General features: G+C 35.5%; 3 protein-coding genes across 3 annotated transcripts; 1 reads left to right on the top strand and 2 right to left on the bottom strand.

Moving 5' to 3' along the window:
• Positions 1 to 5,401: 5,401 nt before the first annotated feature.
• LOC128549646 (52 kDa repressor of the inhibitor of the protein kinase-like) lies at positions 5,402 to 9,024 on the top strand. The gene is made up of 4 exons (XM_053526786.1): positions 5,402 to 5,929; positions 6,814 to 6,909; positions 8,136 to 8,325; positions 8,552 to 9,024. Exons 1-4 carry the CDS (start codon positions 5,402 to 5,404, stop codon positions 9,022 to 9,024), a joined length of 1,287 nt encoding a protein of 428 aa, XP_053382761.1.
• A 5,938-nt stretch (positions 9,025 to 14,962) lies between these two features.
• On the bottom strand, positions 14,963 to 21,211 carry LOC128549641 (uncharacterized). The gene is made up of 2 exons (XM_053526779.1): positions 20,307 to 21,211; positions 14,963 to 15,029 (listed from the first exon to the last, which is right to left on the bottom strand). The coding sequence occupies exons 1-2, from the start codon at positions 21,209 to 21,211 to the stop codon at positions 14,963 to 14,965; spliced, it is 972 nt and encodes a 323-aa protein (XP_053382754.1).
• Positions 21,212 to 43,636: 22,425 nt separating this feature from the next.
• On the bottom strand, positions 43,637 to 44,458 carry LOC128549639 (nucleolar protein 58-like). The gene has a single exon (XM_053526775.1). The coding sequence runs from the start codon at positions 44,456 to 44,458 to the stop codon at positions 43,637 to 43,639; it is 822 nt and encodes a 273-aa protein (XP_053382750.1).
• Between the last annotated feature and the right edge of the window lie 27,631 nt (positions 44,459 to 72,089).

The raw sequence follows: 72,089 nt of genomic DNA, 5'->3' as shown, positions 1-72,089 counted from the left end.
GAGGAGATGTCGTTTGAAGTGTTTTCTATTTTTAGCTCTGGCAGCCCCTATGTGCAACCAAGTAAAACCGTTTGAACAAATTTAGTAGAGGACCACCCAAGTAACATCATGGCCAAGTTTCATCAAAATCCATTCAGTGGTTTTGGAGGAGATGTCGTTTAAACACAAATGTTGACGGACGACGGACACAGCGTGATCACAATACCTCAGCTAAAAATAGAAACTCTCGTCCAGTCAGGTAGAGTATTGCATAAATCTCTCATTTAAATAACTTATCTATAATGCGTTATCAAGTAATCTGATTTGCAAACTTAGGTCACGTGGCATGGGTTAGTCCAGGTTACGAATTCGTTCTTAGACGGCGTTCGCCGAGAAACATACATTATGATATCAAAATGTAGACGGGGAATTAAATAGAGAAATGGCCGGTAATTACAAACGGCATTGTCCGTTTGATTGTAATAATTAAGTAATTTCCGCCTGCGATTTCGGCATATCCTCGCTGTGAAAATTCACTCACGACCAAGAAAGAATGCCGAAGTAGGATACGGAGACTACGTTATCACACGGATATTTCTGAGTGTAATTGCGGGTTCACCACCTACAAAAGACATCTTTAAAGACCCACCACAACCTAGTGACCTATTTTTTCCTGCCAATGAGCTTTGTAAAAATCATTCTAATAATACCAATATGGCAAGGGCGTAACACCCCGCTTTTTCGGCAAAGCTTGCATTTTTCATTACATCAAAATACCCTGGAATGTCCATTGTTCGTTTTTTTTCGGCTCGCTGCGCTCGCCAGCTTGCATATATTTACTATTATGGACGTGGTAACCTTAGTATACAGTCTGCTGATGACCGTCTATATCTCGAAAGATCAATGGATTGAGCCCCGGCAGCTTTTTACAGATTTTACATAACGTTTCAATGTTAAATCCGGCAATTTTATAGAAGATTGGATGTATTTATCAATACAGAGGACTGCTATTACAACGATTGTATATTTAGATTGATCAACAAGCCGAGTATGGAATACAACAAACCCGAGCACACAGGTAACTTAGCTGATGTGAAAAATCATTGAATTATTCTTCTATGATAATGTTCAGTTTTTGTAATCAAACAGGCAACAAGCGTCCGCTCATATTTCGCCTTCTGCAAAGGTTAGCATTGCATTTTTCCATTTTTTAGAAGTGTTGTTGGCAAAGTTTAAAATCTGTTAAATACCACTCTATGAAACAGTCATTCTCTATGTTAGTTATTAAAAAATCATATAATTTGAGTCTCAAATGACTTTTGTTTCGATAAACTTCTTTTACGGTCTGCAAGCGCGGCGGAGGGACCAGTTTGAGTGCGATATTATAATTTTAAAAACAATGCCTCTTGCTCTGTTCTTAATGTTGGAATTGCAATATAGGATTGTACATATAACTTCATGTAATCTTTAATCACAAGTATAGAGTCGCTGTATATTTTTTTATTATTATATTTAATAATGTATCCCTAACACAAGCGTCTAGAATCCAGAGACCATCTGCTTGATTTATCATTAAAACAAATCACATCACAACTTAATCGAAGCATACATATCATATGCATGTCCACTGACGGCATCAAATCGGAAATGAAGACCAGTGTTGGTTTTCAAATTTGTACTCTTAAAATCTGTATAGCTAGATCCTCTATATCACGAATTTTATTTCCAGGATATTCTCAAGCCTGTAATGGATCCGATATCGGCGTCCATCTCTTCGGCCGAAGCAGAAGAGAATGACAGAAAAATGCAACTGGCCAACCTTCTTCGAACTGCTGAAACTTTCGGGTATCGTATTCTGAAGAATGTTCCTTACGATGGGAACTGTTTTTTATGCTGTTTTTTCATGCTGTTGGTGCCATAATTGGTGAGGATGGCGTGCACTTGAGGGAGAGAATCGTTCAGCATGTTGTAAGGGAGGTTAGTGGTTTTGACTATTTCATGCGCAATCCATGCGGGAATGATTTTTTTTCTGATTTTCATGGATGTGTAAACCGGGTGCCGAATAACGCTTTTATTAAAAAAACAAACTTACAAGAATTTCGTACTCAGCAGTGTGTAAACATGCACCAACACAAGAAAAAAAATATAATATTATAATTGCTAAGGGTTTTCTCTCCGATTTTTCAACTTTTCATCATTTTATTTTAGAGTCTCGATTACAAAAAAATCCAAATAATCTGGGTTTTTTTTTCGTAAATTGAAACCGTTATCACCGTTAGGAAATGAGCTTAGTAAGAAAATTAGTGCACACACTAAAAATCAGACACTAATCGGTGACTTTCTAATATTACTGCTGTGATACGATACTGAATCCAAAAGAAATGTATGGAGTTCGCCTTGGCAAAATAAATAAATTTGATCATGGGTTATTGTTGGCGCATTGCAGATATAAGATATTGCTTTTGTGGGATAGTTATATGTCAACATTCCAAGAAACAGATAAGTCAGTTTTCCTAAGAAGATTGGAATATAAAATGCGGACTTTACAACGCACGTGCAAGTAAAATGCACATGCTGTTTCAAAATGCTGACAATTATTTACTGTACTTCAAAGTAATGAAGTATTTATATACAACTGACCGGAAGTCGTACAATGTGATTTTTACAATATATCATATTTTCACAGTCAGTTTTGTCTTCAGTCTGTGCTTAAGTTCTTTGTGTTATGGTGGCGGGAAAAAGACAGCGAACTTTTCTTTTGATACTGCTTCAACACATATAAAACGAATAACCACAACAATTTGTCAATCTTAAGAATTGGTAATTTACATAAAAAAATGCTCAGCAATCTGCATGCATTTGAAGAATATTGACCAGTAACGCTGATATATACCAGTTCCTAACCGACAGTTTATACAAGTCAGTCGTGTAAAATAATATGCTATATAGCTATTATTTCAAATTTATAAAGATACCAGGTACCAATTCGACGATATATCAATATCCCAACGCCGTCTGCGCAACCTTGCAAAAGTAATCCGTTATCTATCGTATTTTTTCCAGAGGTCTGGTAACCCTGACAGTATATACGACATTGACTTCGTGCAGCTGCTGCAGGACACTTATGCCGACGTTATGGATTCCAGGGTTTGCAAAGCAACAACAGAACTCACATTACAACCGTACAAGTCATTACGCACTTCACAGATGTGAAAAGGCAGCCGCGGCTTGAGGTTGTAGGGTCCAAGTTAGTCTCTTCGACGAATCAAGTGCAGCCGATTACAATAGGCCACATTCAGGACAGTCACTTTGTCCCACTTGTAAGAAGTAAGTCGTGTAATTTACATCACAGAATTATACATGTAATACAATGAAAGACAGCAATAGTTGTGAACTAACCCTTATCATTATATGACACCTGATGTGAATCGCCAGTCCATAGTTTGTCTACAGCCAACGCGTTTTCTTACTGGGCCAATAGGTTAACAAATCTGAAAATTAATTTCTGCAGACATATTATAAAATACTTATTGAATGGCTTACCGGTCAACAGTCAAAATTATTGAATCATTCCAATTCCTTTGAACTTTCGGCAATAATTTTGCCTATTGTCCTGTAACCCATTCAGTAAGAATATACTACTACATGAGTATTTCATGTAAATAGTTTGTCAATAGTTTGTGCTATATGACCAGTATATATGCAAGAAAAGTCTGCTGCAATAAAGTCAAACTTTGATGAACTAAAATATGTGTAAGTGTATTTTTGAAGTTATGTTATAAACACTTGCTGAACGGCATTTCGACCAATAGTCGAATAGACGAATCCCGAGCAATAGTTTTAACTATTGACGGGTAAGTCATAATGTTAAAAAATCCGTACAATATGTCATAAACATATGCCTAAATATAGCGAAATGGAAACAGATAGAAGATATCTAATAACACAAGTGATAACAACAAGCATTGCAAAACTTCAATGTCCTATCACTACTAATAAATTCCTTAGACAAAATCCTATAGACCCCTGAGTTAATAGAACTAGCGGTTTAAAGCAAAGGAAAATAACTGCAGTCACATGTTTTGTTTCTTTCTCAATCTTCCAGGAACATCTGCAAAGCGAAGTAATCCATCATCAGCCACAACAGTTATCAGTACTCCACAACCGAAAAAGACTAAACAAAACAGAACACCGCAGAACATTCTTGATTTTTTTCTGTGTGCAGAATGAACCAAATTTACCAACGTCTGCATCATCTCCACATCAGGAAGTGGTACAGTTTCAAAGCCCTTCAATACCTTCTTCAGAGTCATCGGCACTAACGGAACCATCCTTGGAGTCAACATGCGAACCTTCGAAACAAGTTGACGAGCAGTTGTTGGCGCCGGTTTATGAATCACCTGCCACATCAAACGCAACTGTTACAACAGCGGCACCAGAACTATTAAATGACATAGGTTTTTTCTTAAACGCTACTTTAACACCTACAGAAGCAGAACACATTATAAATAATCTGCCAGATAACCAAAAATACAAGCTTTTGGTGGATCATTTTCAGCCTAGTCAGGATTATGAGTTTCGTACTCGTTATCAGAACAAATGTAACAGAAAATGTCCAAGAAACTTCAGTAAAGCATACCCATGGCTAGTATACAGCGATCATTTGGATGGGTTATTTTGTATCCATTGTGCTCGTTTCGTAAAGACACGCTCCAGTCTAAGCCAACTTGTGAATTCACCTTATTCTAATTGGTCAAAACTGAAGGAAAAGATTGAATCACATGCGAAGAATTCTTACCATTCTGAGGCAATGGATCTGAGTAAATCCTTCAAAGCTAAAATGGCCAACCCCAGTACCACCATTCCTTATGCTTTTAATACTCAGCTTCAAGATCAAGTAGCTGAAAATCGCGTTATACTGTCCTACATCATTAGGGCTGTACTGTTTTGTGCTAGACAATGTATTTGACTACGAGGAAAGCAAGAGGAATATTCCAATCTAGAAATAAACCCCGGGAATTTTTTAGCGTTCTTGAGGGACAAAGCTGAAGACTGTGAAATCCTGCGAAGACACATGGAAATGCCAAAGCAGAAAAATCCAAAATACCTAAGTGGACTAATACAAAACGAAATTTTGACGACAATATCCAGTTTCATTTCCGAAAAGCTTTTATCTGACGTCCAAAAGACCATTTACTATACAATTCTTGCAGACGAGGTTACCTCCAATAACAAAGAAATCATGCCTCTGTGTGTCCGGTATGTCGATGAAAAAGATGAAGTGATGGAGGATTTTCTTGAGTTCATTCCAATTAAAAGGATAACTGGAAAATACCTTGCTAACGCAATTATAACTTGCCTCGAAAAGAAACATTTGCCGTTGGAAAATATGCGTGGTCAGTGATATGATGGAGCCTCAAACATGTCGAGTGATAGATGTTGCGTTCAAAAGCACGTAATGGAAGTGGCAAACAAGGCCCCATATACACGTTGCAATTGTCACGCACTAAATCTGGTGATAGTGCATGCTTGCAAAGATACAGATGTACGATTTACATTAGACAAAGTTAAAGCAATTTGTATCTTTCTCAAATCAAGTGTTAGACGCGAAGGATTACTAATCCACATCGTGCAACAGTCTGCTCCTTCTAACGAAAAGAGGAAACCATTGATCGACCTGTGCAAAACGCGGTGGGCTGAGAGGCATGTTGCCTTTTCACATTTTTACGACAGCTACGTCTTCCTAGTGGAGTCGCTAGAGTATATAGCAAATGGTATAAACAAGAGCCAGCATGACTTGCAGCTGTATGATGGATGGGATGGACACTCTCGATCTGAAGCTGCATCTTTCCTTCGCTCGATAACGAACTTCGACTTTACTGTGATCTTCATGATTCTGTATCAAGGTCTTTTTGCTTTGTCTGGGATTAGCATACAGCTACAAGAAAAGGTAATCGACGTGTAAGGTATGTCATACTTCGTATTATTTCTATATTGTTTGTATATTATACATACACATTATAATCCGTAGTGTATGTACATGTATGTCATGGAATACAATGAGTGTAGTTAAAAGTATCTTCTGTTTTATCGTCGTTTTTCATCAGTAACGGCGGACAGTTAACCCAACTGTGTTGCTAGATTCTGTATCAGTACAAACCTGTTCTTCGCAAGTAACTGTCAACTTCAACAAATGAAACAGTGTTGGAGGACAAATGATTTCAAATCAGACACAATATTTTTAATCGATTGTCTGACTTGGAGAACATACGTCTCGCTTGGGGTCCGAACTCAAACCTTGCGACCCGAAAATCTGCGCCCTCTCTTGAGCAAAGCGGGTTATCTGGCAGCTGCTTATACATACATATGGTAGTAATTCCTCTGATATGCCCCGGTTCTCCACTCAAATGTAGACTGCATCAGCATATAGAGCCATTTTCCCGCCTAGTAAAAGCCACTACCATGCCAGATATAAACTTTATATAAACTGCTTGATTGTAAAGATGATTTAAGACACTTTACGTGCTTCCAAGTTGCTGGGTTAAATGAAAGTAAAAGTAGGTATTTCCTGATTAGTAGCGTTTTATCACGTGACCCTTTCAAGCGAACATGGTGTATGGTCAACCATACATATTTGTTATTGTTTCATTGCCTATAGATAGCCTGTAGACAGGATATAGAGAAGTCTCGCTAGAAATGCTGATAAAACATGTTATGCATTGTTGTTGCTTTTTATATTAATAACGGAAACATTCGTTTTTTCTAAGTTCTAACAAAAAAAGCTACAATTGAAGATAAGTGTATTTATTTTTTATGTTTTACTTTCATGGACAGGTTGACACCATAAAAGAGACGTACAATACCTTACGACAGAAAATCAACCAGAGGTTCCATGACTGGTTTTTGCAGGCAAAGCACATGGCAGAAAGGGTAAATATGATTTCAGTAGTATTTCAAAGAATAACGACAGTGGTCAGAATAATTGCATCCTTAAAGAAATTAATATTCGTAGCTGACAATCCGACATGAAATGATAAGTATAGACGAGAATAAACGCAATGATGTATAATTTATAGCTTGACAACAACGGTATTAATTGTCAAAGTCATAAACTGATTTTGTCGTTTGTCAGTTAGGAAAATCAGCACGATATGATTTGCCTTATTTAGGTTAGAAACACTACCAGGTTTAACTATCTAGAATTGTGTAGTGGTTGCTTGGTGGTCTGTCACACAGTACTAGGACGACTTTTTTAAGTGAAAAATCTGAGGAGTAATTTTAGTTTTATTTTGTTATAATATTTTTTCGCTGTTATTGTAAAATAAAGTTACTTCCAATTGTAATGCTAATATTAAGCGGTAAGTATCGCCAGTTATGCCAGTGAATTCCCGAATTCAAAGTCCACAACAGTTTTTTTTTCGGCCAAGCATTATATACAATTATAATTAATTTCATTTAATTTCATTTGCAAATGTAAACAAAACGTGATTGTATATTCTTGCACACGGACTGATGTTTCCGTCGATTTTACCAACGCCAGCAAAACCCATCTGGCACCTCCCATGCAAGCCTCGTTACCGCCAAAAGCGCAGGTGCCCTCGGGATGCATATTTCTATCCGAATCGTAAACACACGGAAGATATTATTATTCTATAGAGTGTTTTATGCTTATTTAAAAAAAAGAACAATTTCAATACGCAACAGACTTCCATATCATGTCACTTTATCTATATCTTATGATGGTATATGGATTCACATAACCTGAGATGATAATGCATTTACTTATGTGTACTGTCATAGCAATGAATTAATTAATTATATGTACCGTATTGAATCATACTGATTTGTAATCAATGCCAAAATAACTACAGACCGTTCGATTATTTAAAGTACAAAAGCATTCCTTGAAACTAAATTATGACACTTACGTTTGCTGTCAACAGTTTGTTAACATTTATATATTCCATATACAGAGACGCTCAAGTGTGATATGGGAAGAAAATAGGAATAATTGCCAGACGAGGATTTGTAGACTTGCCAAAAACTGAGCCATCTTTCTTAGAAGCAGTGGGTGGGGCGGAAATAAATTGCTATGTATTGACACGTATTAATTGAATATTTAAAGCATAACATTTCATACATGTTTATATATACAGGTCGGAACGACTCCAGAGTTGCCGAGAACAGCTGGTCGACAAAAAAATCGTCCCAACGCCTTTGGAAACAAAGAGTGTGACTGCGAAACTGAAACGCTGTGTCCACATGTGGTCGAATCCTACTACAGGAACAACCACGCAATACCTTTCATAGATCACATTTTGGCAGTGTTAGACCTGCAATTTTCTGGTAAGCGTGATGTACGGTAATGGTAGGAAATGATAATAAGACAAAGTTAGGCTAAAGTTATATACTGATTGATTATTCAAAGTTCGTTCAATTCTCGTGATAGAAAAGTATTTGCGTGAATACATCATGTATATAATTAACGAAAGTAAGGGGTAACCTGCAAATTTTATCCATGTGATTTTGAAGTGTTCAGTGTGTAACGTCACCTATTGCCATATATTTTCAGACTTGTCAAAAAAGTGTTCGGAGCTTTTGTGTTTAGTGCTGGCAGTTGCGGTGCAAAGAAATCTGACGTACTGTGGTGGCTTGCTACATACGTACCATGATGACATACCGTCGCCAGGTCTCTTGCAGGAGGAATATTACAGATGGGTTGCTCACTTTGAATCACATGGAGACAATATCCCTGACACATGCGTATCTGCACTACAGCATTGCGACCGAGCTCTTTATCCTAATATTTATGTTTTGCTTAGACTAGCATGCACGCTGCCAGTTTCTAGCGTAGAGTGTGAACGCTCAGCAAGCTGCTTGCAAAGGCTTTACCACTACACTAGAACTGCCATGTTAGATGAGCGTCTATCATCACTAGCCATGATTCACATTCACTATTCTTTTCGTCGTGACATATCGGCTATAATTGATAGATTTGCCAACCTTCATCCAAGGAAACTCGAGCTAAAAAGTCTCATTTACTAAAAGTGAAAAAAGAGTAGTGAATATGGATTATGGATCTATAGCGTCGGTTGCAGTACAATCTCTAACATTGTTTACTTAAGAAATAATTTATAGCAAAAGAGTGTTTTAACACTATTTATGCACGATGGGCGGTTATACGTCGGGCGTAATAATTTCACGAGGGCGTATTACCGTCCGAGTGTATAAATAGTATTAAAACACGGTTTTGCTATACATTATGTCGATTCTAATATGCTCTTCATCTAAAAGTAGATAAAATATAGTAGCGCTCTTTCTTGGTCGCAACAAAAACATTGACATCATCGCACGTTAACGTGACGTCATTCTAGCGTCAGCGTGGTTTAACAGAAACAAGCATAATAGAATATACAATCTCTAGCGTCGTTTACCGTACAATCTCTAACATTGTTTACTGTACAATCTCTAGCGTCATTTACAGTACAATCTCTAACATTGTTTACTGTACAATCTCTAGCGTCGTTTCGTCACTACATTGTTTACTACAATCTCTAGTCATTTACTCATCTATGTTTACTGTACAATCTCTAGCGTCGTTTACCGTACAATCTATAACATTTTCGTATCTTAGCTGTTACATAATCTATACATGTTTATGTCATCTGTGCATTTACTGTACAATCTCTAGCATTATTTGCCGTGCAATCTCTAACATTGTTAATTGTGTCGTATTCCCTTTGTATATTCATCCTTGTTCTACTTTCCCCTTCAACCTCCTCCCCCCCCCCCCCCCACTCTTTCTACCCCTTACCTCTTCCTCCCCCTCTATCTATATTTTGCATAACATTTAAATGTACTTGTTGGATTTTTGAAGCAACCCGTCTGTAATATTTTTCCACTACAGCTTATTTTTGTTGTGGGTCTACTTTGCAAATGCGTGGCTCTAAGGCCGGGCTTTTAGTGTTCTGGGCTTCCGAGAAATCTACCCTTACCTATTACCTTTTACCTTACAATCTCTAGCATTGAATACTGTACACTGTTTAGCACTGTAACTGTACAATCTCAAACATTGTTTACCGTACAATTTCTAGCATAGTTTAACATTGTTAACCATACAATAAAAATTACCTAGCATTGTTTACCGTACAATCTTAAGCATTGTTTATCGTGAAAAATCTGGCACTGTTTATTGTGCAATATCTCGCATTGTTGACCTTGCAGTCACTAACATTGTCAAGTTTTCCAACTCAGAATACAATTTTCAATAAGATATCTCGTTTCACAATGTTTTTTATCATGTGAATTCTTGTTCTTCTATGGAAATGCATGTCTTCATTACAGGTGTACTGTATTACATGAGGCTATAAATGCATTAGGGCATTTAATGCTAATAAAATTTTGTTATAATATGTTGGATTAAGTGCTTATATGATAAATGTATTACTGTATTATCATGATTAGAGTGTATAAGTGTTTGTTTTTAATATGGATTTTGTACGAGTATTAGATCTAGCCTTAGGAGGAATTATTCTTACTTAAGAAATTCTGTATTTTTACATGAAACTGTATTTGAAATCAGATTTTATAGCTGTGCCTTTTTCCTTAAGTTGTAGATATATTGTAAGAAAAATACAGGGTAATGCTACAACTGCTAAAAAAAAACAGTAGAAAATATATTTTGTCGTGCATTTTTAAACGCCGTTCAAAGACGCAATTTCCTGCGCTTTCGTCGATTTAGTTAAAATTTAAATTGACCGAAAAGCGTATTTTAATCCCATTTCTTTTCTTTTCTATCGCTTACTTGCCTAACATGCTCAGCCGTTTACGTATACGTGTAACTATTTAACTATTTGTATCATATAGCATTACTTTTATGCATAAATGTATAGAGGATATTTGTTTCTTTAGCGTGGATATGGAATATATCTCATCGAGAAGTGGTGTAATTTAGATAAATATAAAAATTGCATCATCACTTCTCGATGAGATATATTCCTTATCCACGCAAAACAAACACATTTTCTTTTTATTTTATGCTTAATTACGTTGAGATATGCATTTTGCAACAAATTTTAATCTCAGCGCGAGAAACAGACGCGCGTAAACGAATATTTCAGACGTGTTGTGACGCTAGAAAGACGCACACGACATAAAGTTCCATTTTATTTCTTGCTGCATAGCGTTATGAAATTCTCATTAAGTCGAGAAATATACTAGCAGGAACAAAGTGCAACTACAATGACCGGGGAGCTGATTTTAATGTTAAATACAACAAAACGTGTGAAGTTTTTGATATAATCTTGTTTATAAATGGAAAGGAGATATAGTAAAATGAAAATATAAGAAAAGAAACTGTTTTCGGTGTTCATGCGAAATGAACGGCAGAACAGGATCGGCAAATTAAACATGCATCGCTAGAGCGATTCATGGATTTTCCGATCCTATTCTGTTGTTCATTTCGCGTGAACACGGTAAAAAATATTTCATTTCTTAAAACTTTGTGTAAACTTTGTTTCGTATCGCATCTGTCAAATATTTAAAAAAAAACAAAAAACAAAGAAAACAATGTTGTGTCTTTCTGTATAATACTTTTGTATTATTATTATTATCTTAACTGATTACAAATAAAATGAGTGAACTTGCAAAGACGTTATTTATGTACTATTAACAGAAAAAAGCGATAAATTGAGTTGCATATCTACTCATCAGTAAGCTTTCAAATAAATGCCAAATCGCACGAAATGACTTCTTGATTTAAAAATTTTTCAGGTGACGCCCCCCAGACCCCCACCCGCGGGAGGGGGACACCCCCTCCCACACCTACCCCCAATCGTCGATTCACGACTCGTATTCGCACCCCCGTCCAAGAATTTCTGGTTACGCCTATGTATGGTACAGCTATACTACAAGATTTAAGCCCTCCTTGAGTTAATATGTTTTCACAACTTCATCTACAAACTTACTCAACCGCCTCGGTAGCCTTGTGGTAGAGCGTCCGCTTCGTGTGCGGGAGGTCGTGGGTTCGATCCCCGGCCGCGTCATACCAAAGACGTAAAAATGTTACTAGTAGCTTCCTCGCTTCGCGCTCAGCATTAAGAGGGTAGTGCTAGGACTGGTCAGCCCGGTGTCAGTATAATGTTACTGGGTGGGGTATCATGTCACGTGTCTACGGCGTGATATTCCAGTGAGGCAGCACTATAAAGTTGGGCATTGTGCTCACTGCTACAAGTAGACACCATCGTTTATATGACTGAAAAATTATTGAAAAAGACGTTAAATCTGAACACACACACACAAACTTACTCAGTCAAATTCTTTCCGGTACAGTGTATGATGCTACATTCTTTCAATAAATGTTTAGACATTAAACACATTGCCTTGGCCTAATATATGTCCCTGTTAGTTTGCTGCTAGATACTTGTATTCCTCAATATTTTCGTGCAAATCATGTATAATCACCATGATGGGGAAATACAAAAGAATACAGTTATTTTGAGGCTCGTTATTAAATTAACGCTGATAATGTAAAAAGTTAATACGTAACGGTTGCCTAATTATGGATAAAAAATATATCTTTAGTATGATTTATATTCCTTTTAAATCAATATCGAGGGCGGGCAGTCATGTTTTCTACAATTTGTTCGAGACACTACTGTTCAAGTCCACGTTAGACAAAAATAAGTGTAAATGGAAACGAATTTTTAATGGATAAATACTTGGAATGCAAATCATAGTGAACTAAATGTCATGGCATTTCTGTTCAGAAGGTCTAAACATCCCATAATGCTGAAACATCAAAATGAAACAAAATATGGCTCATTAACGTTTTTATCTGGTAAAATGATGTGTGTATTATGGTTTCATCCTTGTTAAGAATAGAATGCTCGCTTACTGATATCCCGACTTCGCGAAAATAAATGAGAGACTGTCTCTTGAATGCCATGTATTCAAATATAAAGATTCAGACAAACTATATTTCTTAATGGAAGAAATAATTAATAAATAAAAATGCCACGAAAATAAGACGGAAATCAAACTAACATCGCCGGTTTGCTAAGCATGCGCATTTTCAGTCATGTTAAAGGATCATTGGAATTTATGTTTTTATCTAAGGGAAACTATTGTCAGCTGAGACTTGTTATTTAATAAAAAATATATAACAGTAAACTTCAAATTTTATCTAAATAAGCTAACTAAGTAATTGTCCCTTCTTTGTGAACTTTGCGGTATATGAACACCTTTTAAGGACGTCAAATCAAAGATATCCCCCTGTTCTGTGAGTTTTCTCTCACTCTGTCCCTCTGGTCAGATCGGTCTGTGTCTTTTTGATAGAGGATGAACTGTTTTCCAACAACGATAAATAGAGACTTTGAACGTGTTTACCATGAAAAATGCGCAATATGAATCTGATATACCAACAATGACACTTTTTCTAATATACACTAATTTATTGTAGGCTGCTTGTAAAACAAGTTCTATTATTCAACTCATATTAATCAGTCTGACATCTCGTTTCTGCGGTATGAGAGAAGAGGAAATAGCTTTCTTTTTATTGCTTAGCGGATAGCAAGGGAGTTACTGTTATAATTTATCATGCCTTTTATTCCGCGACAAAGGAGCAAACCCTCGCCCCAAACACACACTAGAAGCTAACGGTCTACCACCAGACTATAAAACCCGACTCTCTTGTATGCAAAACCGATGTGTTGCTGGCAATATACTACTATGTGGACCAGGGCCATTTTCATAAAAATTGGAGGATGGTCTTTATGTGCATTTTGAAGCCTTAATTTCGAAGGGTTGTAAACTATGCTGTATTGAAATTGAATTAGAAGTGTCTCGAAACGAAAATTACGTGCAAGAAAGCATAATTATTATGAAACACATATATCCTGAGATTGAACTTTATTGCAAATGTTAATGATGAATTTTCCTATTTGTAAGAACTTCTATGTTGGAATTTAACCGTGGTTTTATTCTCTTTTCTCTAAATGATCACGTTTTGTTTAAGACTGTCTTCGGCTTTTTGTGAAAGCGAAACGAAACGCTCCCCCTTGAGGAAATACATTGCCATGTCATAAATATGGTAGGGGGTTTGTAAGTGCGTCTACTTTATTCCATGAACAGTTCAAGAGGCGCTTAAGCAAGAGGCAATCCACTAACGTTAATCACTATGAAGTAAACAACGGAAATAGTTCTGCCTCATTTATTCGTTTTCTCCATCATGTTTCATAAGTGATGTTCCAGACATTCAGAGTGCATATTCAATTTAAGTAAGACTTATAAGACTTTGAGCTGATAATTACGTGAAAATTATTCAAAAATACAGGAAGACGTTTAGGTGTATATAAAGCAATGAACGAAGTCAAGAAAATTCAAAACACATTCAGTGTGATTGAGTCTGTTCACAAGAGGTATCGAAAAAGGAAACATCACGGAATGCTTTCGGTGAGTTTGTGTGTAAAATGAATGAATTCCAATTATTCGACCTATACCACTTCCCGTACAAAACGGTTTAAATTTGAAACAGTTTCGCAACTGACGAAATGTTTAGGCAAATCTCTATTCAGTGTTTAATTTACCTAGACTTGGTGTGGGTCAACAGTTTCCTGTTAAGGGTCATAACTAATTTCCTTAGCTGAATGATTGTTTAGACTTGTCATGTCAGTGAACCTCAGACGGTGTAATGAGTATCTTGGATATCAAACGGTAGTTTTAGTGATAAGATGCTGCATTTCGTATCCATTCCCATCCCTCACATTTCATATCACTTTTAAGATCGACTTATTCACTTATTTACTGTCTATAAAATGAGCGGCTCATTTGATGTTTCTTCTCCGTAGCACGCAGACGGTGCAATCATGATAATTGCAATCAAATGGTACTGATTATATTAGTTAGATGCTGCATTCAAGATCAAAATAAAATCAGATGTCTGCCTTCTCGATTAAATTTTTCTTTCCAAAACGACTTTATGCAATTATTTAGCTATACCCATTACTTGTTCTTTCTCCATCAGCCTGCCAACAGAATATGTATTTCCCTTGCTAAAATGAAAAACTTGAGAACAGATTCATCGGAATTACTGAATATAAAGCATTTACCTAACTGTACAAGTGATTAAAATCAATAATTTTATTTTGTAACACCTACCTTTTACGGGTTCTACCTTACATATTTTGCTTTAACAGTACGGAACAGATAAAACAACACTATAATTGCACGGAATTCGAAGGTAGGCTTAATTTCAAAGTTATATAAACGAAATGATAATGAAATGAGTGAGGTTTACTCTTGCTACATGTACATGTGGTCATTCTCTATTTATCGTTGTTAAAAAACATAACGTTTTGAGTAAATGGAACTGGGGTTCTTATTAAAATGATAACATTGCTCTATATATACAAAGAGGTTCATAATATTTATTACACTTACAATACTACAAGATAGCACACATTTATTTAAAATCTTCAGATGTTTGATAAATGTTGTACGTGGAAAGAAAAAATCAAGCAGTACATTTTCAGTAAACTAATTTGATCTGTAATTATGAGAATGACAGGAAATGTAGATTGGCACAGGCAGTTTAATGCAATATGAAAATGTGAAAGTATGTTTTAAAGTTTCAGTCTGTCTGAAAATTTAGACTCTAATCGCTGATGGCACTCCTTTTATCACAGGGCTTAATATATCTCAGTAACCCAACATCTGTCATATCTGATTTGCAACTGTGACTGACAATTACTTTATTTCTTTAATTTACAATTATGTAAGGCAGCGTTCGAAAGAAACGTTAATGATATTATAGTTATGATATGGAAACGGAAATTTTAACTTTGTGAACATTCACTTTGACTGCTTGCTTGTACTTTAACTGAAAGATTAAAAAGAATTTAATTGCACGACGGTACTAATAATAAGTGAACTTTGTATGGCGAAACATCACTTTAAGACAGAATGAATGAGTTGGGTTTTACGGCGAACCGACAAAAAAGGGTCATATATCGCCGAGAAAAAGTTAAATGGATTACGTTAATTGTAAAGCATATATAAAACTATTAAAGTAAAAATGTATATACATATATAGTGTAAAAAACATTTGCAAGCATAAAAAGTGTAAAAGTTGTGAATGAAAATCAAATAAGGTTCAGATTTTATGATATAAGCCTATTTGTTTCAAAAATTGTAAAATTTTGTCGGCAGGAATTTGCTCAAACAACTCTTTTAACGATTCAACATTATAGTATGAATTGCGCTGTGGATCGAAGTCTACACAGTCGATTAAAACATGTTTAACAGTAAGCGTTGTTTGACATGGTACACATTCAGGTTGATTTTCATTGTTCAAAAGATACGAATGAGTCAACCGAGTATGACCTATTCGACAACAAAAAAGAACAACTTCCTCCCTGCGAACAGATCTGTTTCCTTGGTGCCATTCACCTAAAGTAGGTTTAATTTCACGAAGTTTATTGAACGAAGCATTGTTCAATGAAGACTGCCATTTAGTTAAAATGTATTTGTTGATATTTGGCCTAAAATCAGTATATGGTAATTTCAATTTAGATTGTTGTAATGAAAGTGATTTCTTTGCTGCAGTATCAGCATCCTCATTTCCATGAATACCAACATGGCTAGGAATCCAACATAATATTATGGACTTCTTAAATGATAGTTCATGAACCCTGAGAAGAATATTTTGAATGAAAGGATTTTCCGTATTTCGGTTGTGAATTGATTGTAATACTGAAAATGAATCGGAAAAGATGATAAACATTTCTTCATTATATTCTGAAATAAAATTAAGGGCCAAATCAATAGCTTTTGCCTTAGCTGAAAAAATTGAAGCGTTATTTGGCAAACGTAATTTTCATTGATGTAGATGGCTAACGGCGGCACATCCAACCTTTGAATCATCTTTTGAACCATCTGTGTCAGTTGGAAAATGATCTTTGTAAGTCGATTTGATTTCGTTATATTTGGACTTGAATATTTCGGGGTTTGTTTCAGACTTTTTCAAGGCAGTTTTCATATCAAAAAGAACTGTTGAATTAAGAGTCCATGGTGGTGTATTCAGAACTAAATTTTCTTTTATACTATCGAAGTCAAAATCAGTTTCCTTCATAGTATTGTTGATGCGAAATCCAAAAGGTTTAATTTGTTTTGGTTTTCTGTCATACGAATCTTGGTACTTGGGTTTAAATATGATTTTATGAGCAGGATTTGATTTATTGGCAGCTACCCTCAGAGCATATTGCAATGACAATTTTTCACGTCTCGTGTAAAGGGAGGGTTCGTTTGCTTCAACATACAAACTTTCAACTGGCGATTTTCTAAATGCGCCAAGAGCAATACGAAGACCTTGGTTATGGATAGTATCCAACATTTGTAAATACGATTTTCTAGCTGAACCATAAACTACACAAGCGTAATCTAGCTTGGATCTAATCAAAGCCATATAAAGTCTTAACAAAACCTTGCGATCTGCTCCCCGATCAGTATTTGAAATTACCTTTAAAAGATTCAATGATTTCAAACATTTGGCTTTTAAGTATTTTATATGTGGTATAAAAGAAAGCTTTTTATCAAAAATAACACCAAGAAATTTTGCTTCGTCAACAACAGGTATTTTTGTACCATTTAGAAAAAGCTCAGGGTCACAATGTTGTTTCCATAATTGACAAAAGTGGACACACTGAGTTTTTGATTGGGAAAATTTAAAACCATTTTCCATGGCCCAAGTTTGAACTTCATTCAAACACTGCTGTAATTGGCGTTCAGTTGTACGCATATTTTTTGAACGATAACATATCAAAAAATCATCAACATATAATGAACAATCTGTCCCTGGTAACAAACATTTCACTATATTGTTAATTTTGATGCTAAAAAGTGTAACAGATAAAATAGAACCTTGTGGAACTCCCAGTTCTTGCTCAAATGAGTCAGACAGGGTAGAACCAACACGTACTTTAAAATTGCGATCAGATAAAAATTGTGATATAAATGTTGGAAGATGACCTTTTAAACCTAAGTCATTAAGATCATTCATAATACCATACTTCCATGTAGTGTCATAAGCTTTTTCCAAATCGAAAAAGACAGACACTAGATGCTCTTTTTTAACAAATGCATCACGAATAAAATTTTCCAGCCGAACAAGATGATCAGTTGTGCTGCGCTGCTTGCGAAAACCACTTTGAAAGTTAGTTATTAGGCCTTGAGATCCAAGATACCAAACTAGTCTAGAATTGATCATACGTTCTAAAGTTTTACATAAACAACTAGTAAGGGCAATCGGTCTATAATTACCGGGGTTCGTTGCTACATGTATCTTTCCCGGGTTTTGGTATTGGAATAACTGTAGCTTCTCTCCAAGAATCTGGAAAATGCCAGTTTTCCATGTAATATTATAAATTTCAAGTAGGAGGTCTAATGATTCTTGTGGTAAATGTTTTAAAAGTTGATAATGAATTTGGTCTGGACCAGCTGCAGTATCATGACATTTGTCTAAAGAGTCAAGCAATTCTGTGAGCGAAAAATGTTTATTATAATCTTCATCATTATTTGAATCAAAATTTAAAGGTTTACTTTTTTTAGTCGATTTTATGTTTTGAAATCTTTTATCATAATTGTTTGATGAAGAGTTTGTTGAAAAAGTTTCACCAAGTGTATTGGCAATGTCCTCCTTGGTAGATGCAATAGACTGGTCTGATTTTGTTAGATTGGAAACGTTTGAAGTTTTTCCTTTTCCACTTATTTTGCGAATCATTTCCCAGACTTTTTTAACGGATGACCTAGAATTAAGTTTTGAAACGTATGAATGCCATGATCTTTTCTTTGCTTGTTTTATAGTTCTGCGAGCTTTTGCTCTCAGAATCTTAACTGATTGTAGATTTTCTTTTGTCGGCCGTATATTGAATTTTTTAATGGCTGCCCTACGTTTTCGAACAGCGGTCTTACAATCATTATTATACCAAGCCGGTGCTAGGGGGCGTGAGCAGTGTTGCATTTTCCATTACTGCTCATGAACGAACAGACTCACTCAATCAAACCATCAAACCGAGTCTGCAATTTTCACTGTTTGCATTGTTCTCGGTGCTTCCGAGGGATCTACTTTTCAGAATATATTATTTTTATGTTTACCATTTCTTGAAGTTTTAGGCATGGACTTGTCAGCAATATCGGACAGAAGAACCGAAAACCGATCAATAGGATCATAAAAATTTGTAAAATTCTCCAAAGTCAAATCATTTTTACATAACGTTTCAAATTGCTTCCAGTCAGCTTTATTAAATTTGAAATACGAAGGATGGTCTGAAGGCAATTAGAAGTATTTGAAATAATAATTGGAAAATGGTCACTACCATGCAAGTCATCCAGTACTTTGCATTCAAAATCAAGAAAGATGTTCGGTTGACAAATAGTCAAATCAAGCGATGAAAAGTTACCTGTTGCAGGATGAAGATACGTTTTTGAATTATCATTTAATAAACAGAGGGCATTTCTTTCAATAAAAATTTCAATAATTTGACCTCTAGTGTTGCTGTCAGAACAGCCCCAAAATTCATGGTGACCATTAAAATCTCCCATAAGCATAAATGGTTGTGGTAATTGTTTTATAAGATCATCAAGTTCTTCTAGATTTAGTTTAAACTTGGGAGGTATATAAATCGAACACATAGTAATTGGTCGATGTAATGTAACGTTTATTGCAACTGACTGAATATTTGTATTTAGAACAATTTGTCTGTGCGGACATGCATTATTAATAATAATAGATGTGCCACCAGAAGCTCTGTCAGTGTTAGTATTAATGAAGTTATACACTGAATAATTTTTGAAAGCTATTTTGTCCGTTTCCTTTAAAAATGTTTCACTAAGGCACATAAGTGAAGGATCATATTTCAATAAGAGAAGGAGAATTTCATTATAATTTGCTTTAAGTCCACGGCAATTCCACTGGATAATTTTACTTTCATTTACATTCTAATATTTATTTAAAACGGTAAACAAAAATTGAACGACTGGAAATTTAAACGAAAGATTAGTGCTGCATTGACTCAGGAGGTGGGACCCTTTTGATCTTCACCTCCTTTGTGTTAGTTAAACTGGACGGAGCAGACAATGGCGGATCGTCATCATCCTCCCCCGTCAACCGGTTCAGATCAAGAGGGAACCGGTTATGGGTTTGAATGGGATCATTTGATCCCTTTCCAAACCCATCAGTTTTCAAGTCAATTTTTTGTCTGGGTGTTTGACTCACCCCATGTTGATTAGAATTTGACACAACATTTTGTCTTGACGACGGCGTATTTGAATACCTGGGAACATTTTGTACAGCTGGTGGTAGTGTTGGTTTAGTGGCGGCAGTTTGAACTTGTGATGTCTGCTTAGGTTTTTCTGTTATTTTCGGTTTTTCCTTTGGTATGTTTGGGACAGGTTCAGAATCGGTTTGCGTAGACGCGTCAAAAAACGTTGTTGATTTGTTTGTGTTTGATTTTGTGACGGAAGAATATGTTGTTGTTAGTGACAGTGGCATAAATTCAGCATTCGCAATTCGTCTAGCTTCAGGAAATCCAATGCCCTGTGTGAACTTGACATTGAGGACCTCCTTTTCGATCCTCCATGTCTTGCAGTCGCGAGACCTGGCCGAATGTTCCTCGCCGCAATTCACACAACACAATGGACCCTTGCACCTGTCAGGCTCATGAGAGAAACCGCTTTGTTTACATTTATGACATATGAATTCTCCTTTGCAGTTTGACTCGTTGTGTCCAAATTTGAAACAGTTGTAGCACTGAAGGGGATTTGGTATGTATTGGGTGACCTTTGTGTGGAGATAACCTACTTTTACAGAACTAGGAAGGAATGGGACGCCAAATGTAAGTATGATAGTGTTGGTTATGATTTCCTTTCCATCTCTTTTAATTTTGACGCGTCTGGCAGCTGTAACATGTTGGTCAGCAAGCCCTTGCACAATTTCCGTCCCTGACACCCCAGCAAGGTCGGGACAACGAATGACCCCCCTTGAGGAATTCAGAGTGCGGTGCGCAATGCACTTACACGGACGGTTGAAGAATGATGTTAAATCTAAAAGATTTCGAGCATGTGCTGATTTTTCTACCTCAACAAGCAGATCCCCTGTGCGTAACTTCTTTACCGATTTCGGCACTCCAGCTACACTCTCTAGTGTCTTTTCTATCACAAATGGGGAGATGCTTGTCATTTTGAAATTTTCATCAGCAGATTGAATAAGTAGAAATCTTGGAAAGGCTGTGTTAGATGTTGGTGACCGGCAAGGATTTTCACCTTCCTATCAGAGTCAGTTTCAGTATGCGGTCGTTTGTTTTTATTTATGTTTTCCATATTTAAATGAAATGGATTCATCACTCGCAGCCCCAACCCGCCGCGGAGTCCAACAAGGGAACATGAAAACAGAGCGGATATCCAGCTCATACATGTTAGGGATACTGTAGTGATATACTCGGCCAGGTATTTTACAATCTTGTTCATATCACCAGCTGTATTGCAGAAAAGCAATCAGGGGATTCAAGGGATTGTTACTCTACCCACCCGATTGGCCCTAAGCCACCGCCTTCTAGGAAATATAGATTGAAGTACATATAAAAAATATATTGTTAAATGAATTTGTGTGAACGTAATATGAAGTGTGTTGAGCGCAGTAAAATGTGACAGTAGAGCAGAGTAAAGACAGGTTTTGTGTAACGTATTTTGTTCCAAAATTATGTTTGTGAAAATATAAAAATGATCATATGAAGATGCAGTTTGAAACAAACAATAGAAAATGTAAACGTAAATGTGAGATTTCCTAGGGCTTGGCATGACTAGCCGATTGATCGTATCGGGCCAATACGACCGCCAGAACGTCTACACCGAATTAGAGGCCAAGGATGTGTATTGGCACCCACATCCCGGGAAGAAGATGCGCAAATGCAAACAAGTACGCATCATCTCCCCGGGATGCTATGGGGCACCTCAACATCCAGGACCCTCCTCTCCGGCTTACCGGCTGCCACCCACGGCAAACAGGTGGCTCAATTTTCGGGGGAGTCGTACCCCTCTGCATGGAGATACAGCCAGCATTTTCTATCCCCCGCCGGCAAGGGGCACACTTTAAGACAGATCTTGTGAAGTTTTATCAAATTTGTAGTTCGTTCAAAGCATTCATCTTTTTTAGAAATGTACTTGATGCCATTATGAAGTATACAAAGTTTTGTTATATAAAGTTGTCTCTTCAACACCTCTTTCATTTGCCTTTTCTACTTAAGTTTTCGTGAAGATAGAGTATTATGATTGTAGCATTTTGGCATCGCTGTATTTGGCATTTTGTAGCCCCCTTTTTCAATTTGTAGATATTTTAATTTTGTTTAATTAATGTTGTAGATAAACGGGTATGTACATTTAATAAATTTCCTATCTAAATTACATGGAGTTAGAAAAGGTATGGCTGATTTTGATGTACCAGCCAATGGAAATGAAAGGTAAGTTTAGGGTTATTCGAAACACATTCTAATCTTGCAATTAACATGTGTGTGTGTTTGTTTGTCGCTGATTAGTTTTTGCACATACATCATTATTGAATACTGTTTCGTTTAACTTGTACACTTTCAGATTGTCTTAATTTGAAAAAAACTATGATATTGATTTTCTATAGCTTTGTTTTATAATAATCGTATATTTGACATGAAACTCGCATTCGTAGTTCAAATAATGATAAGTTAGACCGGACTCTTTTTCTAAAAAAGATTTTTTCTCCTACACGTGATGCAAGTTTACCTTTCTGAATATTTAAACACCAGGGAGCCGAGTGTTACATCTGATTAACCTCACACTCAAACTTAGCGTATTTACTAGTTAAACGGTGGTCAAATGGTGACTCCTTAAGTTTCTATGGAGGGTCAGTAGATTTTAATGTGTGGTTAAGATAAGTGGTAGTTAAAACAAATCAGTTTAGTTCTTGTATTTGTTACTGTTTTACAAAAGAAGTATGAAATGTGTTCGAGATATTTCGGATTTTACATGTATGATAAGAAATATAATTATAGGTAATGTTTCATAAGATATTCAAGAATGGTCATTACGTGATCTGAAGGCGCCGTGCACGTAGTTTTGTAAAAATATTCAAAGGCAAGGCAAAGAAGCAGTTACAACAATACCGTTTTTGGGGCGATAGCCCCAGAGGGAACAATACTTTTCTTAATATCATCTGCCTACAGCCAACCGTAAACGATCGCCCCCGAAATAGTTCTAAAAGTTCAACAGTGCATATAATAACCCGTGCAGAAATACTTTCCTGTTCTCAGGAAATCCAAGGATTATCCTGGGATTCTTTTAGCAAGGCTGCAAAAATGTCCTGAAGACAGGACTTTAACACTAAAAGACAGGACTTTTGATAGAAAAATTGTCCTGTTCACAGGAAAAAGACAGGACTTTTTCTAAAAGATACAGATTGAAAGATGGTAATTAATTTGAAACATGATCATGTAATGGTGAAATAAGTTAATTACATCCTGGTGTTGAAGACCCATGTTTTGGAAGAAATTGTATCATTAAGTACTTCTGATTGTGTTGTTGTCAGTGTAACAGGAATATATTCTATAAATTTGTGGTAAGTTAGCAAATTATTTCTGTATAAACTTTTAGAAATAATACTAAATGTACTCCTTCACTTAATGATTTTACAAAACAATAAGTTATTTAGAAAAGCAGTTTTTCTTTAAAATCAGTCAGAGCATTAAAAAATGAATTGCGTTACTACAGTTTAGGCTATCTGTACATGCATGTTTGATCAAAGACAGTTTCACTCTAGTGAACAGATCATAGAATGATAAGAGCTTTTTGCTCAGTATGAAGCTCATTATATTTTGATGATTCTAGACTAAATAGTAGTACTTTCACCTAGTTTTTTTGCCATAAGTGCACATATAAGATGTGCCAAGAAATTAAAATTTCTGCTATAAGAGGTTGTATTGTTTCAATGTACATGATGTTTGCCTTTTAACTACAAAATATTTTTAATATTAGAAAATGATAATCCTTATATTCTTACTGTAAATACTATTGAACTTTAACAGTCAATTTGTTATCTGTATTTCCCGCCAAAGAGAATTTCAAATCATGTGTACTAGTTATTCAATTACATGTTCTGGGGTTTCCTGAAGACAGGACAAATGTCCTGAGATTTCCTGTCATCAGGAATTCCTGGGATTTCCTGAAGACAGGACAATTGTCCTGTAATTTCCTGACATCAGGAATTCCTGGGATATCCTAAAGACAAGACAATTGTCCTGGGATATCCTGACTTCAAGAATTCCTGGGATTTCCTGAGAACAGGACAATATTATATTTTATGTCCTGTCTTCAGGAAATCTCAGGACATTCCTGGGATTTTAAGGATAGCAGGATTGGAATTCCCAGATGTCCTTTTGTCTTGTTCATAGGAAAATCCTGGGATTGTCCCATTCCCATTTCACGGCGTGAAAAGTCCCAGGACTATCCCAGGAATTCCTGAGATATTTTTAGGACATAATCCCAGGATAGTCCTGGGACTTCATGGGATAATCCCAGGATTTCCTGTTCCATTTTCGCACGGGATTATAACATGTACCACATTCTAATATGTACAGAATACAAAACTGGTGTAATTTCAACGTGATTCTGTCCACGAATATGCTTTAGCTCTCAGATATTGTTCCATCTAATATTAGAAAACCCTACATAATAAAGTCAAATTAATGCGTCAATCGTAGTACTCCGTCTAATTCCGGAGGTTTCCGTAACAATGGGCCTATTCGAATTGGAATTTTTCGTGGAGCATAGTTGTATACCGTTGGTCAACATACTTTTAAATATAAAGTCTATGTTGTTATCCTATATATTTCACATAAGTTGTTATCCTATATATTTCACAATATGTGATATATATTGCTTGATATTGTGGGAGTAATTCATTAAATTGCAAGTTCTGTTTACGCTTTTTAGTCTTTGCCAGGCCGACCCGGGTCAGCGAAACGGTTCAGTCGAATGTGCCACGTGATCATTCTATAAATCAGAGAAAGATTGTGCAGTTTTTTCTCAGATCGTTCAGCACGACTTTTATGTCGTGTTATTGGTACTGTTTAGTTTCTGAACATGAGCATTTCGGCCTCGGTGGTTACAATACTCCCGCTTTTATAGCTTTGGGTATTGTATAATCACCCTTTGGATATAGCGCCTGCTTTTTAATTTTGTCTTTTGGCAGTTCCTATGATATGCAGGCTCCATAACCTCAGACCCCCTTTCTAAAGTTTGTTTAGTTCTGCTCATTGTTTTTTCGTTTAGGGCAAACCCTTTATTTTAACTGGGGACTATACGCCGCTTTTCATGAAATTACACACTAATGTAGCATTGAAGGTTCCATTTGCACCGCCGTATGAACACATCTGCGGATGTCTCTAAATTGTTTTTTGTACTTTTAACATGTGTAAATGTTGAGTTCTGTTAAACCCGGGGCTAGAGGGCGTGGACGGTAGCATGCATTTCCACTACCGTCCATGAACAGGCTCAATCAAACCGAGCCTGCAACATTTTCGTTTTTGTTGTGTTGAGCGACCTGTGGAGTTTCCACTTTTTCTATTTGAAGATGCTCGTCTACATATCAGACAGTTGTAAGTATTGTGTACAGCGATTTTGGTTTGAATATTTGTTAGCTACTTTTGAACAAAAACACAATCGATAAAACTCTGCAGTAGATCAAGACGTTCCTGTGATCCTAGCGGCTCCTGGACCGACTTGGGTCGACTTCATTTGTTTACAGATATTGTTCTTGTCTATGTTTTAGAGAGTTGCAAGACGGGAAGTGACTCGACAGCTCTTGATAATTATGTGTCTAACATATTTCTGCAGGTACTCTGGGAGTTGAGTGTTAAAAAAGATGTACATTTCAAAAAAGCGGAAAATTTGCAAACCGAAAGGGAAAGTAGAGCTGTCAAAATGGAAAAAAAAACCTGTAATGTAAAAGTTATCTATTTTCACATTTCTCGTAGTACCGAGATAAGTATATGTTAGACACACACATAAAAACAAACTGCTATAGTGCAAAGACACTGAACAAGTAAGAGACTTTAAATTTAAATTTCTTAAAATATTGAAAAAATTTACTCTCTTTTCTAAATAATTTTTAAGTTTAATGTGAACATGTTATATAGTACCGCAATAGACTGTAGATGAACAGTTTCTGCTCGATATTCTTCCTTGCTTTTATGTATGGAAGCTATACATTTTGTATCAGATGTGTTAATACACAAGGCTATGGTCAGTTTCATAACAGAAATCCGAGAGACTGACCGCCTGTTGGGCATGGACCTCGAAGCGGTCACTGTGTTGCGACTTTTGGTCAGCAGTCATCTCTAATATATGATATAAAAAAATGCCAATGGCGTGAATATCCGTTACCTTGTGTATGAAACGCATATCAAATAATTTATGAAATTATTATTTTTCTCATTTCTACAAGCTACTGGCATTAATTTTGACATTGAAGGACATTGCTTACCAGTGTGCCTAGTGCATGTGTCAGCGTTATAAATGTATGACAATTTTTCTTTAAACTTACAGGGCATTGGCTGTATTATAGGGAATTACATGGAGATTTGCTTCAGTGGGACAAAATTGTTGTTTTGTTGTTGTTGTAGGTTGTGTATTATTTTATTTATTCATTTATTTTTCAATTTAGAACATATTTCAAGCTTTCCGTTTCTGCCCACATCAGGCTATCATCAGATATTTTGCCTTGGGCGTGATTCTTCTATCCTGATTTGCTCTTCAGGTGTACAACGGCTGTGTTTCTAAAAAACGAATAAACAAGGCTGATTTGCTCGGTTGGGCTTGTCAAGTTTACCTTTTATATATTTGTCCTGGTACTGACCGGAAACACGGCTTGGCGGTATTTGAATTTAAGTTTTGTTCGATTCATTCTACTGCATTCTTTGGATATGGCTTTTCCTGTGAGACTTGTGTCCATATTTTTCTGTATGTTGTTTTTTCATACCATTTATGTCCTTATATATTCTTTTAGATGTGGATTTCAGATACCTTGTTGTCTGTGCTGAAAGAGGTTGTCTGATAATGCTCATACTAACTTTATTTCTGCTAACATAATGTAGAAAATTATTCAGTTGCAGTATTTTGATGCCAGACTTCCTATAAAGTTCCTGAACCAGTTGATGTCAGTATGATATAGATATGGTAGATAGCACCAAGCTGTGAATATGTCAAATTTCTTTCAAGAGGTGTTCCTGATCACACTTAAAACTACACACTCATTCCGTTGTTTCTCAAGAAAGAATTACATTGGTTTACGATCATTCTTTTGTCATTTGCAGCCGATGAATTCCATACGTTAGTAGATATTTAGAAATGTACCACCGGTCTGCAGCTACCCACAAAACAGACCAACCTATTTAGTTGTGCGGGCAGAAATTTAACACTGTCTTCACACACTCATGGTCAGAATTAGTTCAAGGAACTCTAGGTCAGTGAGTAGCTTTGGGTTAAAACTAGGTCTCTAAGTCAAATCAAGATAGAGGCGTTATTTTGCTTTCAAATTAAGTGCCTTAAAAGTTAATCATTCTGAGATCAGAAACAGTAACCAGGCTTTTGATTCTGTTTGAATATTTCAGCGAGTAACCCAGTCCTTGCCCAGATTTTCTTCATATATAAGACTATAACTGGTATATATATGCAAAACATCCAGTTCACATTCAGCAATTTTTCATAACAATATAATTTGTAAAACATTCTGTTGTGCCTGTTAGTAGGACTCTTAACATCAGTGTCAGCTGAAAGCCTTCATTACTTTCATTTATTTAATTCGTGCCATTTATGAGCTTTCCTTCCGTTCTAAAGAGGTGTTTTTATTTTAGAATAAACTGCTCATATATGACTTGTACTTATTGCGTGTTTTGTTCTCCCCCACCACCACCTGATGCATACGAGGGCATAAAGTGATTAAACTGTCTGCTTGGCCATCTGTCTGTCTGTACGAAGGTTAATTTGTTTTGACTGCTTCGTCTTGTACCAACAACATTGGGGTGCTCATATTGGCTAGATTTCCGGTTAACTAGATTGGACTGTTTAGTATAGCATCAGCATCGCTTGCCAGGCATTTTGGGTATTTACACTGACACTGCCTTGGAGCGTTGACCCGAGACACACAACCTTACTTTTACCTTGACCTCATTTCGATTTAGAAATAACATGGGAGTGGTCATTTTAGCAAATGTTTCGGTCAGAGAGCCGGCGGGGGCAGGGTGTTTACCAAACACAACCTGTTGTTGCTGGAATGCATTTCATTACTTCGCATTTAACTCAACGTAGCACAAAATCACAACAGCTCTATCTTTCTGTCAATCTGTAGGCATATTTCTCAACATCTGTTGGTCGGTTTTCAATGCTACAACACTTATTACTACCAAGTCTAGTTTTGCATATCATTGGTGCGTAAAAATCAAACAAGTAGTTACAGAGTTATCTGTCTTTGATCAATAAAAACTCTGTATTTCTTCTTTTGAAACTATCGCCCCAACTGTTCTCTCAGTGCTTTGATTTAAATTCCTATCATTTTCTTATTTCCCATGTAAGACCGTTTCTGTTATATGCCGAAAGTCATATTAACTTTGGCGTCAAAAGAATGCTCGACGTAAGTATTAAATGTTTAATATCATGAAAATAAAATAACAGTTTCTCAAGTACTTAACTTTTGATAGGAACGTTGAATTTCCTTCAAAATGAACACCAGGGAACTGATAGCTCACATACATCTGTTTTGCTAAACTCGATATGGATCAGTACGGTTACATATGTCAGCCACGCGATATCTATGTTTTATGATAATTATTCGAAACTTTTCAAGAAGTGTTTGCATTTTTCTAAAAATATTACAATAAAAATAGTTTTAGGTATTTCTTCTGTTTCCTGAACATTTTATAGTACACATTTTCGGGTTCACGATGCCTAGTTTTCTGGAGGCTGAAAAATGCCACCGCAGATCATACGTTTCAGCAATATTCAATTAATAATGTATTCCCCCTGGATTTTTCTTGATATACACTTATCTTCTCGCGACATACACTTCATTAGATACAAGTTGATTTTTGTAAATGGAACGCGAGATATGAAACCAACAAATGTTAAATGAAAGGCTCAGTCGCTAGATATTTATAAAAGAAATACCTTAATAAAGCCCCACAAAACGAATATTACATTTTATTAAGCCGTCTCAATGTCTGATATACTAGGTGCCGGAAACTTATAAAAATAATGAAAATAAAAGTTTCTGATTAACAAATGACTTTATAGTTTGACTAATATGTAAAAGATAATGAGGAAGATACAAACCATTCATCGGGATGCAACTATTTCATACAGTACGGAATCACACGGTTATCCGATGAGAGTATAGTTCATGCAATGTAAAAAAATGTTGTTGTTTTCTTACTTTTATTATAACTATTTTACTTCCTTTGGAAGAAAGGTACTTTGTATACACCATTCATAACACATGTTTAAGGTTAATTTTTATTAAAACTTTAAGCAAATGGTATAAAAAAGCGGGACAAGTCATTCCTTACTGAAGCTCCGTTGTAAACGACGGTTTGATCGAAGTATTACTTTTCTTCTGCAGTTATTCATATTAAACACGATGAAAATATTGATTACACACAAGGTGTAATATCTTTTCTAAATACATCGATGACCAATATTACTAAATCATAAATGTTTACGTTTCTTCATATACGCTCATCGTTGAACCTGTCGTTCATTTAATAAACAAGCTTGGGGAAGAAGTATATATTTAGAAGGTAGCTATTTTTTAGATTTATTATTACACGCATGTTTATGAGGGGTCTGACATAAAATTTTAAGTGTATTGAAGTACGGAAGGAAGTAACAAAGTACGATATTTCGTCGTCAAAGAATTTGTTGTCCATGACACTTTTATAACATTATATCGGGATTTTGATTAAATCAATTGGTATGAATTGCATACAATTTGATTTATAGGCATGTTTACTTCCGTTCTCAGCAGAGCTTCTAATTACGCCTATAGAAAAATATTTTAATGGTATCGTTACAGAGAATTTTGCAAATGTTTTCAAGCTGATGGATTGAAATTTATCAGAGTGCTATAATGTGACAAGCATTTAGGAGGACTTATACGTAGCCAATAGTTAGAATTCACATTTAAATGGAATGTTGTCATCCCGCGACAACTGAAACTGCTCCCGAATTTGTAATTATAGTATTTTGGTTATAAGTGAAGCTATTTACTTGTGACGTCGCAAACAATATTCAGCCATGCATGTTCCAAATGCGCTTGTTAGACTTTAGTCTGAAGTTTTAAACATGTAAATATAATTTCAACACCGAATCCCCAATAATAAGATTCATATTTCTTATTTCTGCTGGTTAAATGTTTGGTGGTGTTTTTTTTAGAAGTTTCTTCGTTCATTTTGATAGCTGCTCATTTTCTATCCTCACTGAACTTGGTCGAAATTGGTTTTCATTTTCGTGATTTTTTGTTTCATTTTGACATTTGACATGCATTGAACTAAGCGTGTCTTAAATCGACTGAATATGTTTCTGGAGGATGATAGTGACAGTTCGCACTTCATCCTGTAGCTGACTTTTATTCCCAGAGAGCTCAGTGGTTTTATCACTGGTAGAATTAGTATTAAGAGATGACTGTTTTTTCACACTCGTTAAGTTATCTTGTAACTGTGCAAAATGCATGTTTGTGAAATTTATGTGCTGATTTAGTGTCTGGCGCAGATCTTTCACAGTCCGACTCAGGTTTAATACAAGTTTATAGATATCTGCTGTTGAAATTGCGCTTTTTCGGATGCCCGTGTCTGTAGTGCTGTGCTCAGCTTCCTGTGGTTGGGAGCTGTCACATGTATTCCCGCATTGCATACTGGTGTCTGACATCATACTACTTGTGTTTAAACTGTTACTGCATATATTGTTTTTGTCTTCAGTATTCTGTTCGCCGTTTTCTATACGAGGAAAACTCGGACCTCTTTCTGCTGCTACTTCTTGGTTCTGACACGACGTCGTCTTTGAACAATATAACACAATCATGTCTTTCAGACTTTGGTTAAACTGGTCTAACTTACAGTTATTCTTCACTAAAACTGGTCTACCGTTATCACAGTTATCCTTCACTCCTTCACTAAAACTGGTCTAACGTACAGTTATCTTTCACTACAACTGGTCTAACGTACAGTTATCCTTCACTAAAACTGGTCTAACGTACAGTTATCCTTCACTAAAACTGGTCTAACGTACAGCTATCTTTCACTAAAACTGGTCTAACGTACAGTTATCCTTCACTAAAACTCTTTCTATAACATCAAAAATCCCAACACACCCGCTTGCAAAAACTGTCGTGTGTTCTTTCCATTTATAAAGCAACTAGAAGTCATGTGGTACATAATGTATAGTTGTTATTTCTACTTCCGGTTACCTTAAATTTAGTCTTTACTACGTAACCGCTTTTGTCTAAGACTGTTGTTTTCTTACTGAGGCTTTGTAACTTTGCAGAACAATTAAATTCTTCTGATGCAATTTTAAATAGTTCGTATGTACCTGCATTGAAACGCACCTATCTCCACTATCTAGAAACTGGTTTTCCTCCGCCGAAGAACCATTTTAGCAGACACTTTTTCCTATTAAGAAAAGATACTTCACGTTTGTGTGCATGTACCAGTATGGAATCACAACAATATTCCGTGATACAGCACGCACAACAGCAATGTTAACTTTTCATTTGAGCATTATCGTTTTGCATTATATTAAATAGAATTACCGGATTTGATGTGTTATTTTTTCATATCTTACAGTAAAACTCGGTTGGAAATAACTTCAACTGTTTTTAAATAGCTGAGTTTTTTCAAAAAATAAATAGTAGCGAAATGGCTTCAGTTTGAAAATAATAACCTATCAAAACTAACAAGAAAGACTTTATTGCATTAAACAGCAACAATATCATAATCATTATTTAGCGCAAGATGTTGATAGTAAAATGATTATCTGTTATCTTCCTTGTATGTTAATTAACTTCTTATAACAGCAAAACAGAAATATCTGCTTAATAATCTTGAGTCTCACTGAGCACAAAAGAGATAACTTTGTTATTCCGATGTCATAATATCTGTGATGAATTTTCTGAAACAAAGACTGTTCTTGAGGCTCTTTAACACTTATCACGCTGGACACGATTGGTTCTGCCTTTTTGACCAGTGTAGATCATTATCAGCCTGCACATCCGTGCGGACTGATCATGATCTGCACTGTCCGCCACTCATTCAGTATCTATTTGGTAAGCACCCCTTTTAACAGTAAATGGTATTGAAAGATGGACAAGTTCATTATAGAAATTTAGCAGGGTAAGGGTTAAAATATTTATTTGAAACGTTAATTTGTTACATTTCTTGTAAGAGTCTTAATTGAGAACTTTCACAGGACATAATTTGCTTTTCAATTTTTAATTTAATTAGTATGATGTATGATGAAATATGTTATTATGAGGCATGTTGCAGTTTTGGTTTCATTTAATTGCTCATTGTACTGATTTAAGATCTAATCCACTTTCATTGCGAATTTCCAGCTTTTAGTTTATTCATTGAGAAAATGTCTACATTAGCATGAAGGATAAACAGAAATTTCCCGGAAACATTTAGAAATTTATATATAACAGTTTGTTATTTAGATGCAATTTATTGTTGAAAGCACTATTATTGCTTGTACTTTTGGTAGTAAAAATAGCGTAACAAATAGTTAATTTTTATTTGCTATTTTCTTATAAATTAATGCTATATATGATTAGCTTTAAATTTTATCAAATTAAGATATTAAGGAAACTAAATACTGTTCAAATTCAAAATTATGTCTCTGAAGAAAAACCCGTTCATAGACTTATAAAACCCGCGAAAAAATACTTTACAAAATTAGGCCAGTACCAATGGTTTTATCTATAAATACAAAGTAAAGGTAAAGGGTAAAGTTTCTTGTTTAACGTCGGTAGTCGACGAAAGTCCCCACCTGGAACGGATGGAACAATTTATTTCCAGCCGAGCCCACGGCAGGTGTCATATTTACCTCCCAGGTATCCAGTCTAGGCCGATACTGCTGGAAACAGTGCCAATTTAAGTAAATCACCCAGCACTGAAAACTAGTCGAGATATCAGCCGCGACCGGAAATCGAACCCGGACCGCTAGCGTTGTAGTCCAACCTGCTAACCACTGCGCCAATGACTCCCTCTAAATCGAACGAAAAACCTAACCTTTTTTGTTCATGGACCTCATTTGATAAAATTCACAGCAAGGCATTTAAATATAAAAACTTAAAATAAAGAGCAAAAACAAAAAAAAAAAAAAGAAAGAAAACTGAGTCTTAAAAGTGAAACATATTAATGACCACAATAATCAGAACATTTGAGAAGTGATATGCAATTCATTAATAAGAACTGAGGCGCGGTACGTGATTCATTTTTTTACAGTATAACAAGCGTAAATCAAATTTATTCTTGTATGCATTCAATGAAAGTAGACGTTTTGTCAATGAACATACTAACTTGCACTAATTAACTTTGGACATAGCTTGATGTCTTCCTCTACGTTCGGCTGCCCCGAAAACTGTAAATATAAACAAAGATTCTTCATTGATTATATTTTATTTGGCGATACTGTTCAATATATCTGTGAAATACTGAATAAATGAGGTACTGTTTCTACTAGACAAAACTGTGACACATTGGTCAAAGAAAGGTTGTGTGTACTTTCTGCATTGTTGAATACTAAATAATATTTTGTTTAATATCTTACTTTTCATTGAATAAAGATTACAGAAACATTTGCTTCAGTAATGCTATAGGTTAATTCATACCAAGAAGTATATATCTTAGTTTTCCTAGTTGTGAAACAAATATTCTCTTAGAAAAGAAAACAAATAAAAAGGTCAAGATACAAAAACTTAGATACAAAAACTTAGGATATCTTTTATTGAAGGCAAGAACAAGGAGATTATAAATACTGTTAAGCCTGACTAAGCATATGTTTTTCTTTAGTCAGTATTTGGCAAGGGTTATACTGCCGTATATAATACAATCGGTGGATTTTTTCTGTTCAAGGATAAGTGATATTCCGTAGCATACAGTGTAAAAACCATGCAACACAAAAAATCTTGAACATGCATTTTTGCAGTGATCTTGCTTTTTTTTATACCAAAATGAATAATATCTAAGCCAGACCATCTGCAACATTTTACCCAAGGTGTAAACTGAACCGTAATGGATCATATCTTAAATGACAGAAATACATACGCTATTGAAATAAAAATGTCTGACATTAAATTGACCGATGTGTTGCTTCACTTAACGGTTTTATCAATGGGTGCATAATTAATAGCTAACAAGACTGTATAAACTTGTTTACGTACTCATGCTGTCTTGTTGTAGTTACTTTACTGGTGTCTCCAGTGAGTTCCTGTCAGTTTGCAGATATTTGCCTAATTACCCGCATCTGATATATATAGGTACGTGACAGACGTTTCTCAAAGTAAACGGAATTAGGTATGGTTGGTGCGTGTAAGCCAAAAATATCTTTTTATACAATCTTTCAGTAATACATTTGTAACTTAGATAAATATTTTTCATAGTATCACAAATTCAACACGTGTTTGTTCAAAGTCAATTTTTTGGATAGTTACACGCTTTGTTAAGCTCATAGTAAGGAAACTTGAAATTCTGAATACTCTGTTACAAATGTATCGGCATGGTTACACAGCGACAACGACAATAGTTTAAAATTCATGCTCAAAATATGGTTACAAGTATATGACTTGGTTACAAGTATATGACTATACGAAATAGAATAGGCAGTAGAATAGGCAGTAGAACTAAAATACATACTTCAAGTAGGCACCACATATTTATATATATGTGTAGTCAACTGCAGCAAAGTGCACAGTCTGAAAAAAATGAAATTTATCATTTTCTGAAAGAGAGTTATTTGAGCCGAAAAATAATTCTGGGTAAAATATTTGGAAAAAAAATGGATTCGACTGAGCTTAAACTTTATCGAATGCTTATGTGACTATGTAGCTATTATCACATGCAAACTGCGCTTTTTAATTCTAGGCATGAAAAGCATGAATAATTACTAAAGGGTCAGTAATATGAAAAGAAAACTATGTAAAGATCATTTTTATAAATGTTAAAACCCACAGAATTCCACAAGGTAAAATTTGTTGAGAAAGCTACTGCCTGAAAGAGAACAATATCTGCTACCTTTATATATTCGTCAAGTAAGGGAGCAATATTTAGAAACATGAGAAAATTAAAGAAGAAAATCTGGACTGTTAGATGCGTGACTGCGTTATCATTTATAGCAAGTAACATAGATAGATTACTTTTCCATTGCACTGATATATTAACATGGACAGAATCTGGACTGACAAACGGTGTTCACTTAATAATTTCTCTATATAAACAGATGCTTTCCCTTGTGTAAAGAGGGTTTTGGGTAAGTCTCTAAATAAAACTGGTTCTTGTTAGCTGTTACAACTTCCATGGCAATTATAAGTCCATTACTAAGGGAAAGTGAGTTGGCAATTTTTTTCATAGCCAGTGCATAGACTTCTGCAAGACACTAAATAATGAAAATTGACAGGTCAAAATTTACAGGTCTTTGGAACTCAAAGAAATGTATGTGTATTATGTTGAAATTTCAATGAATCGACAGAATGACCCCCCAGGTCTTTTTAACTTTCTTCATACTTCATAGAAAAATTATTGTACATATACTGCGATTTATTTCGAATTTCTACATACCAACTTTCATTTTCCAATAAAATGAAATAGTTTCTGTGCTTTTTAAAAGAAATTAAAATGTTCACTTTCCTTAGTATTGGACCTTTAACATTGTAGAAACAATCAAAACTTACTTCCTGGGCAAAACACTTTGTGATACAAAAACACAACTTGAGCGAAAACGTCCATTATTTTAATACAATAATATACACAATTAGCATGACAAAGAAACTGTTTTCCTAAAGAATTTGTTTACTGTAACTGTTTGCCTGTGCAAGATTTAATTGGATGAATGAGCAAAAACGCGCTACGTAGCCAATTACCAAGAGAATATTAAGCAAATAGACACCGGTGAATATGGATAAAAAGTACATTTAACGATTTTTTTGTCTGATAAACTGATTTTAATAGAACTGTCCTGAATGCTAAAACTACATAAAACAAAAATCATGGAGGTGCAAAATACTGAAAATCCGACGTTCAAAGGAGACGACTTGAATAACAGATCCATCAAAGCATGAAAGTAAAAATGCTGTGTTGAGTAGTAATATAGTAAGTAATTCTACATGGTGATACATACCCATAAAAGGAGTATTTTTTGGCATTTGATATGTACCCAAGTTTAAAGTGCAGAAATGACGGAAAACAAATACTTTCCAATAGAAGGCAATTTCCTGACCGCTCTATAAGAATTGTACTATTAGATTAAAAAAAAAACCCCAAAAAAACAGTTATTTCATATGAGGCTACTTCTACTTGAGGACGGTTGTATTACGTAAGACAATTTGGCAGTGGTCATGAGATTTATCATTTTGGCATAAGTCTCGTTATTATACGGTTCTGAGATAAGATTTCTTAGGATCAAGTTAACAGACACAAACTTCGAATGCAATAATAAATACTTTTTTCAGCAAACTGAAAAAACTGGAAAGATTAACTGAAATTTATGTTAAAATTTGCGAACGTAGGTTACACTACAACACAGATATTTCAACGAATGTGTATGTATATTAAAAGTTAAGTTGAACATCACCCGTAGAAACGAAACTTCTTGGGAATCTGAATCTAGCAATAATTTAACAGATTTCTTGCCCTATGCTACAATTTATTATACTCTACATATATATAATGCATGTTATGTTCTCGACTTTTCTATTATTCCTCTGGCTATTGATCATCACGAAGATAATCTTCGTGTCTGTCATTTCCTAGTGTCTTATTATGTTCGGTTTATTATCTGTCGAAATTGCTACGTTGTATATATTCAAATTATGTCTGAAGGGTGGATTTTCCTTTTGTTCAAGTAATAAAAAAGCCATATATTAAAACGTCTGAGTCTATATCATTGTTACACTAGTAAAGGACGCAAATATAATTTTCTATCAAGACAGGTTAGCTTTCTTTTTTTATGGTATACAGGCAATCTTATATCTATGATAAAATTTGTTGGAGGATCCTTTGGAATTATACAACGGAACCAAGCAAACAAATAGAAGTTTAATTTTTTCTTTATTTAGATAGAATTATGTTTTAGGCAATCTAGGACAGTGGAGGAAACTTCCCGTTCGGGAAGTCAACCACTGGGGGATTTTTCCTACTTCCTGAACGGGAAACTTGCTACTAAATAAAGTTACTTGCTTCCCGTTCGGGAAGTAAAATCACCCTTTTTTGACTTGTTTTATTCAAAAGACCCGGTGCATAAGAATATACTTGGTATCATTAAATGAAAAACATCATTGTAAACTTGAGAAATATGTCTAAATCTCTACCGTTATTTTTATGCCCCCGAAGGGAGGCATATAGTTTTTGAACCGTCTGTCCGTCTGTCGGTCCGTCGGTCTGTCAGACTGTCCGCAATTTTCGTGTCCGGTCCATATCTTTGTCATCGATGGATGGATTTTCAAATAACATGGCATGAATGTGTACCACAGTAAGACGACGTGTCGCGCGCAAGACCCAGGTCCGTAGCTCAAAGGTCAAGGTCACACTTAGACATTAAAGGATAGTGCATTGATGGGCGTGTCCGGTCCATATCTTTGTCATCGATGGATGGATTTTCAAATAACTTGGCATGAATGTGTACCACAGTAAGACGACGTGTCGCGCGCATGACCCAGATCCGTAGCTCAAAGGTCAAGGTCATACTTAGACCTTAAAGGATAGTGCATTGATGGGCGTGTCCGGTCCATATCTTTGTCATCGATGGATGGATTTTCAAATAACTTGGCATGAATGTGTACCACAGTTAGACGACGTGTCGTGCGCAAGACCCAGGTCCGTAGCTCAAAGGTCAAGGTCACACTTAGACGTTAAAGGTCATTTTTCATGATAGTGCATTGATGGGCGTGTCCGGTCCATATCTTTGTCATTCATGCATGGATTTTAAAATAACTACGCATGAATGTGTGACACAGTAAGTCGACGTGTCGCGCGCAAGACCCAGCTCCGTAGGTCAAAGGTCCTAAACTCTAACATCGGCCATAACTATTCATTCAAAGTGCCATCGGGGGCATGTGTCATCCTATGGAGACAGCTCTTGTTTTTTAATATCCTAATTACAATTATATTCAACTTTAAATTTTTATAATTTCGCAATTTCCCGAATTGGAAACTTAACTTCCCGATCGGGAAGTTCATTATATAGATTTATATTGAATTGCTTGTCTTTCATAGAGTACTTAAGTTACACAAATAATACTAATAAAACATGTTGTCCTGCTTGATGACTACTAAAACAAATTAAACTTTCCGGATGCTTTAACACTATTTTTGTAACAAATAAGCAGTTTATACTCCTACACATGCAATTTTTGTTTTAAATGTTATGTTGCTTAAAATCATACTAGCCAAAAATGATTTTATGAAGTAGTATAAATCATTAAAAGCTTCATACCGACCTGTACAAAAACCTGCTTAAACCAAACAATAATGAATATTCCGACTGGAAAAGGGGTAAAAATTCTGACTGTATGCGATTCAATGTAAATATACATATCTGTGTTTCCCGATTGGGAAGTAACGTTTCCTGTTCGGGAAACGTTGAAATTAATCAATATAAAAGTTAGATAAAAATTTTGTTAAGACATTTAAAAAATCTCTGAACGGTAGACATTTAGATAAAGTATCTAAATTTAACTTGGCATATTTCATTTAAGCACACCATGTATACTCTTATGCACCGGGCCTTTCGATAGATACAAGTCAAAATATTGTTAGGCACGTCAGGGAAAATACTTTGGGTGTTTTTATAACGGAATTAACGATACTTTTAGTTTTCTTAACAAAACGACTGAACGGAATTGACGGACAGTATGGATGAACTACAGTACACATTCAAATATTACTGTATAGGGTTAAAAATCCGTTAGAAGTTATAATAAAATGTTCTTGAGAGTAAAATACTTTGAGTAATGTTTATGTGTCTTAGTTTTCTTACGGTTTTTGCGGATTTCTGGGTCCAGTGTCTTTAGTTTTTATCTTTATTTATTTCCCGTGTTTAACGGATTGGAAGCTAGGAATGAACAGTTCGGGTCTGAATTCATAGATTCCCGCTTAGATATCTTTGAAAGAAGGTGTGTTGCCGTTAGCCAATGACCCTGCAGTTCTTCTTCCGTTAACCAATTGATGGATGATGTCAGATCAGTTACTCAGCAATTCATACGCTGTACAAGACAGAGATCCGTAAAATGCAAATATAGTTCCGTAAAACGTCTTTGCGGATCCATTGACTCCACAAAACGTCTTATTCTGGTTTAGTTAGGATAGCGAAAAGCTTTAGAAACCCCGAAGCAAACATCACAGTTCTTCTCTTTAGGTTCTGACCAGTTCGGGTGATTGAAACGGTTTTGTATAATAGAAATAAGCATTTATCATATCCGAATATCGGAAGTTGTCTGTTCAATGTAAATCAGTCAGGAATATCTTGATTTTTGACGAAATGGAGTCACTTGTGATGCAAAACATGGATGTAATGCATGAAGATGTATTGTTACGATACAGCAGTATCATGTTTTAGTAATAACAGTTCTGATATAGGCATAAGAATCAGGAATGTCGTCCGTTTTCATGACCAGGAAGGAAAATAATGGTAAGAGTTTTCCTTTATGTACTGCTTCTACTGTCTGTTCGTACGCGTTATGGTAGTTACTATAAGCATAAATTCAAGCCCATTGAATGTTTATGTAAACAAATGAAATAAGAATCTATTGTGATTGTCTTAGACACATAAATAAAGCAGGGTGGGGTATCTCATACTGCACTACCCCCTCCTTTGTCAAAAATAATTCTCCCGAATTATGATATATGCAATTAGAAACATTTGAAAAACAGCAAACATACATATATGTAAAGCAAATAAAAATTTAATAACATGCTTGTAATTACTTCAAACAACTTTAAATGGAAAACATCTAAAGATTATCATACACATAAAAACAAAGACAAATATCAAACAGGGAATGCCACGTACCAAAACCGCAGCCTCCCCAAAACGAAACCTACAGCACGCAGACGTGCACACCACAAACACACACACACACAAAACCAACACACGAGGACAAAACGAACAAACAAAGGAACACACACACACATACACGCGCACACTCACAAAGCCCACACAAGAGGACAATAAGAACAAACAAAGGAACACAGTGGGGCACCGCCTTGGAACGGTCAGTGGCAAAAACACCACTGGGGAGCTTAACCCGGTTTATGGTGCGCACCCAACCTCACTCTTACCCTCACCATGTTCTTAAGACACGGGGCAGTGTAAATAAAAGTAATCCCTTCAGGTGAATCTCTAACATACGTAATGGAAACTAAAAGGTATGGCAAGTAAAACACAAAAATGCTCGTGTATAAAAATATAAAAAGCAAACCTTTAGAACCAAAAACGCATTTACTCAATGCCTTTTCAGAAGACAGAGCAACAAGAGAAACACCCTTAAGGGCCCGACGAAACAGGCCAGAAGACAGATATCAAAACAGTTCAGTCCTGGTAGGATTTAAAAACTGCTTATCATAGAGTCCTTCCCCTTCCGTCAGACACAATCAAAGAGGGAAGCGTAGTGTCCAACTGTAAACGGGTTGAACACTAAACATGCGGTATGTCTCAAAACAGCTGGGTTGTAACCTCTTTTTTTATAAAACGTTTTATAATTTTACCAAATATATTTGGAAAATTACCATGACCCAAGATCTTACGAAGTTTGTAAACCACATCCCCATAAAAAACGGGTTTAGAAATACCTTCTCGCAGAAGTGTCCTTAAATTACTATTGAATTTTAAAACTAAATCAGAATTACGACAGTAAAATTTAGCAAAATATTTACGCAATTTGTAATAACGGTAGCCTTGCTGAAGAAGTTTACCTGTAATATATAGATTACATTCATTGAAATGCTTGACATGACTACACGCTCTAGCAAACCGAATTAATTGAGAAATATATACCCCATAAGATGTAGCCTGAGGTACATCCCCATCCAAATGGGGAAAATTTACAATACTTAAGTTTCAATCATCCCTCTTGTCATAAATTTTGGTATCATAATGTATAATATTGTCATAAATAGAGAGATGTAAATCTAAAAACGAAGCATCAGTATCCGAATTGTTAGTTTTAATTAACCGAAGCTCCCTAGGATAAATAGTACCCACCAACTGACCAAAAAACGGATTATCCATATTAAGAATATCATCCAGATAGCGTGATGTATTATTAAATGCAGTTATATCTGCCTGCGTATCTGGAGAAAGACTCAACATAAAGTCTCTTTCATAACAATATAAAAACAAATCTGCGACAAGGGGTGCACAATTTGTTCCCATGTGAATACCAACTACTTGTCTAAAAACTGCATTCCCAAACCTGATGTAAATGTTGTTCAATAAAAAGGAAAGGGCCACATTGTATAATGTTTAATAATATTGCTAGTAAAAAAAGCTTTATCAAAACTGCAAGCGAGAAATGTAGCATTCTCTCTGGCAAAAGTCTTTTGAATTAGGGCAGTTAGTTTGTCATTTATTAAGTTATGTGGTAAAGTGGTATACAAAGTAGAAAAATCGTATGTACTGACTGTAGATACCTTGTAATTATTAATTTTAAACTTATCCAGGATTTCGCCAGAATTTTTAATCGACCAAAATAAATGTTTACCAGAGTTTTCGTATACATTATCGCAGTATCTTTCCACGTGGACTTTCACAGCAGTTAGACATGATGTTAATAGTTTTGAAATAATTGTAGTTGTACAAGAGCTTGAATTAGCGATGAAGCGGGCTTTATATGGTTGTTTATGCAATTTAGGAATCCAGTACATGGCTGGTAGTTTAATTTGTTGATCGTCTATACGAACTTTAACCCATATACAGGGCATAAAGTCAGTCTGTTAATCTTCTCAGACACTCTTAAAGCAACTAATGTTATTCCAAACTATGAAAACTCATAACTTATTTATCTTTAACTGATAACAAGCAGACTCATACTTTAAAACATTGAACACATTTTGAAACAACATTAACTTAAATTATGTCAACTGTACCAGTTTGTCTTACAATTCATCACTTTCACTGTGGAGTTACATTTACCTATACTCAATGATATCACGAAATATACTATTTACGCTATTTTTGTCACTTTATATTATTATACCATGTGGCTTGATCACTTATTCAAACACTTTACTTACTGTTTTAACTTTATCACTCTTTATAGGTTATAATTTCGTTTCTTTCTTTTTATTAAATATTTCTGTTCAATTTAATCTTAATGGAACTTAATGGATTTTCTGTAGAAGAGAGGTTAATGCATCATGCAGGTCCTTTCTAGAGTTGATCATCTAGATTTGTGCCACTTCAACATCGGACGGGATCTTTCCATTTGCAATTTCTTTAAGCATTTGATAAAGATAAAACCTCGATTTACAAGAGGCCTTTTCGTTTTCCTCCCTCTTGACCTTCCCGCTTCCAGGCAACGCCAAAAAGTTGCATTTGTCCAGTAAGTACGACCTGGACATGCTGTAGCCTACGGGTGCACCTGTGAGGGCCTCTTCAATCAGCATTGATGTGTATTCCCAGGCCAGAAGTTTTCTGTCTGGCGTCATTTTTAACCACCCACTTGGAGGCCATTCTAAGGTTCTCTCCATAATAAGGTTCTCTCCATAATATCCAACTCTGTCTTCTGTCAATTCCAGTCTCTTCTTGCTTGTTGGCCATATAACTCGAATTCAGGATTTAATTTCGTACAGGTATACCCAGGTTTTGACTTTTCTTCTGTTAATTTTTGCGTCTTGTTTGGTATATATCCGTTGAATGTATTTGATGGTTTGTCTATTATCTTCCTTATTTGTCCGGTCAGTGGATCCCTTGCCCACCTTAATTTTCGTTTTAAGTTATTTTGACATTGTAATGATGACTTACTGACTTTTGCCTTTTCTTCTTGTTTTGTTGCACATTGTCCAGTGTTTTCACTTAGATTTGTCTTGGCTTCTACCATTTTCTCAGTATTGTTCATGTCTACATCTGTTTTATTTGTTTTATTGTCATGGTCATTTAGTATAGAGGCTACAGCCAACTGGACTTCCTGATCCTCTGTCATTACTACGGGTTCATCTTCAGTCTCTTTTGTTTTATTACATTCATCTGATATTTTTTCATTTGTTTCCTCAATCTTGTTCTCATCATTTGCATAATCTTGACAGTCCCCTTTTTCATTCACATTCAGTTTCATTTGGCTTTCTTTCTCATCACCACTATCTAACGCCCACAACTTTTTTACATATTAATTCAAGTCTTTTCTTTTAGCAGCCTTATTGCCCTCCTCTTTTTCTTCACGTAAAGTCTTCTTCTCTCCTCCAAATTCATTGTCCACATTAATACTTCCTGAAATCTCCTTCTTACATTTATCGTCACCGTCTTCATTTTTCTGCTGTTTCTCTTCAATCTGATGCTCACTTTCCACTTTATGTTCCTTTATTCTTTTCTCTTTATCTTTATCCTTAGACTTATTCTTAGTTTTCTTATCTGCAATCTTTTCATCCTTGTTATTCTTGACCTCTGGCTTATTTTCATCACCACTTTTCAACTTCTTTCTTTCATCATTACTAGTATTATCTCTACTACTTTCCTTTCCCTTACCCAATTTTTCCTCATCATCATTTCTTTCTGTTTCACTATCACTGTCCTCACTGTCACTTAGACTTTGTATTCTTTTTCTTTTCTTAACACTCAAATCTAGTACGCCTTCATAGCTTTCTTGCACTTTTTTCTTTTCTACTTTACTAATTACTTCTTTGACTGTTTTCTTTACAGACTCCTCCTTTTTACTTTCCTTTATAGGCTGTTTCTCAGCAGACTTCTCCCTTTTACTTTCCTTACTGGTTTGCCTCTCAGCCGACTTCTCACTTTTACTATCTTGCTTCATCGTTCTTAACACTTTCTCTTTCAGACCGTTTCTCCACCCCCTCCTCCAATTTTTACTTTTTACAGCTGGCTCTTCTAAGGAATGAGCCCACTTACTCATGATGCGCCGTACCTCCATACCTTCTGTGGAGTCCCAAGATGGTGTTACTATCTTTGCATAGTCCACTGGGTAAATTGCCATGTAGAATCCTGCAGCTAAACGAAATAAATTCTTTGGTAGGTGATTGGTAGCTGCAAGATGTCTCTGTTTGCAGTGAACATACAAATCGTTTACTCTGGTGAAAGTACGTTTTTCCCTAAAACACCAGGGGCACACAACAGATTGACGCCTATGTGCGCTAGAGACAAGATGAGCCTTCAGTTCCGTGACATTATAAAACACTCGAGTACATAAAAAACAAAGACAAAGATCAAACACGGAATGCCACGTACCAAAAACGCAGCCTCCCCAAAACGAAACCCACAGTACGCAGACGCGTACACCACGCACACACACACACACACGCACACACACACACACAAAGCCAACACATTAGGACAAAACGAACAAACAAAGGAACACAGACGCGTACACCACAAACACACACACGCGCACACACACAAAGCCAACACATTAGGACAAAACGAACAAACAAAGGAACACAGTGGGGCACCGCCTTGGAACGGTCAGTGGCAAAAACACCACTGGGGAGCTTAAACCGGTTTATGGTGCGCACCCAACCTCACTCTTACCCCCACCATGTTCCAAAGACATGGGACAGTGTAAAAAAAAGTAATCCACTCCAGATGAATCTCTAACACACGTAATGGAAAAAAAGGCATGGCATGTAAAACACAGAAATGCTCGTATATAAATATATAAAAAGCAAACCTTTAGAACCAAAAACGTATGTACTCAATGCCTTTTCCGAAGACAGAGCAACGCAACAAGAGACACCCTTAAGGGCCCGACGAAACAGGCCTGAAGAAGATATCAAAACAGTTCAGTCCTGGTAGGATTTAAAAACTGCTTATCATAGAGTCCTCCCCCTCTTCCGTCAGACACAATCAAAGAGGGAAGCGTAGTGTCCAACTGTAAACGGGTTGAACACTAAACATACGGTATGTCTCAAGACAGTTGGGTCGTAGCCAGCATTTCTCCATTGTCTGAAAACAACGATGAGAGAATTTACTAACAAAGAAACATCCTCTATTGACATTTAATCTTCAGCACATATAATTTATTTATGTTAAGTTAATGAAGTAACGTACAACCCTCTTAAATTGTTAAGACTTAACAACCTGAGCGACCTGTGAAGTTTCCACTTTTTGCTATTTTAATATTCCTACAAAATAGTTTCTTTTGTACTCACTGTTTCTGCTAGCAAATAAAGAAAATTCGTCACGCGTATCAGTTTTTGTGTTACAGTGTCTAAACTGTCTTGAAATTCGTATTTTTTTTGTCATTTATTTATTTATTTATCGAATTTTTTAGCGTACATTAGCTACTGGGTTTCATTTAAGAATTTTTTTCTGCTGCGCCTTGATCCAAACTGGTATGTTATTTCCAGAGTAACGATGTAATCTGTCTATGTGGTATGCCTTAACTTTGTCTTTTGGAGAACGTTTCACGCAGTAGATAAGATCATCTATTTTAACAGTCACAAGATACGGCCCTTTCCATTTGCTTACGAGCTTTGAGCAAACACCCTTTTTCCTGGTAGGATTATGCAACCACAATGTTACCAGGGTTCAATACTCTTTTATTTGCCTTTGTATCATAATGGTGTTTCTGATATCTAGCGGTACTATTGATATTTTCTCGCGCAATATCATGTACTTCTTCAGTTTTATGGTGCAGTTTTTCTACATAGCTGTCATAAGAATTGTATTTTTCTTCTTGAATCGACCGGCCTATCATTGCACACATCGGCGATACATTCTCGTGTCCAAACACCATCATGTTTGGAGAAAACGTCGTGGTACTGGGACAAGAACTTCTGTATGCCATCAAAACCATTTGGAGGTATAAGTCCCAATCATTCTGATTTTGACTGCAGCAAGACAACAACATGGATACAAGAGTCCTCATGAATCTTTCACTTAAACCATTTGCCTGAGGCCTTAAACATGTTGTATGGGTCTTCTCGATACTAAGGAGATCACAAAGGTCAGCCATAAGTTTAGATTTGAAATTGGTGTCTTGATCAGTATATAGTTGGAGGGGTACACCAAATCTATAGACAACATTATTCACAAAAGCCTCTGCAACTGTCCGTGCTTCTTGATCAGGTACTGCGACACATTCTGTCCACTTCGTGAACCAGTCAGCCATAACAAGTACATATTTGTTACCCGACTTTGTAACTGGTAATGGGCCCAAAATGTCCATGACTACCCGCTCCATAGTTTCAGCAACGATATATTGACCAAGTGGTGGCTTCTCTTTTGTCAGATTCCTTGAAGTAAATATATCGCACTCCCTGCAATACTTCTTGACATCATCTTACATACCAGGCCAATAAAATCCCTGTCGAACCTTTTCCAGTGTTTTCTCGACTCCGAGATGTGCCGCTGTTGGCACATTGTGGTGATGGTGTAGCACTTGATTACGCTTCTCCTTTGGAACAACTATTTGCCAAACCTCTTGATTACCAGGTGTTTATAAGAACTTTCGGTATAGCATTCCAGACTGTACTGCTAACCGGTCCCATGGTCTTCATAGAGTTTTCAAGGCTGCTTTGCCACTTGATACAGATGTCCAAGTTGGTCTTTCCTTGCCAGAACTCTTTGCGTCTAGTATCGTCCAATATTGGGATCTTTCATCTGTTCTTGGCCTACTTCTATTGGTTCCCATCCATCAAGAAGTACATAATGTTGTGTCAAGCCTTCAGTGTTCTCCTTATAAAGCGTCTGTCGTGTTGTTACTGTTAGTACTTGTTCTGGTTCTTCACTGTCCTCCTTAGTGTTATGCTCATCAGTATGTGCTGTGTCTTTATTGATATCTTGTTGTCGGGTACAAGACTTACTAGGGAGCTTCAGTTAATTAAAACTAACAATTCAGACACTGATGCTTCGTTTTTAGATTTACATCTCTCTATTTATGACAATTTTATACATACCAAAATTTATGACAAGAGGGATGATTTTAATTTTAGTATTGTAAATTTTCCCCATTTGGATGGGGATGTACCTCAGGCTACATCTTATGGGGTATATATTTCTCAATTAATTCGGTTTGCCAGAGCGTGTAGTCATGTCAAGCATTTCATTGAACGTAATCAATATATTACAGGTAAACTTCTTCAGCAAGGCTACCGTTATTACAAATTGCGTAAATATTTTGCTAAATTTTATTATCGTAATTCTGATTTAGTTTTAAAATTCAATAGTAATTTAAAGACACTTCTGCGAGAAGGTATTTCTAAACCCGTCTTTTATGGGAATGTAGTTTACAAACTTCGTAAGATCTTGGGTCACGGTAATTTTCCAAATGTATTTGGAAAGATTATCAAACGTTTTATTAAAAGAGGTTACGACCCAACTGCTTTGAGACATACCGCATGTTTAGTGTTCAACCCGTTTACAGTTGGACACTACGCTTCCCTCTTTGATTGCGTCTGACGGAAGAGGGGGAGGACTCTATGATAAGCAGTTTTTAAATCCTACCAGGACTGAACTGTTTTGATATTTGTCTTCTGGCCTGTTTCGTCGGGCCCTTATGGGTGTTTCTCTTGTTGCTCTGTCTTCTGAAAAGGCATTGAGTACATACGTTTTTAGTTCTTAAGGTTTGTTTTTTATATATTTATACACGTGCATTTTTGTGTTTTACATGCCATGCCTTTTTGTTTCCATTACGTGTGTAAGAGATTCACCTGGAGGGGATTACTTTTATTTACACTGTCCCATGTCTTTGGAACATGGTGGGGGTAAGAGTGAGGTTAGGTGCACCATAAACCGGTTTAAGCTCCCCAGTGGTGTTTTTGCCACTGACCGTTCCAAGGCGGTGCCCCACTGTGTTCCTTTGTTTGTTCGTTTCGTCTTATGTGTTGGCTTTGTGTGCGTGTGTGTTGTTCTTTCTGTCCTTATGTGTTGGCTTTGTGTGTGTGTGTGTGTGTGTGTGTGTGTGTGGTGCACGCGTCTGCGTGCTGGGGGTTTCGTTTTGAGGAGGCTACGTTTTTGGTGCGTGGCATTCCCTGTTTGATATTTTTCCTTGTTTTTTTACAAGGTTTCCGTGATAGTGCATCTGCATTGTTGTGAATTCTTCCGGGTCTGTGTGTGACTACTAGATTGTAATTTCCAAGTTCTTGGAGCCATCTTGCTACTTGACCTGTTGGCATCTTGAGACTTCGCATCCAACTAACTGCTGCATTATCTGTCCTCAGAAGAACCTCCTGTCCGTACAGATATGAATGGAAGTTTTTGACAGATACCACAACTGCTAATAATTCTTTTCTCGTTGTACAATAGGACTGTTCACGGACGTTCATGGCCTTACTCATGTGTGCGATATCACTTTCTTTGCCATCCTGCTTTTGTGATAATACTCCAGCTACAACTTTGTCGCTCGCATCCGTGTCTAGTGTGAATTGACAGCCCAGTTGAGGATACGCAAGTACTGGAGCAGTAATTAAAGCACTTTTGAGTTTTTCAAAGGCTTCTTGACATTCAGGACCCCATACAAACTTTTCACAAATCTTGTGCAATGGCCTTGCAATGTCGGCAAACCCCATAACAAATTTTCTATAGTAGGAAGCCAGTCCTAAGAAGCTTCTCACATGTTTTACTGGTACTAGCCAATCTCTCACAGCTGATATCTTGGTTTCATCAGTATGCACGCCATCTTCAGATACCTTGTGACCGAGGAAAGCTGCCGACTTTTGGAACAACAGACATTTTGACGATTTCAGCTTCAAATTTCTTCTTGTAGCCTTTTGAACACGTTCTCCAATCGCTCTAGACACTCATCAACTGATTTACAAGGAGTTATTATATCATCAATGTATAACAGAAATTCTACCCATTGTAGCCCTCGCAAAACCTCTTCCATGAGTCGCTGGAACGTCGAAGGGGCATTGACCAAATGGCATCTGACGGAAATGATAAAGATCGTACGATGTGGAAAAGGCTGTTATTAATTTGTCGTCCGCACTCAGTTCGATCTGCCAGAATCCAGAACACAGGTCCATAGTATTGAACCACTTAGAGCCAGCTAGAGCGACTAGACATGGAATAGGGTAAGCGTCCTTGACCGTGACGTCATTCAATTTTCTGTAGTTCATGCAAAAGCGTGTTTAGCCATCTTTCTTGGTTACCAAACCAATAGTGGATGACCAGGCACTGTTTGAAGGTTCTATGATTCCCTTTGACAACATTCTGTCAATTTCTTCTTTTTCTGTTTGCCTTTTTCCAAACGGCTTTCGTCCTGCTGGTTGGCGGATAGGAGTAGCGTGCCTAGTATTTATTGCATGCTTAACTTTGTTAGTGCAACCAAGATCATCTGATGATTTTGCAAACACATTTTCATATTTACACAGGAGTGACGCGAAGCGTTGTTTTTCGTTGCTACTTGTTCACAGCTCTTTTCATATAGTTTTCTATACTCTTCGTACTCTTCGTACCTTTCAACTACCTTGACAGCTTCTCTAATCGATTTACAATCTCTGTCCATTAATCGGCACCTCATGTCTACTGACAAAGCCTTGTAAAACTGTTGTAATGCTAGCATGTCTTGAGCTTCGGGTTCTAAGTTGTTATATGCCTTTTGTGCGAGCAGACGTAGATCATCTCCAAATGCAGCGATGTGTTCTCCATGGAGTCTTGAACGAGTTTGAAACTTTGATAACCATCTGGTTTGCTGACGGGAAGTGCCAAGCCGTTGCTCTAAAGCAAGAGAACGGTCTCGGTATGACCTCCTTACATGCTGTGGTAGACTGATATAAAATAATCTAGCTTGACCCTTCAGACTTGCTGCAAATGTAAGTAGCATCTCTCTATCAGACAATTATCCTAACTCGGCACATCCTTCAAAATGTGAAATATACTGTTCCAAGTCATGATCTCCAGTAAAAGAGTATGGCTTGATAACAATGTGCGGCCGTGTAGCATGGTCGGCATAATAATTTCTTCTATCTTTATTATAAGTGAGTGAGTGAGTGAGTTAGGTTTTACGGCGAATCGACACAAAATGGTCATATATCGCCGAGAAGAAGTCACATTGCAAACGCCAACTGTAAAGCCTAAACATTGATGTAAAAATGCAAAGCATACCCAAAAACATCCATGTGAAAATGCAAAGAACACTATGAATAATGTAAAACATATCTAAAAGCATCCATGCAAAAATGTAAAGCATATCTAAAAACAGTAATGTAAAAATGTATGTACGCGTGTGTCAAAACATCAGCCGCAAACATAATAATATTGCAAGATGTAAACAAAAACAAGAAGTGTTATATTCCCATCTGCTTTAAACACGATAAAATATTTCCAACTGAAACGTTGTCAAATAATTCTCTCAAAGATTGAACGTCATAATATGTACTGCGTTGTGTAGCAAAGTCCACACAGTCGATTAAAATGTGTTTAATAGTCAGCGGTGTTTGAAATGGTACACATTCGGGTTGATCTTCTTTATTCAAAAGGTAAGAGTGAGTCAAACGGGTATAACCTATTCGACAGCGAGAAAGAACAACTTCCTCCCTGCGAACAGATCTGTTCCCTTGGTGCCATTCCCCTAGAGTAGGTTTGATATCATGAAGTTTATTGAATGAAGCACGGTTCCATGACGACTGCCATTTAGATAAAATGTATTTGTTTATATTGGGCTTAAAATCGGTATGTGGTAATTTCAAATTAGATTGTGATAATAAAAGGGATTTCTTTGCTGCAATATCAGCATCCTCGTTTCCATGAATACCAACATGACTAGGAATCCAACAAAATATGATAAACTTTTTTAAAGATAGTTCATGAAGCCTGAGAAGAATATTTTGAATGAAAGGATTTTCCATATTTCAGTTATGAATTGACTGTAAAACAAAGAGCGAGTCGGAGAAGATAATAATTTTTTCTGCACTATTTTTTTTATATAAAATTTAGAGCTAAATCAATAGCTTTATTATAACGTCCGTCGTCGTGATGTCCATTATTTTCGTCTTGATTTTATACTAATGGTGACTACGGTTTATCTATATGATCTCCTTCACCAATGTTAAACTCCATTTCAGAATCTCAATCACCCATTTTGACTCACAAATAAACTTATGATATACAAAAGATTTAAATTGTCAGACCCATCCTGATATAACAGGGAGCTTCCAGGTCTATAACCTTACCCTTAGGGGTCGAAAGACACTACTAAACAAAGCCTTTCTGTTCATAAATCCGTATAAAATGTCCGTAAAATCCGTTAAAAATATCTGTTGAATCCGTTAACATCTCCCGTAAAATCCGTCAAATGTTTTCCGTTCAATCCGTTAAAGATTTACAGCTTGTTTCTTACAGTCAATAAACACCGAAAATACATGAAATGACCGAAAGTTCCGTAAAGTTCTAGATATTAGTCAGAATAATATCCGCCACTTCTGACACCAAATTGTTAGGCACATAAGTAAAAATACTTTGGGTGTTTATATAACGGAATTAACGATACTTTCTAGTTGAAGATATATTTATTTTCATAACAAAACGACTCAACGGAATTGACGGACAGTATGGATGAACTACAGTACACATTCAAAGATTATTATATAGGGTTGTACGTATTTACTGAAAATCCGTTAGAAGTTATAATTAAATGTTCTTGAGAGTAAAATACTTTGAGTAATGTTTATATGTCTTAGATTTCTTACGGTTTTTGCAGATTTCTGGGTCCAGTGTCTTTAGTTTTTATCTTTATTTATTTTCCGTGTTTAACGGATTGGAAGCAAGTAATGAACAGTTCGGGTCTGAATTTATTGATTCCCGCGTAGGAATCTTTGAAAGAAGGTGTGTTGCCGTTAGCCAATGATTCTGCAGTTCTTCTCCCGTCAACTAGTCGCTGGATGCCGTCAGATCAGTTACTCAGCAATTCATACGCCGTACATGACAGGTCCGTAAAATGCAAATATAGTTCCGTAAAACGCCTCTGCGGATCCGTTGACTCCACAAAACGTCTTGTTGTGGTTTAGTTAGGATAGCGAAAAGCTTTAGAAACCCCGAAGCAAACATCACAGTTCTTCTCTTTAGTTTCTGACCAGTTCGGGTGATTGAAACGGTTTTGTATAATAGAAATAAGCATTTATCATATCCGATCGGAATTTGTCTGTTCAATGTAAATCAGTCAGGAATATCTTGATTTTAGACGAAATAGAGTCACTTGTGATGCAAAAAAATGGATGTAATGCACGAAGATGTATTGTTACGATACAGCAGTATCATGTTTTAGTAATAACAGTTCTGATATAGGCATAAGAATCAGGAATGTCGTCCGTTTTCACGACCAGGAAGGAAAATAATGGTTAGAGTTTTCCCTTATGTACTGCTTCTACTGTCTGTTCGTACGCGTTATGGTAGTTACTATAAGCATAAATTCAAGCCCATTGAATGTTTATGTCAACAAATGAAATAAGAATCTATTGTGATTGTCTTAGACACGTTAATAAAGCAGGGTGGGGTATCTCGTACTGCACTATTAACAATTTGCTTTCCGAACGGGAAACAAGTTACTATAATTAGTAACAAGTTTCCCGTACGGGAAGTAGGGAAAAAACATAAATTGATTTCCAGAAAGGGAAGTTTCCCCCACTGCAGGACGCGAGATAGGTGTTTTACATGTATTCACTATTGCGCGTTCCTGATGTAAAATTGCTTCGCGTATTTAAACTCGTTATTGTTATATTTTTCCATTACCTGTCATTAACACTCAAAAAATTCGATTCTAAAAATAAATGTTGGGATGTGTTCTGTTCTAACAAAATATCTTCTTTAGGGACAAGCAACGAGAAATGATTTCTACTGGTCGACTTTAGGGACGCACTGCTTTTTACCAATCTTACCAGAAAGTACCTTTTCAAGAGATCAATTTCTAACGTTGCCAAAATGTCTTCAAATAATTTGTATCCTGCCTAAAATAGATCCTTGAAATTACTGCTGACACTGTGATTGATGAAATCAAATTCCAGTTTATAATAGAAATTGTAATCCGAATATTTGTTTCATCTTTGCTTTTGATATAATAATAATGTTGGAGTGCTGTAACAATTGTTCTTTTTCCCCTTATAGTAGAGCAGCAAAACCTAATAAATGGCTTAGTTAATGAGTAACCTAGCCACAAAAAGTTACAAAACATGTCATATACCAAAATGTTTGGCAGGGTCTGAAGTTTATCGGACTGCCGGCATAAATTGCGAATTTTTGGTGCGGACCGAGAAATCCAAGATGGCGTCCAAGATGGCCGCCATTTTAAGATTTTATAGGTAAATTTAAAAATAAGGATGTAAATAATTTATGAAAAAAAACTATGTAACTTAGCTGTATACAAGTATTTAAACTAACAATGTGTAAAATCATGTTGTATTTTTGAGGTCACTCAAGGTCAGAAGGTAAAAAATGTCTAAAATTACTATTTTATCTGCAATCATTCTCTCCAAATTCTATGACATAACTGGTCATTCTTCATATTAGAACAAGTTTGTGTGCATGCCAATTTCATTTACAATATTTTAGAGGTGTACATTTGCCTAACATGGTTACCATGGTGAAACAAAATTGGTTCTAATATATCTGTTATTAAGATCTAGTTGGTGCAATCACATACAAATGTGAAAAAACAACACATTTTACAAACTCCTTTTAATTGTTTGTAGTGAAAGATTCTTTTAAATGTTACATTGTTGAAAGTGATTGAGGTCATTCAAGGATAGTTGGTCAAAATAGCTAAAAGGACACATAAAAACACTTTTTAATATACCATTGTCACAGGGTGAGATAAATGTGCAGTCAGTCCGGGGCTCGAACCCGGGACCCCCCGCTTACGAGCGAGAGCTCTACCGACCGAGCTAACCGGCTGTCTGAAATATCTTCTCCCCTAACGTGACCAAGTTCGTACCGTGACATACACCCCCACCCACCAAAAAAAAAATGGAAATTCGTCCTCGAATTCCGGAGGTATATAATATTGCAAGCGTCGTAAGACTGACCAAGCAAGCATGCCACGGTCCAATGTTGGACGCCATTATGTCACAGGGTAAGATAAAAATGCAGTCAGTCCGGGGCTCGAGCCCGGGAACCCCCGCTTACAGGTCGAGTGCTCAACCAACCGAGCTAACTGGCTGCCGGAAACATCTTCTCCCCTAACGTGACAAAGTTCCTACCGTGACACCATACACACGTTTCATTCTTTTTCAAATGGTACAAATTTTCATTTCAGAATAGACCTATGTGTTTTACAATTTCATTTGCAATCTTAATTAAGATATATTTGCAGTATACTCAAATGTTTAAAATATGTTATATTTTAGGTTTATCAAGATAATTTTTAAGGTCATACATATTAAGAATAAAATGTCAAAATAACCATTATCATTCATATCATTTTTTATCTATTAAATTGTTTCGTTTCCAAAAAGACATCAATCAAACCGAGCCTGCAACATTTTTGTTTTTGTCGTGTTGAGTGACCTGTGAAGTTTCCACTTTTCTCTATTCTATTATATTCATATTTATTTCCTAGAGTTTTGACATTTTCACTGGTTGTTGTGATGTTTTTTATGAAGCCTAAAGTTAAATTTGCATTTGAAGCTATTCTAATGATAAGTCAATGTTTTCTAACAACTATTTGACATGACTGTGGCTTTAAAAGTTTGAACACTTGTTAAAATATATTAGTTTCTACCAGTAGGCAAGAGTACATAACTCTGTCAAGTAATTTGGCTGAATTATGGCTCCTTTTGGATTTAAAATTTGGTTCAGATTTCGTACAAGTCCATGTTTTGTAAAAACTATTTGAAATGTGGCTTTTAAACTTTGAACACTCGTTTATTATAACAGTACCTACCAGTAAGCAAGAGTACATAACTCTGTCAAGTATTTTGGCTGAATTATGTCCCGTTTTGATCTTTGAAATTGGTTCAGATTACGTACAAGTCCATGTTTTGCATCATCTATTTGACATGTGGCTTTGTAACTTTGAACACTTCTTTATTATATTAGTCTGAATACTGCTTAAGCCGGTGCTAGGGGGCGTGGGCAGTGTTGCATTTTCCATTACTGTTCATGAACAGACTCAATCAAACCGAGTCTGCAATTTTCACTGTTTGCATTGTTTTCGGTGCTTCCGAGGGATTTACTTTTCAGATTATATCTATCTGTAGGCAAGAGTACTTAACTCTATTACATTTCGACTGAATTATTCCCCTTTTTGGACTTGAATATTGGTTCGGTTTTCGTACATCGTACATGTTTCGTCAAAACTATTTGTTTTTGACACTTGCTTTTCATCATGATTTCCATCTTTAGGCAATAGTTCAACTATTTCGGCTAAATTATGGCCCTTTATGGACTTAGAAATCAGTTAAATTTTTCATACCGGTCCATATTTTGTCAAACATGTTTGTCAAATGGCTTTGACCACTTGTTTACCATCATAGCTACAAATGTAGGCAAGACTACATAACTAGGACAAGTACTGTAGCTCAGAAATTAGTTAACTTTTGCAAACCATTCCATATTTTGTCTAAACTGTTTAATATATAGCTTTGGTGGATTCATGTACAAGTTTTTGAAAAGAACAAATGTTACAAACTTATTTCTGTTGTATGAAGTAAGAGAATCTATTGAGAAGGAATGCCACAGGCCACTCGAGAAATTGTAGGCATACGCCTTTAGAAGAAGTTTTAGTGGTTTACCTTTTGAAATACTAAACTTAGGTCTAGCAAGATCAAGTAAGTTTGTTTATAAATGGTGATGTTTCTAGTCATTTCATCTGTTAAATTAAATACAATCAGCTGAGTCAGACAATACTTTGTCATGAAAGCCATGTTGGAGGTCATGAAGAATGTTGTCTTACGTAAGGTGAGCGAAAGTTTAACCAAAACATAGACATAAGCCAATAGTCTGCTAAGTTACTTGGGTCTCCCTCTTTGAGCAGTGGGACTAATCCGCTAGGCTAGTAACCACAGGAGAGAGGTTTGGACAATTATGACCAGAACATCAACAATTTCTACCCAAAGCGCTTAAGAACAACTGGGTGAATACAGTCTTATTCTGAAGCTTTTTCTTAATTTAAGGTTAGCTAGCACTTTTAGACCATGCAATACTCCCAATTAGGATTTAAAAAATATTGGGATACTGGCAATGTTACAATAGAAAGATATAGACCCTTTGTTTTTGAAAACCTTTTCTTGTTTGAAAGTTTATGGTGATTTGTTGGCCAATACAGATTGAAACTTGGTATATAATAAATTTGCTTTATTGTTTGATTTCATGGTTCCTGAAACTGCAAATTTAAGCTGGATGTAAATAACTACCAGAGTTTAACTATAAATAGAACAAATGGCAATTTGAAGGTGAAAAGCCATTAGCAGTGTCAATTTCCAGTGACTTGCAAAATATTTTATGCTGGTGACATCTGTTACCAAAAAAGATCTGCCTTTGTACAACCATTTTACGTTTGTAGATGTTGAAGCCGACGGAAATTGATAGATATCACAAGAGCACCGCCTTGCGGGTGCTGACGTTCATCTGATTTTTTTTTGTATAATAGAAAAATTGTCCTACCCATGATTTTCCAAGTCCAAAAAGGGCCATAATTCTTGCAAAAAGCAGGATGGAGTTATGTTTCTTGATGTACATAGTCAACTTATGACGGTGAACAACTGTTGCAAGTTTCAAAGCAATAGCTTGAATAGTTTAGGAGGAAAGCTGACTTAAACATATTACTCAACCTAGAAAACTGATTTTCTAAGTCCAAAAGGGGCAATAATTCTTGAAAAAAGCAGGATGGAGTTATTTTTCTTGATGTACAGGGTCAGCTTATGATGGTGAACAAGTGTTGCAAGTTTCAAAGCAATAGCTTTGATAGTTTAAGAGAAAAGGTTGACCTAAACATAAAACTTAACCAAGAAATCTGATATTTTCTAAGTCCAAAATTGGCCATTAATTTTGCAAAATGCAGGATGGAGTTATGTTTCTTGATGTACAGAGTCAGCTTATGATGGTGAACAAGTGTTGCAAGTTTCAAAGCAATAGCTTTGATAGTTTAGGAGAAAAACTGACCTAAACATAAAACTTAACCAAGAAAACTGATATTTTCTAAGTACAAAAAGGGCCATAAATCTTGCAAAAAGCAGGATGGAGTTATGTTTCTTGCTGTACAGGGTCAGCTTATGATGGTGAACACGTATTCCAAGTTTCAAAGCAATAGCTTTGATAGTGTAGGAGAAAAGCTGACCTAAACATAAAACTTAACCAGGCAACGCCGACGCCGATCAAGTGATGACAATAACTCATCATTTTTTTTTCACAAAATCAGATAAGCTAAGAAAGATTTGAAGATAATGTTTATGCTGAGATGAAATATCAACTAACAGTACAAAGAAATACTTCCTTTGGATTGAAAAATGTCTTTTATAATATGTGGTTAAAAATGCTAAAGGAAGTGTGATATCTGCAATATTTTGTAATATATCATGATGGTCAGAACGCTCACCGCAAACCTTATATTAAATTCGTGATCTTGATGTCTACAATAATTGTTTTCTACACAGCCAAACAAGCAAAATATGTATCATTATAATATATGTTTAAACAAATATACAATCTTTAATATGAAAATTCGCGGAATTTAAAATATTGAAAATGTGTATAGGGTTTAGATGATTTTAGGCTATTTTCACCCTTTGACTTTGAATATGACCTTGAAAATGGCCGTGACTGGTTCCCACTAACTAGATCTAAACTAGTGGCTATATTGAAACGCATTTGGTTTCACCATGGTTACTGTATATGGTAAAAAATGTTTCACCCTAAAATAATGCAAATGAGTTGTCATACACACAAGCCTAGTCTGATATATGAAAAATAAAAAGTAATGATATTCATTTTGGAGTCTCAGAATGAAAAAAAGTTGCAGCTGAAACGGTGATTTTAGACCTATTTGACCTTTTGTATGACCATGAAATGACCTTGAGTGATATAACATTTACTTTAAACTTTTTTTTAGTTCTAATACTTGTATGCCATTAGGTCATATGTGTTTTCTTCATTGATATTTAATAGCCTTATTTTTGACGCGACCTAAAAGGACAGTAATAGCGGCCATTTTAAAACACTGCAATGACATTGACCATGGACCAGAATATTCTGTATGTTAAAAACTGTCTTTCAGAAAAAAAAACAGGTTTTCTGTTACATGCGTTTTCTTCATAAGTAGGTTATATCTAATTCTGCCTAATAGATATAAAATTCCGGCTATAGTAAAGAACATAATTTAGGTGTTACTATAGTTACCAGATCTATCCTCTCAATTTGTAAGTGAAAAAGTAATTTTGGTCTATTATGACCTTGACCTTGACCTTGAAATGACATTGACCAGTACCAAAATTATATCACTTCTTCTTACTACACACAACAGAAGTAAATTTGTAACATTTGTTCTTTTCAAAAACTTGTACATGAATCCACCAAATAGATCTGAAATAACGGCTATATTGAAACGTATTTAGTTTCAACTATGGTAACCATAGTAACCAAAATGTACTCCTTTAAAATATTGCAAATGAAACTGCAGTACACACAGATCTACTCTGATATGAGAAATGACATATTACATAATTCAGTTTGGAGAAAATAAAAATGATTGTAGCTAAAACAGCGATTTTAGACCGATTTTGACCTTTTGACCTTAAGTATGACCTTGACCTGACCTTGAGTGACCTCGAGAATATAACAATTATTTAACACTTTCTTAGTTTAGATACTTGTATGTGGTTAAGTCACTTGTGTTTTCTTTATAAATATTTACTAGCCTTATTTTCAAATCTATGTATAAAGACTAAAATGGCGGCCATCTTGGACGCCATCTTGGATTTCACGGTCCGCACCAAAAATTTGCAATTTATGCCGGCATTCCAACAAACTTCAGACCCTCCCAAATATTTTGGTATATGACATATTTTGTAACTTTTGGTGGCCAGGTTGAATGCTAAAACTGGGGATTTGCTGCTCTACTATTATTTATTGCACTTTTCTCCACAATGAAGAATAACTTCAAATATTTACTTGTTTTCGTAGTGCAAATTGTGCCGATGCCAACCTGGAAAATACAACTAAATATAGCAGTCGACTAATTAAGATAAGCTTTACATAATTCAAGAAATACAACAAGTACCGAGCAACAAGTTCTGAGAGCGTCTGAGGCCGCTAAAGTGAATAGTGAATTACTCTTTGCCGCTAGACAATAATTAAAAAAAACACAGTTATAAATACTGAATTATTCTTTGATCTTAGACAAAAACAATATGCAGGTATCTATTCTGTGGATCTAAAATGAATCCGAAAATGATTTCATCAATATGGTTCATCAATAGAAATGTTGATTTTATCAGAATACATTCCATAAAACGAACTATTATGGCATTTTAAATTATTTCAATTGCACTATGAGAAAAACTGTTATATTAGATCCTTTTTACCAGCCTAATTTGTAGTCCACTCTCAGCTATTATACAATACTTTTTTAAGTCGCTACTACATCTTGAACTTCACTTTTTCGATCACAACCTGGGAATATAAATTGTTTCAATCTGCTATTTATTAGGTACTAGGACGTAAGAAATTTACAAGCACAAGCTATTGTTTATACCATTATGTGTTGTTTAGCCGTTTGTATTTGATCAGATTAAAATCAAACCAACAATATGGCAAAAAAGGTCAAGAATGTTTAAATCAATTTTAATTTCAATGATCGTCTATTTCAACCGAATCTATAACGTAAATTTAGTGTTTTTCTGTATTTTAAATTGCAGATTAACTATGTTAATTAAAAGTTGACCTAAAAACTCAGTGTAGAGATAGTACCTAAGTTTTTCAAATCATAGGTTTGAAGTTAAAAAGCTTTGAAATGAAGACAAATGTCCATATATTTCTCAAAAACAGAAATATATACAATATTATAACCAGAAGTGTGGAGTTATGAGCATTTAATATTTTCATGTTAAAGAAAATTTTGTGATCAAGGAAATTAACTCTTCTCGAACATGGAGAGCATAAACATCGAAGGGACATAATATAGTGAATATTTACTAATTGGGTGCATTTGATTTAACATTCAACTTTGATCTGGATTGCTAAATAATGATCCATAATACTGTGTGCTAAAAAATTAGAACATCTGGAACAGTTTATTAACAGCAAAACTATGCTTTAGCAGAATGCGAATAGTGAAGCTCTAACTGGAACTCGAACCCAGGACCTCTCACACCTAAGGCAGAGTCTCTACCACTTCCCTATAACAGCAGCAGCTAATAGCTATGCAGTTTAATTGCCTGGATTACATTGCGTGAACTGGAACAATAATCGGTGACTCCGGATTATCGGCGTATTCGCTTTGTTACCTAACGGCGATTTTCGTGTAAAGAAAAAATATAATCTAATGCTGCCAACGTCATAATCGTTCAAATCTGCCCACATTTCTCTGACGTGTTGTTCAGAGTATGAACTTACTAACTGGTAGTACCAGTGAAATATAACTTACTCTGAATCTTTTATATTTGCCCTTTTAGCAGCTGTCGAACGGAAAAAGACCGTGAGCTTTGTCCAAATATAATTAATTATTTTACCAGTTTTGAGAGGATTTCAGTTGAAAGGAAATTACAGTAACAAACTAAATACCTTTCTGCAACACATGGAGTCATTAGCATTCCCTGTCAGTCACTATTACAACTAAGATCGAGTGTCATTCATACATTTCAAAGATTATAGACGGAGTCTTTTGTTTACATTTTTTATCATAACCGGTAACCGGTGCATTTGTAAAAATCACTTTAGTTTGAAAAATCAAAGTATGCGAAGAGCTATGGTACGGTCTCTACTCAGTGCGTTTTTCATCCTCGGAACTACAATAACTCAGCTATGTACCCTCTGCCTTTACAACGTACTTACCTTGACTTTTCACAATTACATTAAACTAATTGCAGAATGGCACTGAGGGAGTGTGTATAATCCGGCCATCCCCGGCCATCCGGATAGATTTTGACGGAAAATCCGGCCGCCCCTATTTATTTCTTCATTTGTTTACATATATCAATAATTTATACATCATTGTAAAGCTGACGTGATGCAGTTTAAGAATATGTAAAGAAGTTAATAATCCGACCTTAAACGAATTTAAAATATTATTTTGAAATTTAGTTTTTTTTTTTTTACTGTAATCAAAATAGAATTCAGAAGGTGATAAAATACGGCCATCCCTACTTTTTTTCTAATTACGTTATATTTTGCAATGAAATATACGTATTTTGAAAGCTGACATTATGCAGATTACAAATATGTAAAGATTTATAGCATCCGACTGCAAATGACTTGTTAATACCGATTTGAAAATAGCTGATTTTTTCCCGTTGTCACCATCAGTTTCCGTAAGTCGGAAAGCACGGCCATCCTTGTTATTTTTCTCATAACTTTAAATCTGACAATTATCTATTCATAATTTGAAAGATTAAATTCTGTAGTTTATAAATATGTAAAGATATGATCTATCATATCTCTAATGCCTTTGTAATACTCATTTAATTTTTTCACAAATGAGTTAGAATGGCAGTATCAATTTCTCACGGCTATGCATAGCCCTATTTTACAACTGCGATTATCATTATATAACTTTCAAACATATGAACCATCTTATATTTTCTTAAGCAGTTTACCAACATTTTTGAGACTTGTCTGCAGGCCCATTTATGTGTGGCAGTGAATATTGTTCATTGTGCGTCAGTTTAATCGCACGACTTTGTTAAACTAAACTGCGGGCTGTAGGCAATTATAATTTAATGTTTCTGATATGTGTACCTTATGGATTCCTTTGATATGATAAATAGTGTCCGCGTTCGGATTTTTTTCTTCAATGCCTGTATTGATTATTTTTAAACACTTGTCACAATTTACTATAGAAATTAGGGTGTCGGATTACATACAGACGTTTTATTAAACTTTTCATTTTCTTTATAATTTATTCATTATTCATATCAAATATTAGCTTTACAAGAAAAAAATTATAATTATAATGGAAATAATGTTGTCTGATAACATGTATTCTTGAAGCTCGAATCCCGTCTTTGACACTGTTCAATAGCAGAAAACATGTACATTTGTTTATCAATTTCATTATTCAAGTACTTTAAACACTTACCGAACATTGTATGGAAATCAGACTGTTTGATAACTTCCAGCCATGGAGTACCGAAAGCCATTTGACGCAGCAGAGTATTAAGTTCACCAGCTTCACGATTCCACATCTCTAAAATCGCTGACTGAGCTGACATTAAAACTGATTTTAAAATTGAAGACTATTCTCCCGATTACATATATATCAACTACCAATAATCATGTTTTTATTATCTACTATTGTACACGAAACCGATTTTTGTTTCTATGCCTTTTTGTTGTCTCGCCTGTTTAAGCAATATTACGTTATACCTCATGTTGTCATGTATTGTGACCCGAGAGAAATAAAAAAAAAAAAGAAAACGAGCAACCTTTAAAAGATGACAAAATCTAAATTTACCAATAGTTGCATGAATTATGCAGTTCCATTATGTTCTATAAATTTAATAAATATTTGCAAAATACATTACTTTTTAACAAGGACAGGTAATATCTGCGGCATAACATGGTGCATAATTCAATTACTTAATCACTAATTAAAAAAAGAAGAACTTATTTTAAATCCGAGCGTTTCATTATACGTAGCTATTATTATGTGACTGGAACAGTATTATGATGTATCATGATTGGTGTGATAATCCAATCAACTAAACACGTGCCGACAGCCGCTCAGTCTGATGGACGGTGATTAATCAACACCTAATCAAGGGTGCTAACAAGTTTATAGGATTTGGGTATTTCATATCAGAAAAAAATAATCAGTTTAACAAATATTAAGAACGGTTTCTTTGATATATCAATGTCAATGTGTTTTATGCTTAACTTTTTTTAACTGGTCAATCAGAAAAATATGCGTTGTATCAGTTGTTAGATTTTCATCACTTAGTACAAAATAAATTAATATTTTAAATAAGACACTTATAGAAAAATACTGTGCCACTTCATATATGTAGTCCTTGACCATGAACTCTTGTGTTTTAGCTCCCGGATACGCAAACACGGAATAAGTCTCTGGCCACAAGTACTCACTCATATACTTGACCTGGCTATGTCCTATCACGAGACCCATAATAACGTTTATTCAGCACAAGCACAATAGCACAAACACAACACAATTCTTTATGAACAATTTTTTTCACGCAATTAATATAAAGGAAATTAACACTAGCACAATAAATTATATCCAACAAAATATTCGATATCATAATTTATGGCAATAAGCAAAGTTATAGAAGATACATGTATGGAATGAGATACAGGAACAGAATTTACAGATTTATATATAAAATATTACCTGATTGTAACAAGTTTTTCTTGTTCACAAACAAAGTTTTTCACGACGATACCTTTATTAATAAATTCTTTACTGGATAGAAAGGACGGCCGGATTTTACACTTTGCCTGGCACTGATACTGTGCAGATGTCAAAATAAAGCCACGGCCACGAACACAGCGTCTTGAAACCGTAGTCCTTAACAATATAGATATGAACATAATTAATACATAGGCAAAGTAAGGCACATAGATGACAATCTTAAACGAATAACTAAAGGATCAAAGTAATAAGCAGTTAAGTTACTTCACTCTTAGTTGTATATGCATGAGTGCGGCACATATGACTTATACTGCGACCGGTTTCCGCAATAGAGGAAAAACTTCCCCGTAGAATAACTTTTCTCTTGCAATTCACTTAAGTACTCTCAAGAGTTTTAAGAGTTATGCATGAAATGAAAATGAATTTTGTTTGGTCTTAATCGCTACAAACAGTAACAGTTAATAAATTTATTGTATTTTTGGACAGGCTGGTGGTCTCTGTCAGTGTACATTTGATAATAATACTACAATTTTGACATCGTTTTAGAGGATGAATGATGATTACCTGAAATGTTTTAGCAGATTTGGTATAAGCCGCTATACTTCTTAGTAATTTACCCATGGCCATATCACAACACCAAACAAACCGCTATCTCTGAATGTCACAATGTAAACAATATCTAAAAGTACAAAGATTTGTTTTTAAAGCGTCTGCCTCCTAATGTGTTGGTACGAGATAAAATGATTTTTTAATCCTGCTGACCATTAGAATTGAAAACCTACTTCTTAGAGCAATTTCAAAAGATTTTATCATTCAGTTTAACTAGCAATTAATTTTATATAGCAGTAAGTAAACTAGTATTTAGAATCTTAGGTTCACCAGAGAAACATTTTTTCTAAAATGTTTTAGATTAAGAATTAATCATGCACACATGTGAGGAACTTGTTTCTTTACACAAGTTTAAGCCTTCAGTTATTATGCAAAACCTCTTTCAGACTTGTTTCCGGAAAACAGATCTGTGCCCTAAGATGAAAGATAATGCATTCTAGAAAATGGTTCTATTTTCAAAGTATTTTGTTGCCACTGAAGTAGCCAATAAAGTTTTTATTTTGTTTGCATGGCACATGAATTAAACGAAAGTGACTTCAGGAACACCTGTTGTAGACCAATGATTGACTACTGAAATAGTTGATAAGGATATTTTAATATTAGTTGCATTTAACAGAACACGATGCATGTATTGCTTCAGTCACAAACAAAACAGGCGTTGTCCGATGTTTTTCTAGCGTCGTCGATTCATAGATTTGGAAAGTGTAATATGCGCTGACGATTTTGCTCACGCGGTCGGAAAAAAGGGGGCACCGCAAACTCTTTCTGCGAGGACATGCCGGGCAGACAGTCATTTAATTTGACAGGGACCGGCCGGCGACCATGCCAGATATACAGAAAAAACGGACGGGTATTTTAAGTCTGGTGGCACCCTATTGGTTACTGGGCGGTTACCGGAGGATTGCTTTTAGGGCTCCCTTACTGTCCGCGTCTTCTATGTATTATGCCTTAACGAGCAGAATTCGATACTCGGACGATTATTGTTCATCGGACGGTATCAAGTAGGACGATGCCAGGACGGTCAAGGTAAAGTTTAGAACAGGAATCGTACTGCCGCTGTCTGAATAAAGCAAGCACCGTCCGGGCCCCTTCCAACAGTCAGACAGTGCTCTAACAATGTGTTAAATGGCCAAACAATCGTCCGGTTGCCGCTGAATTTTAACATTTCTCTTTACCTTTCCCGGGCGCCGTCAGATGAGCTGAAACTAACCCTGCCACCGCCGCAGGACGGGCGCCGGGAGATTTTGCCAGATTATCCCTCAAATATATTGGAATTTCTGACAGTGTCGATATCAGTATTTGAATATATCATTACCTTCAGCCGTCAGATGATTTACAATGTAAAACAGAAGAAAAATGAAATGAATTTAAAATGAAACGCCACATAATTTGTCGCAAATTTATCGTAATTATAAAATACGTTTTTATTCAATTTTGCAGAAAATGTGTGCATAGATAAAATATTTATAAGTATAAGGCATTTTTATAATCTTACATGAAAAAAAATTGATACTTTTACCAACAAACGTGTAAAGCAATTTTACAAAATAAACTGTAAATGTTTTGTCTGGAGCAAAATATTTTATTATTGTTTCTGATCAGTTATGAAGTCGACTGCTGAAATTGGTTCAATACATTTTTTACTCTTGTTTATTTGTTGTGCTGCATCTCTTACTGAACTGCTCAGTTTTCTATTTTGACAAATTAATTGAACACGCTGATTTAATTGAATAACCAACTATTGAAAAGTCGCATGCATACAAATATAATTTGAAATACTGAGAGAGTGATTTCTTCTGTATACAAAAAGGAATTTTTTTAACAGCATCTCCTGCTTTAATTAAAACCTAAAACCTAAACATTAGAAACAAATGATGAATATGTCTAAGAAAATAATAATATTAAATCATTTTTAACTTTTTTAAGTTCTTTTGCATATTACAAGATTCCGGTTATTCCAAACTCACAGAGAACTAGATGATGTCTAGCGACTAACAGAAAGACGCATTATGCACGTCTGTATATAATGTACTGATAATGATTTAGGCATACAGACACTAAAAACAAAAATGGCTCGAAAAAACATGGTAGTCGCATAATGGTGGATACAAATAGATCTCAGTTTTTTTGCTCTGTAGAGCTATTTTCCTTATTTTCTTTGCATGTTTTTTTATTTTTGCTAAAATCACATGACAGATCTTTGCTTGACATGCAGGTAGCATTTTCATAATGAAATAACAACATTACAAAATTTTTCAAGGAAACTTAGATCATACACCACCAGTATAATTTGGGGTCTCATTTTTTAACTGATTTTGCAGTTTGTGTGTTTGACTGAAGTTATTTTTCTTGCATCAAATATGACCCCCACTTTTCTTTTGATTTTTAGTTAGTACTGACAATATTCTTCAAGAAAATGTAGGTTACATACATTTAAAATGGGTCCTGATGTGTGCTGCGGTCATTGGAATTAGATCATTTTTATATAGAATAAAGAACAACAACTATTTAGTGTGTTATAACCTTTATACCCCTGTCACACATACGGCGCGGATATCTACGTTTAGCCACGGATAGAAACGTAGTAATCCGTATCGATCCGTACCTGAGCTGTACGGTGTCACCCCGGTATAGAAGTACTTCCGGGTCGTTGTATCCTAGAAAGTAGTTCTTTGAAATTTTGAAGTTCCCAATTTAACGCTATCCCTACTTTGACATGTTATATTCCAAATGTATTTATTGATACTGTGTACATTTTTGTCATTTCTGATGTCTTTAACAGTTGTTTTATGTGTGTTTTTCAGGATTACATTTCTGTGCGGAAGGATTAAAAAACTACACCAGACTGGTGGCCATGACAGATGTCAGTGGGAAATTTAAACATGGACTAGATACTTTGATGTGTAGCAAAAAAGTTCATCGTTGATGGTGGTGTTTTTCTGTGATATATTGACTGGGATAGTACTACTCTTCAGAAATATAGAGCTGTCAATGCTGCAATTTTGTTGTGAAATTCACAATCCATGTCCAAAAGTGCTTGTTTTACTATACAGCAAAGAAGGAGAAATTGTACCGGGCCGACACCGTACGGGTCGGTACGGATTGATACGGATAACTACTTTAAGGTACGGGTCAGGTACGAATCGATACGGATTACTACGTTTCTATCCGTGGATAGACGTAGCTATCCGCGCCGTACATGTGACTGGGGTATTATATAAGCTGTTGGCTTTCTCGTTGAAGTAATTGCAGCACAAGGCAAACTCCGAGGTATTTTAGCGAAATGCGTCAATTTTCCAAACAATTTAGTGCCTTGAATAGATATTCTCAGAGATTAATTTAATTCTGTTTTTATTCACTCTACAGTTTTACAAACTACGCCTTTAATTCAATTTTGTTTTTAGCATGCCATATAAGATAATGTATTTACATTGTGTATGGCCATTTAGGAGGTGTATAACAGTGAATGAATTTTAAATTGCTAATATTTTCCATTTAATGTGACATAATAAATATGAAGCGTTGGAATACTATTATCAACAGAGCCTAAATAAGCGCCTATAAATCACCCTACCACTTTTGTCAGTGACAGATTATTGTAGAAAAAAATGGTCAGATGAATGGTAATCAGATTTTTACTTGATTTGATTTATCTCTTAATATCAAGTGCGGACATATACAAACAATCTCCCTGATAATTAACTGCCATTCTCATATCTATCGCAAAGAAAGGGGTCATGGTACATACAATATTACAACAATGCTTGATCAGCTACCGACAACAATCTCCCAAAAAATAATTAGTAGTATATATCTTTTTATCATGAGATCAATACTTAATTAAACTAAATATCCCAGAAATACAAAGAAATAGTAATATTGCATTAATCGGAAATTGAAAAAGTACAAAAGGACAGGAAGAATGTACTAGATGGTGCTTTGAAAAGAGCGCTTAAAGAGACTGCCGCTTGTTAAATTATACAAAAGAAATAATTCATCCATCGTTTTTGTTCGTCTTCCTTATTTAGCCTGTCATACAATATCAGATAATGGTAATGACTGACCTGTTATATAGCGACGTACTTTGAAATTTATATCATTATTTTAAGCACAGTATGAATGTTATACCACTAAACAGTTTGAAGTGTTTGTAAACAAATGCCTGTTATACAATGTATCATATTGATTTGTGAACACACATTGTTTATATATTTAGTCAATTAAAATTCAATTGATCTAAACGTGAAATACGTGCACTGGATATCTTTAAGGAATTAATGCTTTTGTGGTATTCTGTAAAATTAATCACGTTCTAATAAGACAATATTTATCTAATGAAATAATCCCCACATTAACAATAATCAATACTATTAATCTACTAATATGAATTCCACAGTGTACATTAGAAAAGTCTAAACGTTTTAAATGTTATGATAGCTAAGTACTGTTGGAACATATACAAATAATCAAATAATCAAATTATTTTGCCTTACAAAAACGAAGTTAAAACTGTTATAAATAAATGAAACGAACGAAATGTATTTTAAACAGACAAACTTCAATATTTGCATCAATGTTGCAGATTTTTTATGTTTCAATATTCAAGTCTGCTAACGCGAGATGTGCAGTAAAAAGATACGAATCAAATATGATGAAGTCGTTATTATAGATAAATACATTGTACAGAATACATGCATTATATTCTCTCAAGAATCAGGATTTGTAAAGCCATTATATTTGCAGGAGACATTCTGCCTACTGCTCCAGTGCAAACTAATGATGAAGAATAGGTTTTCATTTAACAAGCACCAGAAAGAAATATATTTCACTAATGTTGCGCAATACACTGAATTGTGCAAGGTAAACTATGTCATTTCAAAAAGAGGACACAAACAATGGTGCATGCCGCATGTATCATTTATCTTGGTTGGTTGTATTCTATGCCTCTAAAAGAATGTATAATGCATATTTATTATAAAGAGTAAGCATAAAATAGCTATTATGTTGTCTGCTGGATGAAGCAAGACAGTAGATCAAGTATGAGTAAATTTGCATCTTAAAGCTGTGATAGTTGCCATTTAGATATACAAAATTACATAACGAAAGTTGATTCATTAGACAAGTTTGTTAAGGCATATTTCAATGGAACGTTAAATTCATATTCATTCAAATGTACTGTATTCATTTTACTAGATAACTCCATGATTCAAAAGATTACGCTTGCAAATATATTTAAAGTGATATAGATGTATATCGATCTGGTTTAGAATAAAATTAAGTCTTCCGTGCGGACTTTCCAACTAATACTGTTTGATAAACAGAAACTAAAAAATTGATTTGAAGGTAGTCAAATTGTTTCCCCTCATTGTATCATTACGTTCAAGGTAATATTAATGATCCGTTACGGAAACAACACCAGTATAGTCCAAACAGAAAAACTGGACAAGAGTTATACATCCGTTTAATCGGTGATTTTGCCCGTCATTACATTAACCCTTATCATGCTAAACACGACTGATTCATCCGTGCAGTCTGATCATGATCTGCACTGTTCATCATTCAGTCAGTATTTTTTTGTTAAGCACCCCTTTTATGTCCAATTTGAAATATGGACGAATTCATTATAGAAATTTATCAGGGTAAGGGTTAAAAACAATAAGTATCTTTAAAAAAGATACACAATGCGCACTTTAAAGCTACGAAACGTACATGCACTTTTACATACGATCGGGTATTATATATAAAGCAAAACAAAATGTAGTTTTTAAAGTAAAATTTTCATGTTTTTTTCATGTAGAACATAATTATTTTACAGAACACATATTTTAATAATCATATTCTAGGAAACTTTGACAAAAATAAGACTAAAAAGGAGGGGGCGAAAAGTTGGGGACGAAATGACCATTTTTGAAATCGTCAAGGTATACGAAATGACAAAAATAGGAACGAGTTGAGTATGGGACTTGTTTACTGTAAATCGTTTACGGGAGATGACACCATACGATCCTCCGTATTAGAGTGGCAGAGTTGACAGGTTTGTATAATTTCACTACCGTTTGTGACTTAAGTTATTTCCACAGGAGTTTTGCAACGGATTACACTGTCTAACAATACAGCTCAGAGCACCTGAACTCCCCTTAAGTAAATATTATCTATTCCATTCGAAAACCTGTGCAATTTGTTCATCCACCAATCAAAATGTACAGTTTTAATCAGCTGTTAAATGACCATCACCCCAGATATTTAAGGAAGTAAAGGTGAAATCAATATGGGCCTGTGGCCGGAAAAATATTAAGCACTATCTGTCCCATTTACGTTTGTCATTCCTGATACATCTTTGATTAATGATGGTCAAAAGGCACGGTCGAACTCTTGGGGAGAAATAGTGATGTGATGACTAAAGAACGGTTTTAACTAGTTCAAACTAGTTCAAAGAATAGCGAACGGCTTCTGTATGTTCTTCAGTTATTGTCAATTTTCTGATTTATGTACAAGTTAGACACAGGCGCCTTAATATCTGAATTCATAACAAGTTTTATTTTCAGAAAAGTAATTATTAGTTCTGACATCAGTTAGAATGCGTATAATATATATGAAACTCCACACAAGTTAACTGATTACCGCTGACGCCTAGAACGGAGGCTAAGACTTTGGTTACCAGAAGCGTAGGCACTAAATGTCTGTTAAAAGGACCATGAAGTTTGCAGTTCTGGTAGAGTCATACTTCCCTACATCTGAAAGGTTTCACTCGTGAATTTTCTATTTTATGGGTGCAAGCATTTGTCTCGTCTGCACTCGCATTGAAGAATTCATCATCTATATCGAAAGACTAAAGAAATTGACTTTGACTTAAAATTTTGAATTTTGTCGATCCGGTGGACGAGCATATTCAAAATATAGCCCATATGGCAGCGTTTTATTTCAGTTGTAATGGGAATCTCATCAATCATTCGTGGCGCTTAGTAAAAAGTCAGTTTCATAAATCCATGTAAGGAAAGACCAGAGCCGAAATGTTCACAAATGCGTTCATCCAAAAGCGAGAATTTTACATGTATTACAGCAACTCAAAAACTAGGCATCTCTGGGGAAAATACAAAGTAATTACCTGTCATTTCCACATTTATAGCAGGAAACAAGTCAAGGTCATAACCAATTTGTTTCATGACAACGATAGAAATTCTGTCCGTCCATAATTGAACAATCATATGTATTTGTTTATGACAGCTATTGCGGATAACTGTGAAACAAGATAAATTAGCGATCACGTCCTTGCATTAATCAGGAAACTTTAGTCGAATCTAGCGGATAGTAGAAGACATAATGAGAAATGCATTTGACAGATAAAGTTGATCTTTGAAAGTAAACGGACCCTGTTTCTCTATATAAGTTCTCTACTCAGTTGGAGACAATGCAGACAATTCAATTTCTTCTTTCAACATCTACCTACATGAAATTTTATAATAAATATTTTTGATATTTCTTATCTATCTTTCGATTTTTGCACTGTTGTTGGATTGCGTCTTTGTTCGGGATATGGAAATCTTTCATG

This window comes from Mercenaria mercenaria, chromosome 2 (assembly GCF_021730395.1).
Source record: "Mercenaria mercenaria strain notata chromosome 2, MADL_Memer_1, whole genome shotgun sequence".
NCBI classification, from domain to species: Eukaryota; Metazoa; Mollusca; class Bivalvia; order Venerida; family Veneridae; genus Mercenaria; species Mercenaria mercenaria.
The sequence above is the reverse complement of the archived record's forward strand: the minus strand, read 5'-3'. Positions and strand labels throughout refer to the sequence as shown.

What these genes read in the sequence shown, in the direction of transcription:
- LOC128549641 (XM_053526779.1), bottom strand. Translation starts at nt 21,211, where the DNA reads ATGACAAGCATCTCCCCATTTGTGATAGAAAAGACACTAGAGAGTGTA. An exon ending in GCTGTACAAAATGTTCCCAG is followed by an intron (nt 15,030 to 20,306) that starts GTATTCAAATAC and finishes TTTTCATTTTAG; the next exon opens with CAAGGGAAATACATATTCTG.
- LOC128549639 (XM_053526775.1), bottom strand. Translation starts at nt 44,458, where the DNA reads ATGGCAATTTACCCAGTGGACTATGCAAAGATAGTAACACCATCTTGG.
- LOC128549646 (XM_053526786.1), top strand. Translation starts at nt 5,402, where the DNA reads ATGTCGAGTGATAGATGTTGCGTTCAAAAGCACGTAATGGAAGTGGCA. An exon ending in GCATACAGCTACAAGAAAAG is followed by an intron (nt 5,930 to 6,813) that starts GTAATCGACGTG and finishes TTTCATGGACAG; the next exon opens with GTTGACACCATAAAAGAGAC. An exon ending in GTTAGACCTGCAATTTTCTG is followed by an intron (nt 8,326 to 8,551) that starts GTAAGCGTGATG and finishes ATATATTTTCAG; the next exon opens with ACTTGTCAAAAAAGTGTTCG.